The following is a 72,089-nucleotide window of genomic DNA, read 5'->3' as shown; positions in this document are numbered from 1 at the left end:
TTTAAACCACTAAGCTGTGTGGTGATTGTTACACAGCAAAAGCAAACTGATACATTAAGAATCCTAGAAGTCGGGATTAGTATAAAACACACTATATTAAGAAGCAAGATTCTGCAGTAATCAATTGACTTCCACTCACTCTTGATGCACTGCAGGCTGGAAAATGGATTGGACTAGTTGGCTCAGCAGCATCTTGAGGAAGGAGAGTGGTAAGGTGAAGGAGATTGAGATGATTCCTGAGGTTCCATAGAAATTGCTTGACTCTGTGGAGACTTTCAGGTTTTTTCTAAACCTTGTGGTTCTATGGAGAAGCCTGTGGGTCTGTGAAGAGTCCTAGATGTCCGTGGAGTGCTCTGAGGTGCAGCATGGAACAGGACTTCTCAAACTCCTTTTTTCCTCCCTTCATCCCTTTCTTTTTCCTTTCTCCCTCATCCACCAGTCAATTACATGATCCTGCTAGACATGCAAAATGGACATGTGCACTAATCATGCATGAGCATGTCATGCTACATAAAATTGGTGTAAACGTTTCCAAGTTCTATCTCTCGAGTTCTGTATTATGTCACAGCATCCCTGTGACAGCTTATGAGCTGGCTCTGGTTGTGCATGTGGACCACATTATGAGTAGCTATAGAGAGGGCTGAGTTTGGCCTTATGGTACTTACAGTCCTGGCCTAGAACCACATACTCTCAGCTGGGGCATGAGTTTGCCTATTACAATTTTTCTTTGAACACTGAACCAAATGGCATTTCTTCAAACCCCACTGCAAGATCAAGTAGAAAGAACATTTTCTTGGGAAAGGGACTGAATAATAAAAATAACTCAACATATAGCAGTTCATTGGCTAGAAAAAGTAGTGGTGCTAAGAAGCATTGTTGTACAATACACTGTGAATCACAGTCTCGATGATAATGCTGCTGGGAAGGCCAGTTTTGTTCTGAGTGTGGTGGCAGCACTGCTGGGTGAGTCTGCACATGGGGCTGTGGAAGGAGCAACCACAGCCAGTGGAGCAATGCAGCCATGCTCAGAGCCACTGTGCCCCCTCCACCAAGCCAATCCTTTCTTACTAGCCTTCACACACCAGAAGCACAAAGGGTGTCATTACCAGAAAAGTCTGCAGAGTGTCCAGTGAAGTGTCTTTCTGAGGGAGGGTCCTACGGCACTAACATTTTCTTCTCTCAGGTCAGAACAACATTTGATATATTCTGCATTGCTCTACAGAAGGGGTGAAAATGAGAACAGAAGCTGCCCTTTTGAAGAGGCAGGGCTGCTGCAGCTCCTTGGCCGCAGAAACCTCTCTGGGGCCCAGGACATTCTAAAGCAGGGGTGTCAAACTCATTTTCACTAGGAGCCACAGCAGCCAAATGTAGAGCTCCTTGCCCCTAGTTAAGGAGTAGTTACATTTACACAGTCCTAAAATTACATTCAGCCCTTTGAAGGCAACTGTGAGGCTGATGTGGCCCCCAGTGAAAATTAGTTTGACACCCCTGTTCTAAAGCCTATATTCTTTCATCCATAGAGGATGGACAGTTAATGAAATTTGGCAGTTGTATTCACCTGTTTAATACAAAACATTATCATCAACCCAGAAAGCTTCTTCAAGCCCCTTCCCAGTTGATCCCCAACCAGGGCAACCACTGTTGACAATATTATTTTTGGATCTATTATTTTTATAGTGATTATTTCCAATGAGGAAAGCAAAGTTTAGGAAAATTAAACAATTTTCTCAAAGTCAAAAATCTCAGGTCTTCCTATTTTCAGAGTTCACTTTCAGAATTCAAATGCTATTTTTTCCCTCTATGCTGCCTCCCCGTGCTTTACGATGCAACGTTGTCCACAGAGGGCTCACCTTCCTGTAAATATTCTGAGTTTTGTTCTAGTATGCAGTTAAATTGCTCTGAAACAGTTTGATCCTTTCTGGTTTTGCTTTTGAGGTTAGTTAGCAGGTCCAGAACTCTGTTTAATCCAAAGCTAATGACTGCTCACTGCTGAAGCAAGAGTCTTCTGACTACTCCTCCCAACAGCCCTTGTATTTTTCCAGTTTGGACAAAAGTGTCATTTCCAGCCCTGTCAGGAACAGTTGTAATTTCCAGCCCTGTGTGAGCCCTGAGAACTGGTCCCTCTCATCCCTTCAGGTGGTTCTTCCCCTGGGTCTCAAGTAGCACATACACATATGCTTCTACATATTCCACTGATTATTTGAGGGTTCTCTTTTTTCACTGCTCTCTGCTCCCTGAGCTCTAGTCCTGCAAGCATTGGCTGCTTTAATGTTCTCAGAGGCTCAGTTCTGTCTCCTCTGCCTCTTTCCAGGTTCTTCCATGCATTCTAGCTTGTAAACTCTCTTAGTGTTGTGTACTGGGGGGCTATAATAAGGTTCACCTAATTTGTTTCTTGTCTCTTGGGATCATTGTTGTTTGTTCCCTGATATCCAGTTTCTATAATATTTTGCCTGAAGTTTTTTCTTTTCTCTTTGTTTTCTTTTTTTTCTGATCAGAAGGTAAATAGAGTGCCTACTAGTCCTTCTTGGCCAGAAACAGAAGTCCCCTTGTTTTGTTTCCAACCAGTATTTTCCAAGCAGTCTCCATATGATCTTTATCATCACTTGACCTTAGTCATATGGTCATTATATGACTTATCTCCCAACAATCAGCTCCGAGATGACCCCCTTCCTAAAACTACTCCTGATACTTTCTCCCTAGCACTCTATGCTTTATATAGAATAGAGCCCTCTGGACCATGAAAGATACATTCTGAGCACTTCATGAATTTCCACATGGCTGCCCACTGAAACAGTTCACCCTCTCTCTCAAGAAGACTCTGATTTCTGGAAAAGAACAATTGTGTCTTTAAAGGTCTTTAATGTCTTCTCATTTTTTTTTATCATTGTCACTAACAGCTGGCTTTTTATTCAAGATTGTCTTTCACAACAAAACTAACATAGGATTTTAGCCCTTTGTGAAGGTGTCTGTTTGGGTGGCCCCCCAGAGAACCAAGCTTCTTTGAACATGGAAGATGGGCAGCTGGCCACTTCCTCACTAGTGTGGTGACTTGTTTCTGCCCATACATTTCACACTGTGCTCTCAGCCAACCAGGTTATACTTTGCCTCAGTGATATTAAAATCACTGCATGTATAAAGAAACTGGCACGTCCTGGCAATGGAATATTATTCAACACTAAAAAGATATAAGCGGCCAAGTCATAAAATGACATGGAAAACCCTCAAATGCATGTTACTAAGTGAATGAAGCCTATCTAAAAGGGTCACATGCTGTATCATTTTAATTGCATGATATTATGGAAAAGGCAGAACTATGGAGACAGTAAAACTATCAGTGGTTGCCAGGAGTTTGTGCAGAGATGAGGGATGAATAGGAAGAGCACAGAGGCTTTTTAGGACAGTGAAACTGTTCTGTATGGTATTGTAATGATGGATACATGTTACCATCTATCTGTCCAAAACCACAGAATGCACAGCACCAAATGAACCTTAAGTGTAAACTCTGTACTTTGGGTGATAATGATGTGTCAGTGTAGGGTCATCAACTGTCACAAAGGTCCAGCTCTGCTGGGGGATACTAGGGGACGCTGTACCTGTGTGGGGGCAGGGACTATATTTAAAAAATCTCTGTTCCTTCTGCCCAATTTTTCTGTGAACTTAAAACTGATCTAGAGAACAAAGTCTTTAAAATGAATCTCTGCATGTCACAGACCTGTGTGACTTCTCAGAGACTGCCAACACCATGAACACCATATCTAGTTGTAATGGGTCTACTTATACTTGATGGCATTTATTTCTTTATTGGATTCCTCCTTCTAGGTTATAAGCTTGTGGAAGACTCTGGGACTTGTCTTATTAGTTTCCAATTCCTATGGCTCAGTGCAGTCCCTGGCATAAAATAGGCACTTTACTGATACCCGTTGAACTACTGTATGAACATGTAGTTAGAAAAGCATATGGCTCTCCCACCTCCATGTACTACTAGAATGACCACACCACTGTAAGCGGAGTTTGTATTTTCCACACTGTGGTTGTTGAACATTGCTTTGAGCTGTTTTTCAAATCATCTACTTATAGTACTTTAAACATTAAAAATTGTCAAACCTGCATGTAGGCAAGTTAACTTGGACTTCTAGCCTCCAGAATGGTGAAAAAAATAAATTTCTGTGGATCATAGACACCTAATTTATGGAATTCTGTTATGTAAGCCCAAATGGATAAAGATATTGACTCAAAAAATAACAGCAGCAACAAAGAACTCAAATGTAATATCAGGACTCAAAGAAATGGGGTAGTACCTCTAGCCAGGCAATTCAGTGGGCACTCACAAGGATGTAAAGAAGAAATGGGCCCTGGTTGGTGTGGCTCGGTAGACTGAATACTGGCCTGTGAACCAAAGAGTCACTGGTTCAATTCCTACTCACTTGCTGGAATCAAATTTGGGTTGAGTGCCAGGTACCCAGAAGGGGTATTGAGAGGCAACAACACACTGATGTTTCTCTCCTTCTCTTTCTCCCTCCCTTCCCATCTCTCTAAAAATAAATAAATAAAATCTTTAAAAAAGAAAAAATGGACTGCCCTTGGGCTCAAAGTATCATGGGAATAGAAGACAGAGCAAGACCAGTGTCACTCAAGAAAGACAAAGTGACAAATAATAGGACCAAAGCAGGGAGGGGGAAGCTGTTGTTTTTTGGATTAAGAAAAGCTTAATTCAAGAGGTGAATTTAAAGTTGGGACAGATGAATAGTATGAATCATGACAGGCAGAGTTAAGGGAATGGTATGAATAAAGGTATAGGAAGAAGGTGGGGATTTTCTAGTTGGCTGGAACAAAGGATCAGGGAGGAGAGTAGTGGAAGGCATGTTGGAGAAGGCATGTTGGGCCATTTGGGGGAGTAATTTGAACTTTGCCTACTAGCCCATGAGGACCAGGGTTGAGCTGTGCTTTGGGAAGACACTTTGGTCTATGGTTGATAGGTCTTTGAAAGGCAGGAGGGCAGGAGTGATAGAATTAGCGATGAGTAGAGTAAGTTTTGGAAGGAAAAAAGTTTTCCTAAAAGATAATTGCAAAGAAATGTAATTCTAATTTAAAGAGAATAAACCCAGAAGCTTCAAGTCTTCTGGGATTCTCCTAAAAGGAGAGTATCTTTTGGGGGAAGCCAGACTTGAAGCTGCTATTCTCTTCTCCCAAAGGGTTCCCTCATTAATTGCTGAGGCCCCCCATACTGTGTTAGGGATGTGTTTGGGGCTGACCTGTGTCTGCCTAAAGTTTTTATGTTTAACTACTAATGCCCTGTATCTCAGAATGTGATGCATTTAAACAGAGGATCTTCAAAGATGATCAAGTTAAAATGAGGTTAGATGGGTGGGCTCTGATCCAATATGACTAGTGTCATTAGAAGAAGGGGAGATTAGAACAGAGACAAACATGGAGGAAAGGCCACACAGAGAGCACACAGAGCCATACACAAGCCAGGGGAAGGTCTCCAGGGAAGGCAGCTCTGCTCACCTTGTGATCTCAAATTCCAGCCTCCTGAACTGGGAGAAAATCAGCATCTGCTGTCCTAGTCACCTAGGCTGTGGCACTTTGTTACAGCAGCCCTGGCTGACTCACACAGTCTGTGTAAAAAAATTACTTTTGATATCTCACTGCACAACTGAGAAAAGATGTTTAAGGCAGGCTTTCATAAAATATGGGAGATAACAAAATGTGAGCAACCTGACCACTAAGGTAAGACTAATTAATCCAGCTTGTAATAACTGGCTTGCTTTTTAAGACTTTAATGCTCTATCCCATTCATAAAATGGTCTGTCCAGACCTGGCTGGTGTAGCTCAGTGGATTGAGCATGGGCCCATGAACCGAAAGATCGAGGTTCGATTCCCCGTCAGGGCACATGCCTGGGTTGCAGGCCAGTTCCCAGCAGGGACCAGTTTCCAGCAGGGGATGCGCCAGAAGCAACCATACATTGATATTTCTCTCCTTCTCTCCTTTCCTTCCCTTCTAAAGATAAATAAATATTATTGTGAAAAAATGGTCTGTCCAAGCATTAGTGCCTTTGGCTCCTCCCACTGCCTTGGGCATCAGGAGGTGCAGGCTGACAGTACAGCCCCATTATGTTTGTCATGCAGCTCTAGGCTCACATTTGCTCAGTCAGAGTGGGGTTAAGGCCTCAAGTGGCCTGTGGCTGGAGTTTGTGGCCAAGAAAAGAGCCGTGGAAACTGGTGTGGCACCCCAGGCTTTTCCACAAACCAATCTGGACACCCTGGGCCTCTGTGTGGCCATGGCACCCCATGCAGGTTCTGGGAGGCTCATGCACTGAGGGGGGCATTCATAAGCATGCACATGAATGCTTTGTTCCACATCCCTGGGTCTGCCTGCAAGGCAGCAGAACAGGCAGCTACCCTGCATGCACGTACAGGGAGAAACATGACAGGAACATTCTCTGGCACAAACTAACCCTCCAGAGCTCCAGGAAAATAGCTTTGAACACAGGAATTGCCAGGTCTGGATAAACATAGTTCAGTACCTCAGATGTTTTGAACATGACTGAATGTTCATACTGCACAGACTTTCATCAGAGGCCTTCAAATAGTTCACATAAATTCCTGATCCTATTCCAGGTGGATCTGATCCCCTGATCTGGCGACCAATGCCACAAAAGTCAAAGGGATGCAATGAACCAGTGAGAAAGTCAAAGTTTTAGACTGAGCTAGATTAGGCAGAGCATCGCACTCACATAGGTGGTCCGACTCTGGTCTTCCTGCTAATTGACTAGGAAAGTCTCTTCATACTTCAAAACTATTTCCTCATGTTTAAAATGGGAATACTAGGACTTCCGCCAAGATGGAGGCATAGGTGGATATGCCGTGCCTTCTCACACAACCAAGTTTAGAGACAACTAAATATTAGCAACAGAAAACACAGCCAGAATACAGAAAATTGAACTTTTCAGAAGTCTGTTAACAACAAATTCTTCAGCCTGACCGGTAAGGGGCAAAACCAGCAGCTGGTGGAGCGGGGTTGCACAGGAAAACTCGGTGGGACAGACTCAGGCACACAGAATCCAGGCGTGCAAATCTAGGCGCAGGGTTGGACCTAGTGAGCGACCGAGCGAGCGACCAAGCGAGCGACCTTGGGGGAGAAACAGCGAGGGAGCAGGGCTGTGGGTTGACTGTGGTCGCGCATTTGTGCACAGATGGACAAGCGAGGGAGTGGGCGATTGGACGAGAACCGAGTGGGTCCCCACAGCAAGCAGCAGGGAGGGCGCCGCCATTTCCCTGCTCTGACCCCACCTCCACGTACAGTGTCATAACCCAGCGACTCTGAGTGGCCTGGCCCTGGTGAACCACCTAAGGCGTTGTTCCTCACCCAGCAGCGTGAAACAGCAGAGGGGGTCACCATTTCCCCGCTCTGACCACGCCCCCACATACAGCGTCACAACCCAGCGACCTGGGAGTCCAAGGCTCCGCTCCTCATACTTAACGGGCGCAAACAGACCAAAAATGGCTCAAGAAGATCTCAAAGCCCCAGAGCCTATAAATCTAAGTGATGAAGAAATAGCAAAACTCTCAGACGCACAGTTTAAAACACTGGTCATCAGGATCCTCACAGAACTGGTTGATTATAGCCACAAATTAGACAAATATATGAAGGTGAAACTAATTGAAATGAATGAAATTGCACAGGACACCAATAGCGATGAAAAGGAAACTGGGACTCAAATCAATGGAGTGGACCAGAAGAAAGCAAATAATGGCCAAACAGAAAAGAATCAAGAAGCAAGAATTCAAAGAAATGAGGAGAGTCTTAGGAACCTCCAGGACATCTTTAAATGCTCCAACATCCGAATTATAGGGGTACCAGAAGGGGGAAAGGCACAGCCACCAGTGGAAAACTTATTTGAACAAATAATAAAGGAGAATTTCCCCAATCTGGCAAAGGAAATAGACTTCCAGGAAATCCAGGAAGCTCAGAGAGTCCCAAAGAAGTTGGACCCAAGGAGGAACACACCAAGGCACATCATCATTACATGAGCCAAGATTAAAATGAAGGAGAGAATCCTAGAAGCAGCAAGAGCTAAGGGGACAGTCACCTACAAAGGAGTCCCCATCAGACTGTCAGCTGATTTCTCAAAAGAGACCTTACAGGCAAGAAGGGGCTGGAAAGAGGTATTCCAAGTCATGAAATCCAAAGACCTACAACCAAGATTGCTCTATCCAGCAAAACTTTCATTTAGAATGGCAGGACAGATAAAGTGCTTCTCAGATAAGATCAAATTCAAGGAGTTCATCATCACCAAGCCCTTATTATATGAAATGTTAAAGGGACTTATCGAAGAAAAAGAAGTTAAAAAAAAAAACATGAACAGTGAAAGGACAGCAAACTCACAGTTATTAACAACCACACCTAAAACAAAAGCAAACTAAAAGGACAGCTAGATCAGGAGTGGAAACATAGAAATGAAGATCTCAAGGAGGGTTAGCAACAGGGGAGTGGGAGGAGGAGAAGGGGGGAGAAGGTACAGAAAATAAGTAGCATAGACAGTAGATAGAAAATAGATGGGGGGCAAGAATAGCATGGGAAATATAGAATCTAAAGGACTTGAGACACATGGTCATAAACTAAAGGGGGGTAATGGTGGGGGGAATAGAATAACTGTAACAGCATAATCAATAAAAATTTTAAAAAATAAAATGGGAATAATAATAAATGTATGTCTTCATGTGCATGGCTTGTAAGTTTCACAGTCAGATTGAGAAGCAAAAAGGACTGGCCTTTGCAATGAAAATGTTCTCAAAGTCCCTGAACACCATGAGCATTTGGGAAGCATCACAGGGGGAGGTGATGAGAAGGTAATGAGCCAGAGGTCCTTCAAGGGGGTGTTCATCCCCACACTGGGCATTCCAGAGACCCTTCATACTTGAAGAGTCTGGTGAGCATCTGCTTCCCACTTCATAGTCGGTTGTTTTCTCCCAATGTCCTCCCTGGTTGGGAAGGGCCAAGTCTCTCTCTCGGGCCTCCTTTACAAGGGCACTAACCCCATTCTCCAGGGCCCTGTCATCAAGATCTAATTATCTCCCAAAGCCACACCCCTTAGTGCTATCCCCTTGGGGGTTATATTTCAACATATAAACTTTGGGGAACACAAACATTCAAACCATACCAGTCAATAATACCAGTACCAATAGAAGGAATATTTTTCTCTACCGTTTCGTATTTTGGTTCATAGAAGAATATGCTTTGCTCTTATCCTCCCTGTGAGTGTTGAAGAGAACATGCTGGCCTTTCTCTATATGCTCCAAGGGTTCTCCTTAGAAAGGAGTAAAGATCACTGATTGTGCAGCCCTTGAAATTCATTTGTCTACTGGTGGGCAGGGTCACTGGGTTAAAACCAGAGCTCCTGGGTCACATGCCTTGCTTGGTACTTTCAGTGGCTACCTAAAGCCAGTGGGCTCTCCTTCATCCTGCAGGAGAGTCAGGGAGCTGACTCAGGACTTCTCTTGAAGCCCTATCTATCTATCTATCTATCTATCTATCTATCTATCTATCTATTTATCTCTATCTCCATTAGTATCTGAGAATGTAGGCTCCCAGATTTCAGTTCTGGGGTAAGAGTGAAGAAGTAAGAGAATCTCCCTCTTATCTTGTTCCAACCTTGGAAATGCTCCTTCAAGTCCAGATATTGCCTGCACTTTGCATTGGGATAGTGGGCTCTTCATTGAGGTACCCAATATCCCACTGGAAAGGAAGCATGGAAATGAAAATGTTTCTCTGTTGCTTAGAGAAACTTACATATAAACTCCACCAAGAGGAGGAAAGACTCGTCCTCGAAACCACTATTCATGCCATGGTAAAATAGTCAAAAGGTTAAAGGAGGGGGGTAAATTAAATAATTGGGGCAGCACTTGCCGTAAAGGGAAAAACATAAAACCATTTGGGGATATTACAGAGGACATTATCTAATAGCACAGGGAATAAGCAGATTCTCTGGAGATTATCAGCTTTGACCATTTCAGATTGTTCCCCATTTCCTGAGAATCAAAGAGGTAAAGTTTTCTATATCATCTGTCCCTAGTGATAAAGCTCTGCTTACAATGTTTTTGCCAGTCACCCAAATACAGGATCTCCTGGGCACAAGAGCTTAACCCAAATACTTAACTCAGTATTCTGAAGCTAATTTGCTGATAAACTACCTCCCCCACTCATTCACCCAGTGGGAAAATATTTCCTGATGGAGATTGTAGAAAACGGGATACATTTTGAAGTCAACTTTTACTAAGTATATTCATCCTGTACAATGTGATCTACCTAACTTAGTTAAGCACTTAGTTTTATTTTCTTTGCAAATTATTGTTTTTAAAAATGTATACATTTTTGTTGTTTTGCTAATTTTTTTTGTGTTAAATCCCAGTTCATGGAAAAAGAATCAACGACTTAAAAGTGGTTTGTTAAAGAAAGAGCATAATGAAAATAGCAATGTAAAATAACATCATATATATATTAAAAACATCATATATATATAAATAGTTCAAAATAACCACAGTTCAAAATAACATCATATATATAAATAGAAAAGAAGACTCCATTCGTGTTCAAATATAGACTATAATCTGCATGTCCCAGAACAAGCAAGTGATAGGCGAGGAGGTTGCCCATGAACAACCCACTGAGAAGTCAAATGAGATGTCTGACAATGAAGCTTTTGGTAGGATTTCACTGGATCCAAGAATTTATTTGTCTCTGCTCAGTAATGATTTGTCTGTATAGAAACTTAAATAGAAATATGAAGATTTTTGTATTATTTTCTCACAGTGACCTTTTTAATAAATCTATTGAGAATGTTTTTTCAAGGACGAGTACAAAATATTCCTTTCCAGTTTTAAGTTAAATATTTTTATCTAAGAGTCTAAAACTTCAAAGCCTTCTCAAAGGCATAAACTGGTTTGAGACAAAATATTTTTCCAAAGTTTGTAAAACCAATTTCATAGTTTTTGACACATTTATGCTGGAAGAAGGTAGAATAGGCATGTGGAAGTCATTAGAAGTGTTCACTGCCCATTACCAGCCCTTTGCCTTCCATGTGCATGACAGTGCTGTGTCTCCCAGAGATGCAGCAGAGAAGGAAAGTGGAAAAACAACCATAATAACTGGTGAGAGTGTCATGCTTTCTCCCCTGATGCCAGGACAGCTTGTCAATGCTCCAACACTGGCTATGCTACCTGCCTGGACCCCAAGGGAGGAAGATGTGTCACAGAACCTTCCTCACCTATGCTAGACATGAACTTCAGTGAGATTTGGGGGCAAGTTGTTACTGTGGCATAACTTATCCTGTCCTGAGTGATATCCAGTGATTGAATGCTTTAATTAGTAGACACAGGTTGAATGGGGTGGAGGATTAATAGCACATACTATGGAAGAACAATGTCATGGGTGATAGGAGGGCTGGTGTTTGCTTGTGGTTTGTGGTTAAATTTAAAAACCACTGATGTACCAACTTTTGCACTACCTCTTGGAATACGAGTGGCATACATTCAAGGAAGAAGAGGCTGGAGATTTTTTTCTGTTGGAATTTTCTAGTACAGGAGAAGAGGTATCTATTTGAATTGGTAGTTACTGTATGAGTCATCATGGGGGCTGGAAAATGTGCGTCAGAACCAGGGGTCAGGGAACACTAGCTAAGTAAGCTCTGAGGAAGGTAGTTGTCATGAAAATAAAAGAAATCACTCCTAGGTGTCAGTCTTAGTGTTCAGCATTGTATGAACTATTCATGTTGCAATGACAAAGGAAATACACTAAAATCAGGGAAATTAAAATTGAGTGGTATCCATTTGGTATATTTCTTTCCAGCACATGGTATGAAGGTGTTGACAGAAAGTACAAGACTTCATTTTCCACACTGGCTGGATTGGACAACAGGCACTCAAATGAGTATTTGAAATAGAAATGAATTATGGTTTTTTTAAGAGCATTACTTCAATGTGGGGGTGACTTCTCTCACGAGTCCCCCCAGTGCCACGGACACACGTGAATGAGTAAATATGGCCGAGAGATGCTGGATCTGCTTGGGGAGGAGGAGTGGGCTGTGGTCAGTTTCTCAGGGGAGACAAAGGCCAGCAGTGGCCAGTTTCTCCGAGGGGAAAAAGGTCCTGAGCGCCTTCTTCCATAGCCTTTTATTGAGTTGTAATACACAGGAATACAGGGCAAAAAGGATCAAACAGTAGACAACATTTCAAAGAAATCTGAGGGCTTCAGAGTCTGAGTCAGTGTCTGTCAGGAAGAGAGTTGCAGAAACTTTGGGAGACATACTCATTTCCTCTCAGACCCTTATTATATGAATGAAAGCACTCTTAGCAGATTTCACAGGTTAATCAGCAAGTCTTTGTGATGTCAGATTTTCCCCCAGGACACACTCTAGCAAGGCAAGGAGCTGCACCCCTCCCCATCAGGTATTCAGGCTTAAGGGGATTAGAGCCAGAAAGGGTTTCTCCCAGAGGACATGGGGACTCGGGCTTTGTCAAAGCTGGGGGGCGAGAGTCCATTGCTCTCTGTTGCAGTCCCCTGAGTCCTTCCATGAAGGCCTCCCAGGTAATCAAGTCTGGTTTAGGTTGGCCCCCCGCTGTGAGGGGTGTTACCTGTCATTGACTTCCGACCAAGCTTTAGGGGCAGGGAGAGGAACTGAGGCAGTATCTGCTACCAGAGACAGGCTTTGTCTCCTGCAGCTGGCACTCCAAAAGTCGTCTCTTGCCCTTAGCCACAAGGGGTAGAGATACAATTCCTAAAATCAGGCAGAGCGGTCTACAACACTTCATGGCACTAATGATATCAATGAAGGCCATGTTATTGATATCAATTGATTTTCTCATATGGTATGTGGGAAATCTAACTAAATATGTGGTAATTTATGAAGATTCTTAAAGATATGAACACTGTGCAAATGACTTAATCACAAAGAATTTAAATAATTTCTGATATTTGATAATTTTAAAGTTAGTACAGGGAGAAATAGATGATGTTATTGATTAGACAGTATTTTAAAATTGTAACCAAATGATTTCACAGAATTTTTAAAATTCCAAACCTCAATTCAACCTAAAAGTGCATTAATAACCATTCACTGCTATGTTGCAGGTTTTGAATTTATTATACTCTAATTGTACTTCTAGACATTTTAACTGATACAGAGTATGGGAGGCTTTCTTACAAGCTATTTATTTCTCCATCAGATGATTTTTGATGGAGTGACCTAGAATTTGCTTCGTTTCATTGGCCAATAACTCTGAGTTAGAATTTTGTGCTTTTGATATTTTTACATTATTATTAAATGTCCTCTATTTTAATTTTGTACATTCATGGATTTTTAAAAAATATGTAATTATCTAGAATTTATATTAATATATTACATTAAATTACATTTTAAATTTATTTTTTTCAAATAGCCATCCTTTCCCCAACTGTTTGATTTTTACTAGATTTCTTTTCTCCAACATCGATTTTTATTAGATTCACATATATTTTTGGGCATATTTTTTTATTTTCTATCTCATTGATCTGCCTGCCTATTCCAGTTTTAATTACTATAGTTTAAAAATATTGATTCTGAAATAGTAAACAAGAAAAATGGCTGAATGACATTTTTAAGGATATTGAAAGATCTTACCTTGCATAAATTGTTATCAAATCATTCATCTATCACTAGAAGATAACACATACAGTATGATTCTTCCAAGAAGCTTCATTTCTCATTCTCCTCATTGGGTTCTTTCTCCATGCTTACAAACCATGAGCATGGTTTTTCTTTGCAGAAGATACTAGAAAAAAAGCATTGGCTTTCTTATGTTTTTCTGAATATTGCATTACTGTCCTTCTTTTCTGCTCAAACCCTGTTGCTCCTGGTGCATATTCCTCTTTCCCTTAAATTCCTGTGTTATCTGGCTACACCGTGCTTCCCAAAGAGAACTATTAAAAGTTATCAGCAATCTCCTTAATGTCCTTCAAGTCTATTTCTGATCTTCAATCTCTGGTGACTGCTTACATAACATCGCACCAGTCAGCACACTGCCTGGACTCACCTACGTCCTCTCTGACCACTGCCTGAGCCTGGACCTCCTCTGGCTTTTCTCAGGCAGCTTCTCTACCTCCTCCCCTGCTGCCTGCTCTTCCTGTATTGTGTACACACATCTGTGAGAATGGATGAGTGTCCCTCCTCTGGCTACTTTACTTTCCCCAAATCCAAAGACTATGGGGTAGTTTAGCTCACACAGCTTGTGTCCATCAAGCATCAGCTGACCATTTTCACAACTCAGTGTACTATGAATTAATGCCTTCTTCACTTTTTAATTGATGGCTTGCCTTCTTGTGGACTCCGAGAACAGTTCCTCTCCTTCACATTCCAGTGCCATAATTGTCTGTGGTACCTCTTTGACATCTTTTGGGTGTGACAGAAAAGAGCCTCTAACTTACCTTGAAACATTTTTCTTGAAGCCCTCCCTTCTTTCCACCCTGACACCATTACTAGCTCATTCATCCTATTTCCTACTTTCTCAGGAGCTTCCACTGAGAAGTCTATTTAACACTTCCCTGGGCTCCCTGCTGCCAATGGTTCAAACCCAGATTTCTGAGCCTGCCATGCAAGACCACCACAGTCAGTGTGCAAACTCTGCTTACAGCATGTGCACCCACTGCCACTCTAATTAACATTCAGGTCAGAAGGATCTGGATTTCAAGCTGGACTGGGTCTCTTTGTCACTGTGCAGGCTTGGGCAAGTTGCTTAGCCTCACCCAAACCAAAGATCTTGGAGTGGCACTGCCAGTGAGATTTTCCAGCCTGGGAGTGCTCAAGAGATGACAGAGGAGAGGGGCAGAACTTGACTCCTCTTATAAAACAGTAAGAGCACCACCTCCAGACTCCTGCTGGTGAGCATAGGGACACTGTTTCCTTCTTTGGGACTCTAGGAGATCCACAAGCACTCCCCCTTCTTATTCTTTGCTCTCAGAGGGCAACAAAGTGATTTTATTTTTTTATTGCTCACCCCTGTGACCCTATTTTATTTCTTGGCATCCACAAAACACTAATTACACTTACCAGATGCTCTATAAAACCATGAAAATAAATGGCTGTATGAGACTATTCATTTGTAGTAGACAGAAAGAATCACTGAGAGACAGAAGATCTATGCTTATATCTAGATTTGTTCTATTCTGGCTCTGTGGTGTTGAACAACTAAATAACTTTCCTGAGCTTTAGTGCCCAAAATTTTCATGTGGCGCTCTAGTCATTGTTCAGTAGCCGCATGAGGCTGGTTGCTACCATTTCAGACAGAGAAGACATGGAGCATTTTCCTCATTGCAGGAAGTTGTATTGGTGTCAATAGATAAGGCACCATGAGAAGACTGGTGGGACTGGCAGTAATATCATAAAATAGTATTTACTGGAAATGCCTAGAACAGAAGCTTCACTAACAACAGACACACAGGAGTGTTAAGTGGGAGAGACAGCCAATTGTCTCTGGGATGTATGCCAGCGTATCTGAAGAATTAGATTAGTGAAGATTCAGACAAACTGAAAAACCTCATCATAATCATCTGGGAATTATCTAGGCTTATTCAGTAATAGGGAGAAAAAAGGAAAAGAAGCCCCCACCTTATGTGGGAGTCTCCAGCAGGAAGCCAAAATACTAGGTAATTCAGAAGTTATTATAAGGCTTCAAATGCAAAATGGTGGTTTTCAAATCTTTAAGCTTCTTCATTGATTTAAGAAATTGAGCCTTGAGTTGAAGAGACAAAGGGAATTGGTATTTAACTCAGAGAAAAAGAAAATTTGAAGAAACCGGTAAGAGATTATAGATTTTTCCCAACTAGGAGACTTGGTCAGATAGCCCTCCCCTCCATATCCCTGGGTCCTCTTCAATATATTTCTATAACATGTTATTTTAATAACAGCCCCTGGCCAGATTGACTTTACCAGCTGCACTATAAATTCCCAAAGGGCAATAATGCCCACCCTTCTCTTCCAGAGTGGTCCTTCCTGAACAACCAGTGTGACCCTTTAGGAGTTGAGATTATGTCCCTCCCTGACTCCAATGCTATATGACAAGATCAAACACCCACACCCAAAACCACCTATGTACTTTGAGGGGCCCAGTGAAAATGAAAAATACAGGGTTCCTTGTTAAAAATGGTTAAGAATTTTAAAATGGTGGCTATAGAGCATGAAGCCAAGCATGAGCCATTCTGAGCCAGGGGGCCAGACACTACATGGGACTCATGCACAGGAAGCCAGCCCACCCAACCCAATTTTTGTACTCTGAGTGGACAATAGTAGGTTTACAGCCATGAGTAGGTGAAACACAGAGTATTTCTAGTTATTAATTATCATGTTATTTTCTATGTAAAAAGCTATAAAGCTACTTTTGCGCAAACCTGTATAGCTTCTTGAATTTTCAGTCTTTTAAAATGTGATTCTCTATACCTGGAATAGGTATGGGGGCTCTCCCACCCCTACCACATTGCATATTGATTTCTTACCTTTTCATATAGCTGCTTAAATGTACCACTTTAAGAAAGAGTTCCAAGGTCTAACTCCTCTCAAACGTTTTCACATTTAACTTGGGGCTTTGTGTGATTATTTGATTGTCTGTCTAACCCACTGGACTGTAAGTGCCTCAAGGGCAGAGACTGTGTCTATCTTGTTCATCATCATATCTCCAAAGTGAAACACAGCACTAGCCTATGGAAGGCACTCCATAAAATTGTATTTATTAAATGAACAAATAAATGAACTGCAATTTTCTATGTACTATAGCTCCAGAGAATTGGCTGGTGGGGCAGGAGAAAGATGACTCTGGAGGAAAGCATATCATAGTTCCCAGCCCAAATCCCAGTTCCTAGCATGGTTTCACTTCCACCACTCCACCCTGTGCTTTGTTGGAAATTCAGCCAGACAATGAGCAGGGACACAGCACAGTAAAGGAGCCAAGATGTGCATCGCTGATGACTGAACCATCCCTGCTATCCTTCTTGGTCTCGGTGTATTCTTCTCACTAGCAGTGGATTTCACTTGTTTATATTTTATTTAGGGATTTTTACTGCCTATGTAAAATACTTAATTCCTTAAAGTCCTCTATTGTTTTTTTTTTTAAACTCCTGCTTGAAGGACACAGTGATGGCTTCCAGAAGATCAGACAAAGCAGTCTTCCCAACTGAAACCATCAGACTGTCTTAAACCACTAAGAGCCCTTACCTCTGAGGAGAGAGAGGCTGGGGAGGAGGTCAAAGGAGCATTTAGCCTCATCTGTAAGTTTTCATTATTTTAAAGAATAATGTATTTCTGTTATATAATTTTAAGTAATATTAAAATATAAAATATAAGTCCTTTGCTTCATTAAATGGCAATAAAAATTTAAACTCAAATCCTTAAAAACTATGATGTCCTAGCATATATATAAAATATGCATATATAATATATATATTGCATATGTATATCTGCCATATGTATACATATATACATTTATTTAAATGTAAAAATAAGCAGTTGCCCTGATAGTACCAATCACATAATTGACTTTACTGAACTTTTCATCACTGGATTGGTTTTGCTGACTAGTTTAACTTTTTTAGTTGTTTTGATTTCTTTACTGAGCAAGTGTGATTTCAGTAACATCAATTTGGTTTTCAATATTCTATTTGGTGTTTCTGCATCTCCAAATTATACTCTAACTATACAGCCCTCTGTAAATTTATGTAAAAATAGGTACCACCAAGTCCTTCACAATGACCATTTTAGGGTCTGTGCAAAGTCCTCCACTGCGTGCAGCCCACCTGTGACTCTCCCTGTAGTTGTCCTGTTGCATCTCAATCTGAGCATTAGAGAGTTCCAGGCTTCTTTATTTTTCATAAATAGAATTAAACTACATCATCACACTGCTGTGTACACATGGAGGAATGTGGATTGTACCCTGGTTACATCTGATTGATTTTCTGAAACCATATACAATATTTTTAAAGTTATTTTATAGGTCTTTGTTCTCCTGAATGATTTTTTATTGTTTCTCATTTTCAATTAAACTATATACTAGAGCAGCAAAGTAAAACTACTTAATATTATCTGTCTTTATTGGTGCATTCTTACATTTCAGGGGCTGGTTTACCTCAGGCTCAGTGTGGCTAGCAATAATATAATTTATGGGGTGAATATAATAAACCTATGTTCCAGGTCTAAATGAGGGCTCCACCTCCACCATTATCCTTACTAAGTTGCTTTGTAAAATAATCATCTGAAGATATTATAGTATTGTTAGAGTCTTGCCCTCTTTCATCTTCTCAAGCTAAAGCCTCTTTATTCTTACAGGGTTTATATAACCACAACAGCAGGGCACAGCACTGCCAGGCACACAGGACCACATCCTGTTCGACAATAACTGGCCAGAGCACAACAGTGGCTCCCTCTATTAGACTGGGCACACATCAGTGGTAATTCCTATGCTGCTGGAAACAGTCCAAGGGCCAGAGATAGAAGAGTGGACACCAGTGGGGTAGATTTGGGTGCCACAATGAGCAGCAACTTCACTTCCTCCTTTGGGCTTCAGGTCAGCCCTGTGGAAAACATCCCTGTTTTCAGAGCAAAACAGAAATTATAACCTAAAGCCAGACCCCACCTCAGCTATTTACAGTGTGAACTCAGGACTCAAAGTGCCAGGTGAGATGTTTATGACAACACTCTCCAGAGACACAAATGGAAATTACTAAAATTATAGGTGACTCGGCTATTTAGGAGCAGTTACACACACTTCTAAATCTGCATGACGCTTTGGTAGGTGGCAGCCTTTGACATTCCAGCAGCCCTTCATAAAGCCACATAATATTAAAGATAGTTTGGGGTGAATATATACAGCCCAATCACATGTTGGTATTTGCGGTCTTGTGAATCTGAGATGGGACTACACTCTGTGAGTCCTGGCTGCTCATAGACTTCAGCATTAGAATATTTGCCCTCACCAAGTAGCTGCAGCATTTTAAACTAGAAACCAAATGTTTACTTGTGGAATTTAGCCTTGCCCACAGTTGACCAAAATAACAAGAGAACTGGCCTTTTGTCTATGTTTGAACTGCATCTTCCTCCCATTACATTCTAGTGACGCTGGGAACATATGTTTAAGTAAAAGGACTCCATCAACATATGTTTCTCAAAAAAGTAACACAATTATAATTCATGGAAAAAATTCAAAAGTTCACAAGATTTTTCCCTGGAATGTATAACAAAGAGACATGTGGCATTTATGTTTATTCTCACTATTGTCTAAAACTGTGAACCATCAAGACTCAATTGCTTTAATTGCCAAGTGTTTCAGTGGCACTTACATGTCCTTGTTTCCATTAGGAGCAAAGGGAGAGTGACAAACCTACAATTTTATTTCTAAAATGATATACTGAGACGGCAAAAAGAGCCCTGGGAGAAGCTTACCATGTTCATGTCAATTCTACTAGCATTTTGAGGTGTTTTGTGAAGTTGACTATCCGAGGCCTGAGAAAACTTTTAAGAACCAGAGAGGGGGAGAAACAGGGTTTGGGGTGAATGGGCAGAGATTAGGGCGAAGAGCAAGGAGAACACAGGCATGCTGAGAGATGGTTGTGGCATGGAGGGGGCATGCAAAGAGTGAGAATTATGAGGAGAAAAGGAGACAAACCCTTTCACTCTGGTAACCTCATCTGCCCATTTCAGAGCTTCTAGAATGAAGGCTTCAAAGCTAACATGCTATCTGCATCATATGAAATTGAATTCCAGTGAGTTAAATGTAAGTTAAGAAATCATTAAAAGAATTAGAAGAAATTATAAGTAAATAATCTTGGGAAGAGGAAAAGTTTTCCTGGTGTAACTCCAAGGGCATAAACTGTAAAAGAAATGCTTATATATGTTATCCCCCACATTAAAAACAATAAACAAATTGTAAAGGCAAGTAGCATGTAAAGAATATGTTCAGTATATATGATGAAAATGTCACACGACTGCAATACAAAAAATAAAAATAAATTTTAAAAAGATAGATACTAGAGGAAACAAGCAAATAACCAGGAGAAGCAATTGGCAAAAGAAATTCAAGAGCCTAGCGAACAATGTTCTACAACACTAGCTCCCAAAGAATGTGTTAAAGCACTAAGACCATTTTTATACTTTGAAATGGTAAGGAGAGGCAGCAAAGGTTATCAGAAATGCAGGCAGACAGGCTTCCAGAAGTGCAGAGTAGCAAGAACTTGGGGAGGACAATTTGATGACACATTGTAGAAACCTTTGAAAAAATGTGTGCAACTTATTATCCAGTGATTCCATGTCTATGACCTTATCTTAAGAAAATATTAAAGATGTTTGCAAATATTTAGCTAACAAGAAAAAATTATGGCTCCGTTGTTTATCATAGAGCAAGACACAATATAAATATCAAGTAATGGGAAAATAATTATAGAACATTCTAGAACCTCAACACAATGAAATATTAAAAAGCAATTAAAATAAAGATGTGAAAATATGTTTAAATACACAGAAAGAGTGCACATTAACAGGAATGAAAAGCACAAATGTGTTGAGGCTGACAAATAAGTGCTTTATGAGTGCTGGTTATTTTATTAACAAAGATTTCATTTTTGACAGTAAAATATGCACATAAACACAGAAATAAAATTTGTGCATATCAAAATATTTAGTTAGGTTAACAAATCTGGAAGATATTTTCTTCTTTTGCTTGTCTTTATTTTTGAAATTTCTACCTAAATAAGTGTTATTTACTCTTTTTAGAGATAAAAAGGAAAGGTTTTTAAAAATCATGTGGTGTATTAACAAGTAATGCAGTGGAAGCTCATTTATAATATTTAAATAGGAAAAATAAGAATACAAATCAGCAGTGTGATCCCAAATGTGTTACTATATACTTAGATTTAAATATTATATATTACACATACTTGTAAACAAATATAAATATTACCATTACAAATATATGTAAATAACTGTTATATACATATATACTCAGTTGTAGAAAAAATATTGAAAGCATACACAATAAAATATTGAAAACATCAATGATTATTTTTGGGGTGTTGTGATGAGTGCTTTTCAGGAGTTCTGTGTCTATATATTTTCTCTATTTTCCAAAATACATGTCATGCAAATGTTTTTTTGTTTGTAAAAATGAAAAAGTTATTTAAACAAAACAATCCTGAGATACTGTACAGCTTCCTAGGATTTAAGCTGTCTCATTTTCTAGCCCATCTGGGGTCAAGGCCTCCATGTCCGGCTGGACCCCTCAGCTCTCCCTTCACCTGTAAAAGTCACCATGCCCTATAACTTTATTACTAGGTTTTCCTTTCTCCTTCCTTTGTTTCCACTGTCATTTGCCCAGTTCAGATATTCACTGCCCACTTATAAGGCGCCACATCTGCTGTTTCTCCTCCTGTGTGTCCTGCTTCATGAATCAGTCCAACAGCTCCAAATGTACTCCATGTTTCTCCACCTTTGTTCTTGCTTGAGCTACCCCAATTACCACATACCCAGGGTGCTTTGTCCTCTCTCCAGACCTCCCTTGAGGAACACATCCAAGTCTTACATTTGTGATTCCTGCTTCTACTGCCCCAGAGAAAGTACATCTCTCCTCTCTAGCCCATTCATGTTTCATCAAGAATAAAAAGGATAATACAAATAAGTATTTTTACCTACTCTATAAAATTGATTATATTTCTTTACATCCTATTCATAGCCCAGAAGCATAGTAAACAAAAGAAAATTAAGGTCTGGATGTATACCAAAGGCTTTCCAAGATACGAGGCTGGTACGTTTCGATCGATATAATCCTTTAATAAGTGGACATATCAGCACTCAGCGGAAATGCTACAGCAGGGCTCTGTTTCCACCGTTCCTGGAGAGTAAGGAGGTTCTCCTGGCAGGGCCCCTAACAGTAGCCCACTAGCCGGAGGGTGTTGGGGAAGCTCTTGCGCATTCCCATGCATTTTTCCTGGTCAATGTACAGAGAGTTGGCTTTGACAGCCAGGTCGTGCTCTAGGGTGGCTTTGGTGTGAACCAGGGACTGCAGGGTGTCCTCAGCCTCCCTCAGGCGCTGCTGCAGGGTCTGGATAGTGTCATCCACCTCATATACCTCATTAACAAGGCTGTGGGACCAAAGAGACACCAGTCAGGTTAGTAGAGGTCACATTCCCAACAACGGTTATTCACTGAACTAAGGACACATCTCTTTGGGAGCACCTGGCCCACTTGTATTTATGAGCTGCATGTCCTGGAAGCTAGGAAGGAGCCTCTGTGGCCAGACTGAAGAAGTAGTCCTGTCTCCTACCTCACCCTCCATCCCCCAAGCTGCCTGTGAGTGAAGGGCAGAAGCAGAAACCCAGCAAGCTGGACTCAGCAAAATGGATGCCTCTCAGTATGACCATCTCATTTCTATTTGCAATCCCCAATGGGTAGGGATGCCAGGTAACAAACAGGAGGCCCAATTAAATTTGAATTTCAGATAAATGTGTAATTTTTTAGTGTAAATATTTTTAAAATTCTGGTAAAATAGCAAAATATTTACCATCTGAATCACTTTTAAATGTCAACTGGCATTACCTGCATTCATATGGTGCAACCATCACCATCATCCACTCACAGAACTCCATCTTGCAGAGTGATGTTCCCATTGAATACTGCCTCCCAATCACCCTCCCCCAGCCCCTGGCACCCACCTTTCTACTCTGTCTCTTTGGGTCCAACCACTCTAGGGGCCTCATATAAGTGCCATCAGGCAGTATTTGGCCTTTTGTGACTGACTTATTTCACTCAGCACAATGTCTTCAAGGTTCATTCATGCTGTAAACATGTGTCAGAATTTCCATGTATGAGTATTTTTCTCAGTATGAGTATTTTTAGTTTGAATATTGCATGCCATATGTAGGATATATATACTGAAAAACCATTCATTATTTATTTGAAATTCACATTCAACTGGTTGTGCTGTGTTTTAATTTGCAAAACCTGGCAACCCTGCCCCAGGGGCCAGTACAGTGTTGAGCCCCAAAGGGCTCTCACAGAGTATTCACATGGCACCAAAGCAGCCATTCCTTTCCTCAAGACCCTTCCTGCTCTCATTTTCTTGAGGACATATTGTAATCCTACTTAAACAGATGCCCCAATCAACAGCTATTGTGGGGGCTGGAGCCATGAGAGGGTGGAGAGGGTGGGAAAAGGACTGTCATTTTGTATTTCATGTAGATCTGTACTATTTGAACTTATTTCAAAATCAGAATGTATTCCTATCTTGAGAAATTCAACAAAAACAAGCTTTTAGACAAAAATGTAAGCAAGGCGAAAGGTTTAACATAGAACTAAAAATGAATAATTTCTTCCTAGTGTTATCTTGTAGTGAGTTGGAGCATGGCAGAAGGACAGGGAACAACATTAATGTCTAATGATAATGGACGCTACTGGCAGATGATGAAATACTATGCAAGCAATGCTTTTAAAAAAACTTGCACTGGCCATCAGAAAGAAACTTGCAATATAATGTTGGTTGAAAAAATCAGGATATTAAATCCCATATGCAGAAAGACCACAATTTTGTTAATGTGCCTGGTGGCAAATACAACTTTCTAATATTGGTTATGCCTCAATGCCACAAAGCATTCAGGGTGGTTTTGATCGTAGTTCATTTTCTGATTTTTCTATCATGAGCTGATACTACTCTTAATGGCAGGAAAAAAACAATAAATATATTACTAGAAAGAAACATAATTTTGAGAGACTTAAACTCTCTGACTTTTAGAGAGGTTTCTGAAGTGACTCAACGTACCAGCACAACAGCTGGGAGACATCACATTGCACTTGACAGCACAGCAGGCAAATGCTGAATGGTTCACAGACTCCCTAGGATGGCCCGGCCCACCCACCTTCTGGGCACACCCTTTCTGTTGGATGTGCTGATGTGTGGCTGGCCCATGCCTGGATATGGAGCAGATGGGCCAGCAGCACCCCAGGCCACCTATGTGTCCCATCTCCAGCAATGGTAATGTCATCCTCATGGATGCTGAAATCAAACCCTCTGATCAACTCGGCCCCATGCTCTTCATCGCAGCCCCAGCTCTGTCATAAAGTCCTGTTATTCCTGCCTCCCAAAGAGCCTTACTGTGTGCCATTTGTCCTGTGCCTGAGTCTGCAGGCACCTCCTAGAATGTGCTTGTTCTGTCCCTGACTTCAGAGCCTTCACCCTTCCTACCCCCTCAGCCCAACACTTTACCTACCATCCATCTGCCTGCCATCTGCTAACTCATGCCATGCTCGAAGCTCAGAGGAGCAGACATTTCTCCCTCAACCCTGGAACTAGGGAGCAGCCCCAAGTCCCTGATGTCATGTGTCCCAACAGAACCAGCCCTGCCACAGCCCTCGGGGTGCTTGTCATGCCTGTTTCCTACATTTGCCCTGTGGGTCATCAGCTCCCTGAACGCACCAGTGCCCTGACCCAGCCTCACCTGAGACTAAATCCAGCAGCCCCTCCTGCAGTGGACAGGAGTGTCATGCACTTGTTGAATGAGGACCAACTTCAATATCCTAGGTTAGGGAGGTCATGGTGAGAGGTAGGAAGCTACCCCAAGGTCCAAGTCCACAGGGTTTTTCAAGAACAAGAACCAGACCCCAAGCCATGGAAACTGTGCCAGTCTGAGCCTGGAGGCTCAGCTTCCAACCTACCTGCTGGCAGCCTGAGAAGGGGAAGGATGCTGCAAAACCCTGCACCCCCCACCCCAAGCTCACAGAAGCATCTTCTTCCACCTTAGAACCTGTGCCTGTTCTCTCACTTTCCATGAGGGAGGAAAAGGAAGGCAAACCTAGGCGCCAAGTTTCTTTTGGTCTGGCACTGGTAAACACAAAGTCTGAGAACTCATATGAAGCATATTTTGTTGCTGTTTAGATCAAATTGGATTCAAAATAAATCTTTTTTTTTATGATCCCAGGGTATAAAACTCCACTAGAAAAGAAATAGATCTTCAGGGAGAATCTGCCCATGACCAGCAATGGCACCTACAACTGCTGCTGACAGTCATGCTGGGCCTGACCCTGCTCAACCACCACTCCCTATGTCCCTTCCATGGCCTCAAAAGGAACCTGAACCCACAGGTAGGAAAAGAAGTGGGAAGATATGTGAGTCTTCACTCCTTGCAGCCATGTAACAGTCTAGTGGACGATTTACCTGAGGGAATTTTTGAAAATACACAGATTAAAATATCAGTTTTCTTTAAGAAGGAATTCAAGACCTATAGAGCACAGGCAGCTGACATCCTCGTTTCCCATAGCTGTGTGAACACAGCTAGTTCAGCTAGTTGCTACTGCACTCCCCTCGACTTTCACCATCAGAAAGTTTTCCCTCATCTTTCAAGGCCTTATTTCTCTCTTGGTTTTCTTGTTCTTGGCAGATCACAGGGAGCTGTTCTGCTAAAATCACTCATTTTGGGTGAATTACAGAACTGAAAAACATTTTGCATTCAAATACAAATAAAGCTACCATAGTTTTAAATATATATATCAAGATTATTTAAGTAACCTAGAGCCCAGTCTGGCCTGCCACCAAAGCTGCCAAGAATGTTTAGAATTACTTTAGAAAGAACCCATTTAGGAAATTTTAAATGAAAATAAAATTTTGAAATAAAAACCGCAATTTTTCTCAGTCCCCCCTCCTTGAGTTTTTAGCTTATTTTTTCTTAATCTAGCAGGCCAAAGGGCTGCTTTCAGAATGAGCAGTTGAAGAGAAAAAATACTCCCCTCCTCCAATAATAATCCTAAATTCTGCTGTTGTTACTCTGGGACTATATTTTTGGCTACACTATTTTAACAAGAAATCTTTACAGAAACAGAAGTAGGTTTTGTCCTAAAGTCAATGAAGGAGCAGAGGAAATAGACACACTACAAAGTTGACAGAAAGTAAAGGAAAAGCAACTTGTGTTTAGCTTCAAGGGAGAAAAAAAAGAGTAAAAATCATTCAGCTTTGCAGAAGCTGCTGTGAATGCCTCAGTGTTTCATAATTCCAAAGTCAAATTAGACTACTACTCCAAACCCTTTACAGAGCAACACTGGGTTTGTCTAACGGCAGTCTGACCCCCTACCTCTACTTATGAAGACTCTGGAAAAATTTTCAGCAGTGTATGAAACTTCAGTTCAGCTTCCTCTAACCCTGTTTGCAGAAAGCCACCATTGATGATCCAATCCTGATTGGCCAAAGGAGCATGCATTCCTACTGGGTTCTTTTGAAGCACACAGACACTCTGGACTGGCCACCAAGGGCCCCAGTGTAGGGCAGCTTATCCTCAATGAAGGGCTCTGTGGGAGGGGTTCCAGGGAACTCACTTTGAGAAACATAGAGGTGGCCGAACTCCTATATGGCTGTGGCCTAAGACGATATCTCCTCTGAGAGAAGCATGCTTCTTAGCGCCTGACACAGACACCAAACACACTGTATGTATGGTATGCTTTGCAGTAACAATCTCCTCTGTGACCTCAGTTTCATCCTTTGTGAGAGAGCTGAGGACACAGTACGTGCTTTGCGCACTCACCTCATATGGACATCATGATCAGATGAGAGCAGAAATGTGATAGGGAATGGTGAAAACACCACATTGTGAGGATTGGGGAAGCAGAAGCCAATGGTTGAGTTGGTGGGAGAACACTCTGCAGGAAGCTGGGCAGGGACTCAGGAGTGGCTCTCCTCCTCACCACCAAGCACCACGTGGCCCAAGTCATTCAAGCCACTCCTGCCTCAGTTTCCTTATTTGTAAATGAAGATAAACAATGAAGTGAGGTGCTCAGGACAGTGGCGAGCACAGAATGAGCTTAATAGGTGGTGGCAGCAGTCATATTTACCTCCGGTACTATCTTTATTATTATTTTCATCCTTGTTGGCCCCACAAAGATCACCCTTTCTTCTCTCTTCAGGAAATCCACACTTGATTCTTTGGTGGAGCTCAAACTCACTTCACCACTTGGATAAAGTCTGCATGCCAAGGGAATTCTATCGCAGGGCCAGGTAGCAAGACAAGTGCCTTCCACCCCCAGAACCAAGCCTGGTTTCCAGGGCTGCCCCTGTTCCTCCAGTGGCCTTGCCTCTGCGAAGCAGCACTAATGACCCAGTAATGGCCATGATGAAGGCCAGAGAAGAAAGGCAGAAGAGGACCCTGGGAAATGAGAAAGGAACCCAGAATTGTGAGGGGGGAAATGGGGGAACCTTGCCCAATTACTCACAAGGCCATCCTAAAAGGACTCTGCACAGTTAAAGTAATAATAAAATACATGCAGTGTTGAGTAGAGAGACCAGGTGTCAGACTCCACCTGCTGTGTGTGTGCGGGAAACGAGCTTGATGAAGACCAGTTGTTCTCAATTTCTGCTGAGAACAGAACATACTGAAATGACCCTAAAGAACCATTACGGGTTTTAGGGGGGCATGAAGATGGTTTTAATGACAGGACAGATATATTAACTGCCATAAAAAGAGGCCAATGAGAGCAATACATGAGAGCAGACAGGGGTCGGTGGAATTGTAACTCAAGTCTCTTTCCTGACAAGTCTCTGGCACTGAGAAGTACACAGCAGGCCAACACACTCAGCCACTTATAAGAAAGGTGTACTGGAAACTACAGAAGCCTCCAGTGAAGGGTGGAGGAAACCAAAATCCACCTTGGGTCCCTGAATGAGCCTAATGTTTATCACTTGTTTGTGTGTAATGTTGATGTTATTTCTTTTTTAAAAATTATGGCAGACTATACATAAGAAAAATTACTGTCTCAATTATTTTTAAGTGTATACTTCAGTGGCATTAGGTGCATTTGTAATGTTGTGTATTCACCACCATCATCCATCTCAAGAACTGTTTATCATTGTAAACCAACTCCATGGCCGTTAGGCACTAACCCTCCATTATCAATACTTATAAAGAATGCCCCTATAGGAGGAATACTACTATGCACTTCCTTATCACTGGTATGTTGGCAGAGAGCTCTTTCCTGGAGAATATGAAGCCAGGCAGGCTGGTGGACTGTCCCCTCCTGCCCAGGGTGAGCCCTCTCCTCACCGTAACTGGGCCATGTCCCTGCAGAGCTCTAGGTTCGGTCTCCTGGTCCGTTCATCCAATCTGGTCTGAGCCACCTTCAGGAAGGCAGTCTTGTCCCTGATGGCCTTCTTGATGGCTTCTATGGTCATTTCAGTCTGGAAAATCTCCTGCAATGTCTGCATGGAGAGAAGCAGATGCCTGAGGCTTTGGTGCTCTGCCACTTCCCACCTGCTCCCTTCCTCCTGCCTTCTCTGGTGGGGAGGTGAACTCACTGAGCACACCTACTGCTTCACATCCCCACCCCTCCCCCATACCATCCCCAGGGAGTCTCACTGCCCAGGAGAGCAGACTGCATGCACCTTCCAACTCCCAATTCAGGTAAAATCAGCTAGGGTGGGAGGGACTTACATGACAGATTGGCAGATGCTACAACTTCAGAGATCCCCCCCCCCCAGATCACCTGTTGTTAAATATTTGCCAGCACTCGGCTGTGTATCTCTTGGAAACATGAGGCCCTAAGGTTGGAGTGCACTAACCCCTTATCTTCTGTTCTCCCTTCTCACTATCCTCACAGAGAGGGTTTCCTGCCTGTGGAGAATTTGCTTTGAAGCAAATCAAGGTCAAGTTTTCAGGAGTCTCACTTGAGAGGGAGGACCCCTGGCAGTGTGCAGTCCTGCTTTTATGTTTTTCTTTAAGAGGCTCCCTCAAACTGCATGAACCTGGGCCTTTCTCTGATTTCTCCTCTGGGAGGTGAACCCCTCCTCTATGCTCTGAAAACCCTTCCTTCTCCTGCAACCTTGACCCCTGCCCTCCCATTTCTCCACCCTGCTCCATAACTCTCCCTCTCCTCCTGCCCCTTTCCTACGGCCTGGAGACACACTCAAGTGTCACCCAATTCCTTTAAAACTTTACGTGTTTATACCACTCACTTACCCAACCCCACCTGGGTGCTTCCAGTTGGTGCTCTTTCCTCACAATCATGGCCAAATAGGCTCAGCAGTGGCCTTGCTCACACCCTGCATCTCCTGGTGGCCTTTGTAGTAGGCCTCTGGCCCCAGTTTTCTTCATGAGACTACTCTCAAAGCCAATGATGAGGCCTCTATGATGTCCCCCCTCTCTGAATCACTCACCTTGCTGAATTTCTCTGGCCAATTGCTATCCTAATTACTTACCTTTCTAACTATTGCTCCTCACTTCCAGTGCAGGGTATTGTCCCCAAACCACTCCTCTGTTCCATCCCTTATCCCTGCAGAGATCTCACAATGGTACAGATTTGGCACTTGTGTAAGCCAGAATCTCTTACAACTGTCACATAAGCTTTTCCCCCTCTCCTGCACTCCAGATTGTCTCCAACTATTGGGTTTCAACAACTGTTATACTGTTCCTATCACTAGGCCATGCTCCAGAGCTCCCTGTCTCTCACCATTTGAAATAACTGCTTCTTCTGCTAAACAAGCAACATTTTATCTGTTACTTTAAGGGGTTCATTCTATACCTTGGAACTCGTCATTTTCTACATCCATGTCTTGTCTCACTCTAAGATCCCAGCTGGCAGGGTCAGTGTGTCATTCATGTGTGTGTCCCTGAAGTACCTACCTTGAATGTTGCTTTTATAAGCTGAATTCTGTCCTCTTCTCTACCCCACCCCAAATTCATATCTTCGAGTCCTAACCCCTAGTACCTCAGACTTTGACTGTATTTGGAGATATAACTAAGTTAAAATGAGGTTCTTAGGCTAAGTTCTAATCCAATGTGACTGGTGTCCTTAGAAGAGGAGGAGATTAGGACAAAGACACATGCAGAGGGAGGACAGAAAGAAGATGACCATCTGCAAAGCCAAGACAGAGGCCAGAAGAAACCACCTTGATCTTGGACTTCTAGCTTCCAGACTGTGAGACAATGTATTCCTGCTGTTTAAGCCTCTCAGTGTAGAAGTTTTGTTTGGCAGCACTAGCAAACAAATGCAGAAGTAAACAAAATTTTGTGGAACAAAGTGACTCCATCATGTAAGTCTTCTAAAGGGCCTTTAAATGGCTTTTTACTGCTGAAAGGCTACCTCTTCTTAGCTATCCCCTATGGTCTGGCTCCAGCCTACTGTTCCAAGCTTCTCTCCCAGAACACATAATACTATGCCAGCCTAATGGGTCTCTTTACAGACCTGAACTCAACCCCTGGTTGGCTCCCTCTAAAGCTCTGCTTGAAATGTTCACCTGTAATGTTCACTTCCTCTTCCAAATCCCCAAAACACTTCCTGTATTTGCTATTTGGCAACCACAATTTGTAATTTTTCTATTGTTATGAATTATTCATGATCTTTCATATGTATGAATTTTTTTTCTCTACAAATATGAGCTTCCTGGTAACAAAAACAATTCAGTTAGCCAAAAAGTCCATTTAGTTTTTTTCTGTAAATAAGACACATTTTTCATTTTCACCAATAACTTATATTGATTTGGATATTTTGATTATGTTGCTATCTCCGGCTATTCACTTCTAGTGGGCAAAGGTCAGGGTTGCTGCTAAACATCTTTCAATGCATAAGACATCCCCACAGCAAAGGATTACCTGGCCAAAATGTCAATAGTACCAAGAAACTTTACAAACCACTTTTGACAGATTCAGTCAGTCACAGCACCTTCTCCATACACTGCACAAATATTTTTTTGGCATTTCAGTTGCATTTTTACCTTCCTTGAAATAATAAAGCATAATATGCCAAAAATGTTGTATATTTTCTTCTGTCTTCAATATTAAAATGGCTGCACCAAAATTCACCAATTTTGATGTTTTATAAAAATGCACACTGATATGACAGCTGTCACACAGTCTAACAAAATTGTTTTGAATGAGGTTAAAAACAATTAAGTGCTACTAGAACCATCGTATGGAAAATACTAAATGAAGTTTTTGGCCAACCTAATACATGTTATGCTTTGCGCTGCCCTTCACAGGAAGTAGCACACTGTCTGACTCAATGAACACATGCTGGCCAAAGAAGGCACTGTTCAAGGAAAGGTAAATTGCTGCATCCCGAGGAAACATAGTGCCCTCTTTTGGGTAATATCATCTTTGAGTGACATGAATGACTTATAAGGTACTTTAAAAAAGGAATGACACAGATGCAGCATAACCCACAGAAATAATAAGAGCTCCTAGACTGATACTAAGTAGAAGAAAAGCTCCTTGATTATCTTGAAACATGAATTCTGATTGAGTCCTTCATTTTATTGTCATTGTAAAACTCTTATACTTAGAGCACTTAAAAAGTTTAATATCAGAAACACTTTGAATTACCTAATAGTTTCCAGTATTTGGTTTTGTATTCTAGGGCAAAAAAGTGCCTGAAATAATTTAGCAGAAAACATTCCTGCCATGTGTTCTTATAATAAACATACTTCCTAGTTACACTTTAATAATATTTTTGTTTCTGTTAAAAATAGTAGGATGCTTTATTACATAGTGCATCCTTTGTGTTCCCAAAACCAAGAGATTCCAATTTCAATTTAACACCTGGCTACCTTGCTAAAATAAATGGTGCACTTTGTGCCGTTTTTAATTTCTCTTAGTCTGTATGGCCAGGAGGCCATGTGCCTTTCTGGCATCTCTCCAGGAGTGGTGACAGATCTTCGGTCCCAGAGCCCCTTCCCTATCCATCCAATTAAGGGTACCACTGATGACTTACCTTTGCTAAGTGAGTCTGAATCTTATTTTTAGCATCTGCAGTCTCAGCAATCCGATTAGTGAAAGCCATGTTTACTTTGTTGAACTGATTCCACATCTCACTGGCAGTCACAACCAAGAGGTTTTGAATGTCATTTCTTAGTTTGGCTGAGGCTGCTCGTTCACTCTGAGATCGAAGAATATTGTCATCTGTAAATTTGGCCCAGGACTCAGGCACTGAGACCCTGGAAAAAGGAAACAGAACCAGACAATGGTGACAATGATGAACTGGCCTAACTCGTCTGTAAGCAATCATTCATCCTGTTCAAGAGAAACGAATCACTGATCTTGGTTTTCTTGCACACAGCATAAGCATCAGAGAAAAGCTTATTTAAAATTTTCTTCATTGCTCCTTATTTCACTGTTAATCAATTTTCTGTAAACCCAAAGCATAAACTAACTCCTCTGCCAACTTGAGGGGGAGGAAGATTGATGAAGGGTAAGAGTGTGAAAGTTCATACAAATGTGTCACACCAACTTAATAAGCCTATAAAAATACTCCATTGTAGGAATAACCAAAGAAGTAATGAAAACAACACACTAATAACCATTTTATTATAAAAGCAAAGAATAAAGAGAATAATGATTTGCTGGTGGGCATGTCTAGAGAAAGATTCTCTCATATTCTGCACATAGGAATGCTGAATTGGTCTGACCATGTTGGAGGATAAAAGGTCAACAAACACCAAGATCCTTTCAAATGTGTGTAATCCAGAAATGCCACTTCTAGAAATATTTTTATTGGGTATTACTGACACCTAACATTGTATTGGTTTTAAGTATACAACATATTGATTTGATATACAACATAGGACCTAAAACAAACCCCAGGATTATCTTCTGGAGGGCAGGCCTCTAGTACTACAGGCTTTCCCTGCTAGCTGAGTCTTCTAGGAAACCATTTGTATCAGTGTACCAGCTGACGTCATTGTGAGAGGCTGCATTTGGTTTCAGTAATGTTTTTGAAGACTCTTTCAAGATGTTTGTCCATTTCTTTTTTCTTTTTTTAAATTCTTACTTACTTATTTATTTAATATATTCTATTGATTATGCTAATACAGTTGTCTCATTTTTTCCCCCTTTATTCTCTTCTGTCCTGTATGCCCCTTCCAACTCACATTCCCCCTGCCCTTTAGTTCATTTTCATGGGTTGTACACATAACTTCTTTGGCTTCTACATTTCCTATACTATTCTAACCTCCCCCTGCCTATTTTCTACCTACCATTTAGGAAGTAAAAAACCTGTACCTTTTCCCCTCTTCTCCCCTTCCAGCTCCCCTGCTAATAACCCTCATGTGATCTCCATTTCTCTGATTCTATTCCTGTTCTAGTGTTTGCTCAGTTTGTTTTTGTTTTCTTTTTTAGGTCTGGTTGTTGATAGTTGTCAGTTTATTGCCATTTTACTTTTCATATTTTTATCTTCTTTTTGTTAGATAACTACCTTTAACATTTCACACAATAAGGGCTTGGGAATGATGAACTCCTCTAACTTGGCCTTACCTGAGAAGCACTTTACCTGCCCTTCTATTCTAAATGAAAGCTTTGCTGGATATAGTAATCTTGGATGTAGATCCTTGCCTTTAATAACTTTAATACTTCTTTCCAGTCCCTTCTTGCCTGAGAGGTTCTTTTGAGAAATCAGTTGATAGTCTAATGGGAACTTCTTTGAGGTAACTATCTCCTTTTCTCTTGCTGCTTTTAAGATTCTCTCCTTATCTTTAATCTTGGGCAATGTAATTATTATGTGCCTTGGTGTGTTCCTCCTTGGGTCCAACTTCATTGGGACTCTCTGAGCTTCCTGGACTTCCTGGAATTCTATTTCCTTTGCCAGATTGGGGAAGTTCTCCTTCATTATTTTTTCAAATAAGTTTTCAATTCCCTGCTGTTCTTCTTCTCCTTCTGGCACCCTATGATTCAGATGTTGGAAATTTATAATTGTCCTGGAGGTTCTAAGCCTCTCCTCATATTTTTTAATTCTTTTTTTTTTTCATTCTGTTCTGGCTGAATGTTTCTTTCTCCCTTCTGCTCCAAACCATTGATTTGAGTCCTGGTTTCCTTCCCATCACCATTGGTTCCCTGTTTATTTTCCTTTATTTCACTTTTCATAGCTTTCATTTTTAATTCTGTTTTGCAACCACACTCAACCAAATTCTATGAGCAACCTGATTAGCAGTGTTTTGAACTGTGCATCTGAGAGGTTGGCTATCTCTTCATTGCTTAGTTGTATTTTTTTTCTGTGGCTTTGATGTGTGGCTTTGCCCCATTTGGGCCTTCTTTTGTTTTTGAGTGCCTGTTACATAGTAAGGGGAAAAGTCTTAGGTATTCACCAGGACAAGGCAATCCACATTGCTACATTGTGGTGCTGTATGTGGGGGAAGAGGTCAGAGAGGGAACAATGCCACTTGTTCAGCTCTCTGCCAGCTTTCTGTCACTCCTGCCACCACCTACAAGTAAATTCGGCCCTTCTGGTGCTGATTCCCAGGTGAGTGAGTTTGTGCACATTTTAGGACCCTGTGTGTCTCTCCAATGAACTCTCTCATGAGACTGGAAGTTTCTCCCACCACCTCAACCCTTACAGGTTTTTTCAGTCAGAGGTTTTGAGGCTTTATTTCCCTGTGCTTGAACCCTGAGTTGCACCATCTGTCTCACTCCCCAGTTGTTCTACCCATAAATGTGGAACCACCTGCTCTGCCAGCCACCACCTTGTCATGAATCCTCTCCACCCAGCTGCCCATATCTGCCCCTCCTACTGGTCTGGATGAATGTTTCTTCTTTAATTCCTTGGTTGTTGGACTTCCATACAGTTCGATTTTCTGTCAGTGCTGGTTGTTTTTTGTTTTTAAATTTGTTGTTTTCCTTCTTTTGGTTGTGCAACAAGGCACAGTATGTCTACCTATACCTCCATCTTGGCCAGAACTCTGTTCATTTCTTGATGGGTGATTTATGAGAGCACATGCCCATACCGTGCTTAGTGATCAACAGTTTTTGACCAAAAGTGGTGTGACCCCCATGCTTCACTCTCCTTATTCACCTGATCTTACCCTGAGCTACTTCTTTTTGATCTTTTCCTTTATGAAAAAAGTCCTCAAAGGGAAACATTTTGCCAATATGGAAGAAGTGAAATAAAAAATGGCAGAAGCACTAACAGATATCAAAATCCATGAGTTCAAAACCTGTTCTGAGCAGTGGGAAAAACATCTTGATAGGCGTATCACCTTAAATGGAGAATACTTTGAAGGTGACTAAAGTTTAAACATGTAAGAATGAATACACAATACTTTATAAATAAATTCTGGGTTTTGGGGGTTTCACCTTGTATGTGTATATTTCAAAGTGATTACCACAATAAGTATAGTTACCATCCATCACCATACATAATTACAAATTTTTTCCTTGTGATGAGAGTTTTAAGATCTATACTATTAGCAACTTTCAGATATACAATAAAGTATCAACTATAGTCACTCTATTGTGCATGATGTCCTCAGCACTAAAAATACCACAGGAACACTTCACAAGTTTCTGCATCATCTTAGAACAGGGGCCATGTTGTCTGCCATTCCAATGTTAATGTGTGTGCTAATAAAACAAACACTAAAGAGATTTACCCTAATGAAATGAGGATCCCAAAGATGTATATGTAAGGATAGTCATTCTCAGCAATATTTATGCCAATCCCTGAAACACTGGAAACAGCCTAAATGTCCAAAAGTAAAATTGAGTAAATCATGGTAAATTTCAAAAAGTAATCCATATAGCATGCAAACTGATGTTGCAGAAGAATATTTCCACAATATTTTGGATCTATCACAAAGTGAAAAATCAGACATACTATGCAAACACCATGCATGAAATAAGCCAGGCAGTGAAAGACAACAAATACCATATGATCTCACCTTTAACAGGAACTTAAACAACAAAACAAACAAGCAAGCAAAATATAACCAAAGACACTGAAATAGAGAACAGGCTGACAGGGACCAGAAGGGAGAGGGGAGGGAATTTCAGGGGAAAAGGGAAAGAAGGGTTTACATGAACAAGTGTAAAGGACACATGGACAAAAACTAAGGGGAGTGGAAATGGGAGGGAGGTGGGCAGCACTGGGGATGGTGAGCTGGGATGGGAATAAAAGACAGAAAACTGTACTGGAACAACAATTAAAATAAATAAATTTAAAAAAGAAATATCATTATTTAAAAACATAAATTGATATCCACATGTGTGGAAAGGTACTTGAAGGACTAATGGTTCATTGTTAACATTGGCATCTCTGAGTGGTAAGCTTATGGGTGGCATTACTTGCTGGTGCAATAGGATATTAAACAAGACTCTTACTGTTGGCTAGAGGTTTTAGCTCAGGCCCTGATGAGCCAAAATAACAACTACAGAGTCCATACACTGTCATTCTATAAGAGCTGGCTAAAATTCATGGTGGAAATAGAAGAGGCCCTTTTGTGGAGGGCTAAGTGGTCAGAGTGCATGGTTCCGTCCCAGTCTAACTTGTACCTGAAAGGAGCAGAGGAAGATGCTTCCTGCTCACCTCAAGCCTGGTGAGAGGTATTAATTGCATGAGGACCACTTATGATGTGTACTGTCTGAATCTGATTCACACCTGAAGAATCTAAAAATCAATGCTGGTCTATCTGCTGCTCCCACTGCAATAGAGCTAAGAGAGGGGGCTGCTTAAGGGGTGATCAGCTCCAGAGGAAAGAATCCATTTTAGGTTCATGTTACAAGGGGAAGGGAGCATGAGCCTGGGAAAGAGCACAAGGGAGATTTTGGGGAAGTAAAAATACTCTTTATCTTAACTGTGGTCACAGTTCCATAGGCGTAGAAATTTGTCAAGATTTATCAAAATGTACACTCTCACTGAATGTATTTATTATAGGTAAAATGCCTCTCAATCAAGTTGGTTATTTTAAAAAGGGAATGACTATAAAAGACCATGAACCCAAGATTTCATGGAAGTGCCTGGCAAAACCCCCTGACAGGGCAGGTATAACCATCAGTGGTAATAAAACCAGTAATTACACCAGTGAGTCCAGGACATCAGACACAGGCAACACTTTTCTTTATGCTTGTCTGTGTTTTCTAGGTTTTCTACATCAAGCAGCTGCTATTTCCATAGGTACAAATGTGAATGACAGGTATTCTTTTCCAAAAGAATGCAGGATGCAAATGTCAAGGCCTGACTGTGGAACATTCAAGCTTACTAAGACTAGTTCAAAGTGGGTGTGTCTGTTACCTTTCCATATCTACCCATGTCTTCTGTTTTAACCTGTAAGCTTCATATGAAAGAAGGTAGAACAAGTTAAATAACATCACAATCATACAAGAGATGTGTGCCTGACTTACGTTGCATCAACTCTCTCCACTCCGCAAAAGTAGCTGATGCCATCCGATGTGTTTCGCAGATGGTGGCATTTGTCATCAATCTGGTAAGCCCTCTGTTTATCACCCAGGTCCTTCTCCAACTCATGCTGGGCTGCTCTGTTCGCTCTGTAGCACAGAGGGAGGAAATGGAGCTCCAAATGTGGGCAACAAGTTCATAAGAGGGAGAGTAATTGCCCTTCTATGTGGGACCCACCCATTACTGCTCTTTGGTCTCTCTCCTTCACACAATGTCCAACTTTTCCACTGAAAGGAGCCTGCCCCAGCGATATACATACATGTGAGTGATGAGACCCCTGCCCATAATGCCCCTTCCACATAGTGGAGAGAAGAGGTGTAAGTAAACAGGACAGCAGCTCCTCTTCCTAAAACACCAATTATTCTAGATAGGACACTGGTTTAATGTAATCTGTCCACATCTGTGCCTCCCTTTCCATCTTTCTTTCCAACTTCTACATTCTAACCCATTTGTCCTCCATTCTTGGACAAGAAGTTATGAGGCATGTATAGCCCATTCTCTCTCTGTCTATAGGTGGCCTCAGTTTGTGGTCATGCAAGGCCTGAGAAGTTGTCTAGGAGATAGAAACCAAGGGTCAAGATTAGCATCTAGAGCAAGAATCTGAGTGCTTGAAAAAATAAGGAATGGATGGGCACCAGGCCTCCCCTCCTGAGCTCTGAGATGCATGAGGTTTCCTGCCCTGCCAAGCAGGAAGGAGGCCTGGCAGCTCCCTACCAAAGAGACAGGCCTGGGACATGGGCATTGGGGACAGGTGAGCCATATCTTCACTCACGGAGGAGTTAATTCTACAAATAATAATTGGGTGCCTACTACATAGCAGACAATTCTAGAAGCCTGGAATGTGACAAAACGAACATCTCTTTCCTGAAGGAGTGTGCATCTTACTGGGAGAACACAGGCAATGCTCATAAAGAATAAGCAAATTATGTGGTTTGTTAGCAGGATACTGCAAAAAACAAAGCAGGAAAAGGGGACCAGGAGTGTGAGTGATGATTTCAAATAGGACAGTTGAATGGGACTCCTTGGAGAGGCCATGTTGGAGCAAAGGCTTGGTGGGGGAGAACGCAATCATGCAGAGCCTTGATGGACATTGAGAGACATCAGGTTTTCCTTCTGGTGAAGTGAGAGCTGACTGACTCACAAGTCAGAGCATCATTCTGGTGCTGGGTTGAAAACAGACCACAGGGGGCAGGAAGGCCCATGAGCAGACAGTTGCAGTTATGCAGGTGAGAGATGGCGGGGGCTTATACCAAGAGGTGGCAGTGAAGGAGGTGAGAAGTGCTCACATCCTGGATATGTTTTAAAGATGGACCCAAGAGAATCTCCTGGCAGACTGGGCATTGGTGAGAAAGGAAAAAAGAGCTGAAGGTCAGTAATTGGAATAGCAGAATTCTCTCAACCCAGGTGGGCTAGGCTGTGGGTGAGTTGACTGGGGGACAGGACAGAAGTTCAGCTGACATACTGAGCTTAAGTGTCCATAAAATATCCAAGTGGAGGTACCAAGCAGGTTGCTGGAATTTGGGAGAAAGTTCTAGGCTAGTAATAAAATTTTGGGAGTCATTAGCACATAGATAGTATTTGCAAAAGCAGACATCTGGATGATTTTAATCATTTCTGTATTCCCAGAATGCAAAAATTGTCTTAGCATGGAGGAGCCACTCAATAAAGGCTGCACTGAACTGAATAGACTAATTCTAGCTGCAGCTTCTCTTTAACTGAGCCTGTGTCCTTGATTAAGTCACTAACCTGGCAGATCTCTCTAATATTATTATTTGTAAAGTGGAAATGAGCATAGCAGCATACAGGTCATCTGCATTTTGTGAATTCTAAAACAGTATACATGTGCTAAAGATGAAAGGTAACAATGCTTCTTCCCCTTGCTATGCCTCCGTTCTGCCTCTTACTTTAAGGTATTAGTTGAGACTCAAGAATTAGGCTTTTCTCATTTGTTGTCTGGAACCAGGATGCCCCATAGGTTTCCTTTCCTGGTCCCTCTGACCCATCCTCAGAATCTCCTAAGGAAGTCCTGGAGGTGGCAGCACCCCACCAACCTACTTTATAGCCCAAGAAGGGAACATCTTGGCTGCCATGTTGATGCTTAAGGAGATTCCATTTTCAGCTAAGATCCAAACTAAGTGCTTCACTGCTTTTCTAAGACAAGTGGAGTTGAAAAACCCTCCTGCCATGACCTTGGCTGGACCAAGCCCAGTCACCATATTAGGGATTCAGGCCCCCACACATCCTGAAGAAACCACCCCCAAAAATGAGGTGGGCATTTTGTCCATGGTGTACTAAAGGGAAGTCAAGCTCTTTAAAGGCTCACCACCAGAGAGTCCAAACAAGAGCACATGCAGGAACAGGACTGTCTGCAAAGGCCTGTACTAGGGCCAACCCTGAGACCATGTGTAATAGGAACTGAGAGGAAAATGTGGCTGTTCTAGGGCCAAGCATTCTGGGCCAAGAAGAGCAAAGGACACAGAGATGGGCAGCAGGTCTTAGATTATGAAAGAAGGTGGGGGTCAGGAACTGGGCCAGAAGAAAACAAAACAGAAACAAGTCTTTGAATCACACTAAACTGTGTTTCTGAAATTCCTAGGGAGCAGAAACCAGAAATTAATATTGCAACGATACTGCCCTGTATTTATAGCTTAAGTAAATTGCAGTTAAACATACCATGAGCAGTGAGCCATCCTTACTTAATCATTTACCTGTTGTCAACAATTTCTTAATTAAAGAGTCTTTCAGATCAGAGTTCAAGAGCTATCTCAGGCATCTGAACCTCACCCACCAATATAGCATCAATCTTGATAGGCAAGGCAGGCAAACTAAAGAAGAAGTTCCAACACCTTTAAAATGCTTATTACTTTGGGTATATTACACATACTCCTTGATTACATTAGTATAAGCAAAATCATTGTTTCCTTTGTTTGACGTCAACATGACTTCTTCCCATGGCTATAACTGAATGAACACTGATCTTCTATTCATGTTAGGCAGCAGACCCAGCCATATCTCTCCTAGTTGACAGCCATTATCACTTACTACTCAAGACCTCACTTTGATTATTCCCCAGCTCCAGTCCCTTGGATCTACCAGTGTTGAGAAAGGGGACTGTGTATTCTTTTAGAGAATAAGGTGGGTAAGCAATGATGATGCAATAGATACAATGAATGTTGAGATGGTGTGACCAGAGCAGGAATGTGCATGGACCAGGATGCACTGGGAAATCAAGGAAGGCTGAGTCCTTAAGGAGGTATGGAAAACAAACATAAAAGTGAAGCCCAATTTCTTACTCTTCTAACTCTTGGGCTAGACATACACAAGTCAATCTCTTATTGAAGAAATAAGTTTTTGGAGTTAAAAGAAATCTTAGCTATCCTCTAAGTTAGGGCAGAAATCCTTCCCATGGCATCTCAGATTATGCTTTTGAGTAAAAATTTAAAGCAAGCACTCTGAGTACTCATCTTACCTCCAAATTAAAATGTGTGTACATGTATGTGTGTATTCATGTATCCATGTATAAGACATTCTTATATAAGAAGCTGAGAGAAATCTAAGTGGGAGGCAGGCATGCAAGCAGAGTTTTGTGGTAGACTTTATGTTGTATGGAGAGGTAAAGTGCTTACTCAAGCTGGGCGATGGCCTTATCCAAATGTAGCTTCATCCTTTGTTGACAACACAGAATAATATCAACTTCCTACTTGATTGAAAAAAAACACATTAATGTTTTCATTATCAAGTATGGCATTCAAAGTAAACAAGGTAACAAAACATCAATGAAGGAAAACCTTCTGGGAAAACTGTGAAGGAAAAAAATAAACAACTTTACATCCATTTTTCTACATCTATGCCCCCAAAATACTGTAATCTGAATGGTAGATTGTGATTCACTCTTTATAGGACTATAGGGAAATTATATTGTGGAACAAGTTGGGGTTGGGGTTAAATTTTAGTGTTTTTAAAACATTTTTATGTCAGGTTCTAAACAAACAAACAAAATTCTGGTGATGTGCAAGGTTGAATATTAAGTATTCTTTCATGACAAAGTATCAGGGAGGGAAAGAGGGCAGCCAAATAGGGGCTCCTCTCTGGCAGTGCATGTAACCTCCAACACACCCAGCTCTTTGGTCCAAACAAAGGCTGTTTTCCCCTTGTCCTCTGCCCTGCCTGAGCCCCACAGCCCAGCTCCTAGACTTGTACAAGTACCTTCACTTGCCTTGCTGCTCCATTTGGCCACATATGGTGTGTTGATGCTGCTATGATGGATACACTACATATAACATGGGTTGTACCAGAGTTTTTTAAATAAACATTTACTTTCCTCTGAAATTCATGTTCCCATTAGAAGATCTAGGAATTCAAAATAGTACCAAGAAGACATTTAAAAAGTGCACAAAATTGTTACCACTTTTTCAAATGGAAAGTGATCACACTGTACAGTTATGTGATTTGCTTTTTAATTTTAAACTTGAACTCATTTTCCCATGACACTAAACAATGCTGTGATGAACAACTTCAATAAATGTTTAGACATCGTCAAAGGGTCTGCCTTTTTTCAAGGTTCTGACAACTGCAGCCAAACTACCCTTCAGACAAGTTGTGCCCATTTACAAGTGAGTGTGCATTTCCTTGCCTTGCACACCAAGTAGCCATTGTGACTCCTCTCAATCTCTGCCAATGTGATAGGACCCCCAAAAGCACACTTGCTAGAATTCATGGATTAATATATAAGTATTTGTTCATTTGACTTTCTCCTTTTGTGAACTACCTGTTCATATGTTGTCCACTTTTTCTGCTGTTTTTTAAATTAACTTATATGTTCTTATATTTAATGGTCAATCCTTTCCCATCCCATTACATGTGTCATATATGATATATACACTTTTTTTTTACTTTTTACAGTTTGATCCTTGCCTTTATATATCCTGCACAGTGCGTTTGATATGTAGACATTTATGATTTCTATGAAGTTAAACTATCAAATAATTAAATAGCCCCTTTTGTTTGTTTGGGGTTTTTTTGTTTTTGTTTTTTTTGATAATGACATTCTTTTTCCTGCTTTCTAGTTTGGATGGTTTTGTTCCTATTTATTGCATACATACATTGTCCAGGAACTCTAGGATAGTGATGATTAGAAGGGTGGTAAAGAGACCGTATCCAGTTCATGATCTTTTTTTTTAATTTAAATATATTTGATTGATTATGCAATCACAGTTGTTTTATTTCCCCCCTTCATTCCTCTCCACCCTGCATACCCCTCCCCACCATTCCCCCCTTTAGTTTATGACGTGTCTCAAGTTCTTTAGATTCTATATTTTCCCTACTATTCTTGCCTTCCCTCCTATCTATTTCCCACCTACCATCTATGCTACTTATTTTCTGTGGCTTCTCCCCCTCCCACCTTCTCCTACTCCCCTGTTGCTAACCCTCCATGTGATCTTCATTTCTGTGGTTCTACTCCTGATCTAGCTGTCCTCTTAGTTTGCTTTTTTTTTTAAGTGTGGTTGTTAATAACTGTGAGTTTGCTGTCCTTTCACTGTTCGTCTTTTTATCTTCTTTTTCTTAGATAAGTCCCTTTAACATTTCATATATTAAGGGCTTGGTGATGATAAACTCCGTGAGGACTTCCGCCAAGATGGAGGCATAGGTGGAAGCACTTTGCCTTCTCACACAACCAAGTTTGAAAACAACAAAGTTTTAGCAACAAAAACACAGCCAAACCACAGAAAACTGAACTACATGGAAGTCTGACAACAACGAACCCTTCAGCCAAACCGGTAAGAGGGGCAGAGCCAGCAGCAGAGCAGGGTCAGGCAAGAAAGATCCTCCGGACTGACCTGGGTACGCGACCCAGGTGCATCAGCAGCCGTGGGCGGATCCCAGTTGTGGAGATGCGGGCGCACCCACTGAGGGCGCAAGTCATTGGACCCACTGAGGGTGGACTACGGTCACACATTCGCACACAGATAAACCGGTGAAGGAGCTAGCAGTGGTGAGATGGACCACGCAGGCCCCAGAGGCAGGAAGCGGCAGAGGGAACCTCCATTGCTCCCTCTCTGACCCCGCCCCCATATACAGCATCACAAACCAGCCACCTGGGTGGCCCTGCCCTGGTGAACAACTAAGGCTCCACTCCTCATACATAACAGGCACAAACAGATCAAGACATGGCTCAAAAACAACCCAGAGCCCCAGAGCCAATAAATCTAAGCAATGAAGAAATAGCCAAACTTTCAGATCCACAGGTCAAAACACTGGTGATCAGGATGCTCACAGAACTGGTTGATTTTAGTCACAAATTAGAGGAACATATGAAGGCTAAACTAATTGAAATGAAGGGAAATACACAGGAAACCAATAGTAATGGAAAGGAAACTGGGACTCAAATCAAAGGAGTGGACCAGAAGGAGGAAAAAAATGACCAAACAGAAAAATATGAAGAAACAAGAATTCGAAAAAATGAGGAGAGGCTTAGGAACCTTCAGGACATCTTTAAACATTCCAACATCTGAATTATAGAGGTACCAGAAGGGGAAGAGGAACAGCCATGGATGAAAAACTTATTTGAACAAATAATAAAGGAGAACTTCCCCAATCTGGCAAAAGCAATAGACTTCCAGGAAATCCAGGAAGCTCAGAGAGTCCAAAAGAAGTTGGACCCAAGAAGGAACACACCAAGGCACATCATCATTACATTAGCCAATATTAAAATGAAGGAAAGAATCCTAGAAGCAGCAAGAGATGAGGGGACAGTCACCTACAAAGGAGTTCCCATCAGACTGTCAGCTGATTTCTCAAAAGAGACCTTACAGGCAAGAAGGTGCTGGAAAGAAGTATTCCAAGTCATGAAATCCAAAGACCTACAACCAAGATTACTCTATCCAGCAAAGCTTTCATTTAGAATGGAAGGACAGATAAAGTGCTTCTCAAATAAGGTCAAATTCAAGGAGTTCACCATCACCAAGCCCTTATTATATGAAATGTTAAAGGGATGTATCTAAGAAAAAGAAGATAAAAAAATGAACAGTGAAAGGACAGCAAACTCACAGTTATTAACAACCACACCTAAAACAAAAGCAAACTGAGTACAGCTAGATCAGGAGCAGAATAATAGAAATGAAGATCACCTGGAGGGTTAGCAACAGGGGAGTTGGAGAAGGAGAAGGGGGGAGAAGGTGCAGAGAATAAGTAGCATAGACGGTAGGTAGAAAATAGATAGGGGGGAGGACAAGAATAGTATGGGAAATATAGAATCTAAAGAACTTGAGACACGTGGTCATAAACTAAAGGGGGGATGGTGGGGGAGGGGGTATGCAGGTTGGAGGGAAATGAAGGGGGGAATAGAACAACTGTAATGGCATAATTACTAAAATATATTTTAAAAAATCAAAAAAATAAACTCCGTGAATTTTATCTTATCTGAGAAGCACTTTATCTGCCCTTCCACTCTAAATGAAAGCTTTTCTGGATAGAGTAATCTTGGATGCAGATCTTTGGATTTCATGACTTGGAATACTTCTTTCCAGCACCTTCTTGCCTGTAAGGTCTCTTTTGAGAAATCAGCTGACAGTCTGATGGGAACTCCTTTGTAGGTGACTGTCCCCTCATCTCTTGCTGCTTCTAGGATTCTTTCCTTCATTTTAATATTGGCTAATGCAATGATGATGTGCCTTGGTGTGTTCCTTCTTGGGTCCAACTTCTTTGGGACTCTCTGAGCTTCCTGGATTTTCTGGAAGTCTATTGCTTTTGCCAGATTGGGGAAGTTCTCCTTTATTATTTGTTCAAATAAGTTTTTCATCCATGGCTGTTCCTCTTCCCCTTCTGGTACCTCTATAATTCGGATGTTGGAATGTTTAAAGATGTCCTGAAGGTTCCTAAGCCTCTCCTCATTTTTTCGAATTCTTGTTTCTTCATATTTTTCTGTTTGGTCATTTTTTTTCCTCCTTCTGGTCCACTCCTTTGATTTGAGTCCCAGTTTCCTTTCCATTACTATTGGTTTCCTGTGTATTTCCCTTCATTTCAATTAGTTTAGCCTTCATATGTTCCTCTAATTTGTGACTAAAATCAACCAGTTCTGTGAGCATCCTGATCACCAGTGTTTTGACCTGTGGATCTGAAAGTTTGGCTATTTCTTCATTGCTTAGATTTATTGGCTCTGGGGCTCTGAGTTGTTTTTGAGCCATGTTTTGATCTGTTTGTGCCTGTTATGTATGAGGAGTGGAGCCTTAGTTGTTCTCCAGGGCAGGGCCACCCAGGTGGCTGGTTTGTGATGCTGTATATGGGGGCGTGGTCAGAGGGGGACAATAGCGGTCCCCTCTGCTGCTTCCCACCGCTGGGGCCTCCTTGGTCCATCTCACTGCTCACTCTTTCACTGGTTTATCTGCACGAGAATGTGTGACCACGGTCATCACCTTGCACCCTCAGTGGGTTTCGCCCACTACTCCACACCTGGGATCCGCCCACGGCTGCTGGCACACCTGGGTGGAGTGCCGGGTTGGTCTGGTGGATCTTTCCTGGCCGACCCCACTCTGCTGCTGGCTCTGCCCCTCTTACCGGTTTGGCTGAAGGGTTCGTTGTTGTCAGACTTCCGTATAGTTCAATTTTATGTGGTTTGGCTGTGTTTTTGTTGCTAAAACTTTGTTGTTTTCAAACTTGGTTGTGGGAGAAGGTACAGTGCTTCCACCTATGCCTCCATCTTGGCAGAAGTCCATAAATAGCCCCTTTTGGTTTCTGCTTTTGTTAACTTGATTATAAAGTCCTTCACTCCAATATTAATTATTAATCAACTTTATGGTCTTATCTTTTATCATCTAATTTTTAACATAAAAATACTGAATATACCTAGAGTTATTTCAGTGATTACTGGCTGATTCTTTGACATTATGACTTAATGAAGTAATGAAAAGCTAAATTCCCAACAGATGTTATCAAGGTTCTCCTGCCCTTATGGGTAGCAAAGATTACTCACACATCTCATAGTAGGTTATGTATCAGTCTGAGTTTTAGGGTTGTTCCGTCTTCATCTTCATGGCGTGTGTGTGTGTGTGTGTGTGTGTGTGTGTGTGTGTGTGTGAAGCCATTTCACTGAGGTGTTGACAAAAGATACATGAAGTGATGCTTTAAAAAACACCACTTAAAAACCCTAAATCCTAGTGAGCTTTTATAATATGTGTACACAACACACACAGTGGGCATTCCTAGCACTTTCACAGAAAAAAATACATTTAATGAAATTCGTGTTATTAAAAATACCTCAACAATAATTTTATTATCTGAATTTAAATAATGTCATATGGTGAATGTCAGATAGTTGGGGACAGAAAGATCTAATTGCACAAAACCGAAGACCTTTGAGACTGTCCCCAATGTTACTTTATTTATGTTTTTAATTTAATTTAATTTAATTTTAATTGTTGTTCAAGTATAGTTTTCTGTCTTTTACTCCCATCCCAGCCCACCCCCCAGGCCTCCCCATCTCCCTTCCATTTCCACCCCACCCCTAGTTTTTGTCCATGTGTCCTTTATACTTGTTCCTGTAAACCTTCCCCCTTTCCCCTGAAATTCCCTCCCCTCTCCCCTCTGGGAGACTGGTCACTGTCAGCCTGTTCTCTAGTTCAGTGTCTTTGGTTATATTTTGCTTGCTTGTTTGTTTTTTGTTAAAGGTGAGGTCATATGGTATTTGTTGTCTTTCACTGCCTGGCTTATTTCACTAAGCATAATGCTTTCCAATTCCATCCATGCTGTGGCAAGGGGTAGGAACTCCTTTCTTTCTGCTGCATAGAATTCCATTGTGTAAATGTACCTTAGTTATTAGATCCATTAATTTACTGATGGGCATCTAAATTGCTTCCAACACTTGGCTATTCTAAATTGTGCTGCTATGAACATTGGGATACATAGGTTCTTTTGGATTGGTGTTTAAGTGTTCTTAGGATATAATCCTAGCACTGGAATTGCTGGGTCAAAAGGCAGATACAGTTTTAGTTTTCTGAGAAAATTCCATACTGTTTTCTATAGTGGTTGTACCAGTCTACAATCCCACCAACAATGCACTAGGGTTCCCTTTTCTCCACAACACTTGTTTGTTGCTTTGTTTATAATGGCTATTCTCACTGGTGTGAAGTGGTATTTCATTGTGGTTTTAATTTGCATCTCTCTGATAGCTAGCAATACTGAGCATTTTTTCATGTGTCTCTGGATCCTCTGTATGTCCTCCTTGGAAAAGTGTCTGTTCAAGTCCCCTGACCACTTTTTGATTGGGTTGCTTCTCTTCTTAGAGTGGAGTCATGTAAGTTCCCTGTATATTTTGGAGATTAACCCCTTGTCTGAGGTATCATTGGCAAATATGTTTTCCCAAACAGTTGGTTGTCTTTTTAATAGTGTTTTCTTTAGCTGTGCAGAAGCTTTTTATCTTGATAAGCTCCCATTTGTTTATTCTTTCCTTTATGTCCCTATCTCTAGGGGACATATCAGTAAAAATGTTGCTGCATGAAATATCTGAGATTTTCCTGCCTATGTTCTCCTCTAGGACTTTAATGGTCTCACGCCTTATATTTAAATCTTTTATCCACCTTGAATTTATTTTGGTGTATGGTGTAAGTTGGTGCTCAAGTTTCATTTTTTTGCATGTAGCTGTCCAGTTCTCCCAACACCATTTTTTGATGAGGCTATCTTTACTCTATTTTATATTGCTGCCCACTTTGTCAAATATTAATGGACCATAGAGATTTGGGATTATTTCTGGGCTCTCTGTTCTGTTCCATTGGTCTATGTGCCTATTTTTATGCCAGTACCAGGTTGTTTTAATTACAGTGGCCTTGTAATTAAAAGTTTGGTATCAGGTATTGTGATCCCTCTTACTTTGTTCTTTCTCAAAATTGCAGCAGCTATTCAGGGTCATTTACCATTCCACATAAATTTTTGAAGTGTTTGTTCTATGTCTGTGAAATATGCCATTGGTACTTTAATAGGTATTGCATGGAATATGTAAATTGCTTTGGATAGTGTGGACATTTTGATGATGTTAATTCTTTCAATCCATGAACACAGCATATATTTTCATTTGTGTTTTCCTTGATTTCTTTCTTCAGTGTTGTGTAGTTTTCTGCATACAGGTCTTTTACCTCTTTGTTTGGGTTTATTGCTAGGTATTTTATTTTTCTTTTTGCTATATCAAATGGGATTTTTTTCATGATTTCTGATTCTGCTGTTTCGTTATTAGTATACAAAAATGCCTTTGATTTCTGAATATTGACTTTGTATTACGCTGTTTATCCAAATTCATTTATTATGTCGAGCAGTTTTTTAGAGGCGTGTATAGCATTTTCTATGTATGCTATCATGTCATCTGCAAACAATGACAGTTTCATTTCCTCCTTTCCAATTTGGATGCCTTTTATTTCCTTTTCTTGTCTGATCACTGTGGCTAAAACTTCCAATACTATGTTGAATAGAAGTGGTGAAAGTGTACATGCTTGTCTTGTTCCTGATCTTAGTGGAAAATATTTTAGTTTTTGCGCATTGAGTGTGATGTTAGCTATAGGTCTTTCATATATGGCCTTTATTATGTTGAGGAATGCTTCCTCTATTTCCACTTTGCTAAGTGCTTTCATCATAAAAGGGCACTGTACCTTACAAATGCTTTTTCCTGCATCTATTGATATGATCATGTGATTTTTGTCTTTGCTTTTGTTTATGTGATGTATTATGTTTACTGATTTGCAAATATTGTAGAATCCTTGCATCCCTGGGATGGATCCCGCTTGGTCGTGGTATACGATCTTTTCAATGTATTGTTGGATGTGGTTTGCCAATATTTTGTTGATGATTTTAGCATCTATGTTCATCAGCAATATTGGCCTGAAGTTTTCTTTCTTTGTTCTGTTATCTGGTTTTGGGAGTAGGATGGTGCTGGCTTCATAAAAAGAGTTTGGGAGTCTTCCATCATTTTGAATTTTTGGGAATAGTCTGTGAAGGGTAGGGGTTAGCTCTTCCTTAAATGCTTTGTAGAATTCTCCTGTGAAGCTGTCCAGTTCAGGGCTTTTGTGTGTTGGGAATTTTTTGATTACTGCTTCAATTTCATCTGCTGTTATTGGTCAATTCAGGCTTTCTGCTTCTTCTTCATTGAGTTTTAGAAGATTACATTTTTCTAGAAATTTGTTCATTTCACTTAGGTTTTCAAGTTTTTTGGCATATAGTTCTTCATAGTAATTTCTTATGCTCTTTTCTATTTCTGTGGTGTCATTTGTAATATTTCCTCCTTCATTTTTTATTGTGTCTATTTGGGTCCTCTCTCTTTTCTTCTTGAGAAGCCTGCTTAAAGGCTTGTCAGTTTTGTTTATCTTTTCAAAGAACCAACTCCTGGATTCATGGATCCTTAGAATTGTGCTTTTAGTCTCTATGTCATTTAATTCTATTCTGATCTTGATTATTTCCTTTCTTCTACTTGCACTGGGCTGTCTTTGTTGTTGTTTCTCATGTTCTTGTAGGTGTAGGGTTAGGTTGTTTCTTTGGAATGTTTCTATCTTCTTTAGGTAGGCCTGTATTGCTATGAACTTCCCTCTTAGGGCTGCCTTCGCTGTGTCCCATAAGTTTTGAGTTGTTGTGAGTTCATTATCATTTGTTTTCAAAAACTTTTAAATTTATTCCCTAATTTCATTCTTGACCCATTCATTGTTTAATATCATGCTATTCAATCTCCATGATTTTAAGTGTTTTGGGTTTTTTTTACTTGGGGTTGGTTTCTAATTTCACTCCCTTGTGGTAGGAGAAAATACTTGGTGTGATTTCAATTTCCTTGAATTTGTTAAGGCTTGCTTTATGACCTATCATGTGGTCTATCTTTGAAAATTTCCATGTGTATTTGAAAACAATGTGTATTTAGCTTTTTTGGGATGAAGGGCTCTCTCTCTCTCTATATTTTCTCTTCATATATATATATATATATATATATATATATATATATATATATATACATATATATATATATCAGTTAAGTCCATTTTATCTAGAACATTGTTCAATGCCACAATATTTTTGTTGATATTTTGTTTGGAAGATCTGTCCATTTTTGATAATGGGGTGCTAAAATCTCCTACTATAATTGTGTTGCTGTCGCTATGTTTCTTGAAGTCCTCTAGGATTTTCTTTATGTATTTGGGTGCTCCTATGTTGGGTGCATATATATTTACAATGTTTATGCCCTCTTAGTGGATTCTTCCCTTGAGTGTTATGAAGTGACCTTCTGGGTCTCTCTTTATGGCCCTTTTTTTGAAGTCTATTTTCTTTGATATGTGTATTGCTACCTCAGCTTTTTTTTTTCCTGTCTGTTTACTTAGAAAATTTGTTTCCAGCCTTTCACTTTCAGTCTGTGTAGGTCTTTTGTCCTGAGGTGGGTCTCTTGTAGGCAGCATATGTGTGGGTCATACTTTTTTATCCATTCAGCTATTCTATGTCTTTTGATTGGAGCATTTAATCCATTTACATTTAAGGTTATTATTGATAGGTACTTAATCATTACCATTTTTGTACCCATGTTTCTCTCTGTCTCTCTCTTTCCCTTCCTTTCCTTAATGCAGCCCCTTTAGCATCTCTTGCAGAGCTGGTTTGGTGGAGGTGTATTCTTTTAGACTTCTTTTGTCTTGGAAGCTCTTTATTTGGCCTTCTATCTTGATTGAGAGCCTTGCTGGGTAAAGTAGCCTTGGTTGCAGGCCTCTGGTTCTCATTACTTGGAATGTTTCTTGCCATTCTCTTCTTGCTTGGAGTGTTCCCATTAAGAAATCAGCAGCTAACCTTATTGGGGCTCCCTTGTATGTTACTTCCTTTTTCTTTTTTGCTGCCTTTAAGATTCTCTCTTTGTCTTAAAATTTTGCCATTTTAATGATGTGTCTTGAAGTGGGCCTCTTTGGGTTCCTCTTGATTGGAACTCTCTGTGTTTCCTGTCACTTTTTTGTGTGACTTTTTTCTCTCATCAAATTAGGGAAGTTTTTAATCATTACTTTTTCAAATAGGTTTTCTATCCCTTGGTCATCTTCTTTTCCTTCTGGTATCCCTATTATATGGATATTATTACGTTTCATATTGTCTTATATTTCTCTTAATCCCTCTTCATTCTTTCTGAGCCTCTTTTCCTTTTCTCGCTCATTCTGGTTGTTTTTTTTTTCTTTGTCCTCCAGCTCACTGATCCAATCTTCTGCTTCAATGAGCCTGTTTTTGATTCCTTCTATTGTGTTCTTCAGTTCAAAAATTGTGTTCTTTATTTCCTCTTGGCCCTTGTTAATAGTTTGTATTTCCTTTTTCATGTTGATATATTTTAGAGTGAGTTTGTTATAGTTTTCCTGTACTCGCTGGTAATTCAGTGTGAGCTCATTGAGCTGCCTGATAAACATTGCTTTGAACTCCATATCTGATAGTTGACTTGCCTCTATTTCATCTAACATTCTTTCTGAGGCTTCCTCCTTTCCTTTCATTTGGGGATTTTTTCTTTGTCTTCAAATTGTTTGTGAGACTCTTCTTGTTAGCCTCAGCTTCTTAAATTGATCTGTTCTGGCTCCTGGGTTTATGGTGTAAACTTCTGTGGTAGAATACCTGTGAGATTCAGTGGTGTAATCTCCTTGATCTCCCAAGCTCAGTGGTCTTGAGCTGTCCTTTACATTGCTTCTGCGTTTGGGTTTTGATTGTTGTTTGATCTTTCTTTAGAGGATCACTCTGTCCACTACCTCTTGTATTTTGTTGTGCTGGCGAGGGCAGGTTGTATTGAAGCTGGTTTTTCCATATGTACAAGATTTTGCGGATTCTCTCTTGCTCTTGTTCAGTTGTTTGTTCTGGGTAATGTCTCCACTATTTAGTTGTATTTCCAGATAGGTCCTGGATTGAGGTTAGTGTGGCTTCCACTCCCTACTTCATTTTCTTCTGTTGTTATCTGTTGGTGATTCCTTTCTTGTTGGGTTTCCTCTTCCAGTGGGTATCCTGGTGTTTACCTCTTCCACCTACTCTTTTTTTGTGATCATTTGGAGGGGAAAAGCAAAATAGTTTAAGACAGCAAGAGAGCATTCTATGATATTTACAGTAGCAGCCAGTGGAGAAGAGATAGGGAATCCTTTGGCCCTGTATAGTGTTAACCATGATATTCAACCCAACTAGCCACTTTTTAGAAAGGATAGAAAGAAGATAAGACTCTTGTTGGTGAGGGAAGGGTTGTGAGTTGGATCTAGCAGGCAGTGAGGTTTTGGGAGGTCAGATTCTGAGGTAAGGTGAGAGTAAAGGATAGTAAATAGGTGTGAGAGAATAGAGTTAACCACTACAGTAATAGAGTTCAGGAAACTGAAGTGAGCTAAGATCTGGGAGGGGTGTTGTGTAGTATTCCACAGAATTACAATTGTATGAAATGGCTATTATTTACAATAATATTAGAGCAACAATCATATGACAGAATCTATGTTGCTAATTGAACACAACTGAAGTGAAAGACAGTAAATTAGCATTGCACTATGAAAGAGAGAACAGGGGAAACCTGTCAAATGATATAATATAACCAGCCAAGCAAAGAAGACTAAATAAAAATAAGAGGAATACAAAAATATTATTCAAATAAAAGATGTAAAAATAATGAAAAAATAATACAAATGTGCAATAACTGGCAGGTTCTCTGTAATAGCAAAGTAAAATTTGTCTCATTGTCTCAGCTGTTGGGATGCTCACTCTTTGGGTCCAACTCTCGTCTTTTCACAGCTCCAGGTTTTTTGTCTCACTTGTGGGTATTAAAAAAAAGGCAGAAGAAGGAAGGAAGAAGATATAACATTGGAAAGAAAAGAAGAAGGAATAGGGCTAGCCTGGTGCCTCTCCCCAGGGGCCTTGAGTGTGGTATCCAGGCCTTCCACAGAATGCACTCTCCCTGGGTTGCGGGCTTGGCCAGGCTGCCTCTGGTCCCATGGGTTCTGGGGCATACCCTTCCCAGTGCTATGGGAGTGCATAGGACTTCCTCTGCCACCTCAGGAGCACTGCCCACCTGGGTGGCAGGAGGACTGAGCAATTGCTGCAGAATTCCCCAAACAGTGTCTCTTTTTTCACTTTTTCTTTTTGAGAAATTTCTCCTACTCAAGCCTGATGCTCTGTACAGCAGCCTCTCTCACAGCCCAATTCTCCAGCCACACCAGGGACTATCGAGGTCAGGGCTTGTCATGGCACAACTCTCAACTCGCCCCAGCTGGCACCCACAGACTCTGTGGGTGCTCACAGCCCCTGTGTGTTTGCCACTTAGTCCTTATTCCCCTCTCTGCAACTTCAAACAACCAGGTTTCTCCCAATATTGCTCAACCCTTGTTTAGCTGGGGAGGGAGCAGTTGATCCAGCTCTCTCCCAGGAAGAAAAAAGCAGAAGAAGCAGTGCTACCACAGGTGGCAGACCCTGTGGGTGCTGGGCCTGGGGCTACAGCTGCCCTGGTCCCCGAGCTGGTCCCTGGGACCTTATTGTCCTGAAACACTCTCCTTACTGTCTGTTTTTTCAGTGTCCCCTACAATTTTTGGTCTCTTATTTTCATATATGCTGGAGTACTGTTGGCTGTTTGCTTTGTTCCTCCATAGATTGGCTAGGTTTTTCTCCTGTGTATAGGGGAAGTGGAATCTGCTCCCTCCTACCTCACCGCCATCTTCCTCTCTCTGTTAATTTATTTTTTTAATTTTCACCCAAAGGTTCATTTGGCTTCAAGGTCCAAGAAGTTAGCTTGGTCTGGGAGTCCCATTGTTATAGTATTCCAGTCAATTTTCCAAGAGAGGCCATTTTGTTAAGAATAACACTAATTCTAACAGTCAACAGAATTCATGAGAAAATATTTTATTCCACCCACAGTTTTAAAAAGCAGGCCTATTTCTTTTTTGTATTTATTTAGTTATTTAAAAAATTGACACTTATTTTGGTAAAAATAAACAATATGCCAATATTGCTACCTTGAGTAGGCTATAGGATACATTCCCTACCTGAACTGCTTGGCAATGGCTAAGGTGCCTGCCCTTCAGTTGATGAACCATCACTCCAATTGCAGACTCAGTTATTCTGAGGTAAAGCAGAGTCTGCTACTGACCTAGAAAGTATTTATCTCCAAAGCAGTAGTTTTAATTGGTTTTTTAAAATATAGTTTTATTGAGCTATTGTTCACATACAACAGAATTCATGTATTTTACTATACAGTGCAATGGTTTTGATTACATTCACAGTTGTGTAACCATCACAAGAAACAATTTTAAAACACTGTTACTCACCTAGGACAATATACCCCTCAGCTGGTACCTCAGTTTCCGATCCCCCAAGCCTCCTTCTCCTGGGCAACCACTAACCTACGTTCAGTCTCTATACACTCCCTGATCTGGACATTTCATATAAAAGGAGTTACACAATACATGGTCCTTTGCTCCCTTAGCATAATTTGTTCAAGGATCATTTGTGTAATAGAATGTAGCACTACTTTATTCCTTTTAATTGCTGAATAACATTCTATTGTAAAGAAATACCACATTTCATTTATCATTCATCAGTTGATGAGCAATGAATTATTTCTAAATGGCTGTTATAAATAATGCTGGTATGAACATTCATGTACACATTTTTGTGGCCATATACTCTCTTTTCTCTTGGGTATATACAAAGGAGTGAACTTACTGGGTCATATGGTAACTCTGTTTAATCATCTTCCAAAGCAGCTACATCATTTCACATTCCCACCAGCAATGTGTGAGGGTTCTAATTTCTCCACATTCTCACCAACACTTGTTATTATCTGCATTTTTTAGTATAGTTATCCTACTGGGTGTGAAGTGGTATTTTTAGTGTGGTTTTATTTAAATTTCCCTGATGATTATTGTTGCTGACCATTTCTTCTTATACTTATCAGCCATTTGTATACCCTCTTTGGAGAACTCTCTATTCAGATCCTTTGTCCACTTTTGAACTGGGTTACTTGTCCTTTTTTTTATTGTAAAAGTTCTTTATATTTTCTAGATACAAGCCCCTTATCAGATATACGATTAGCAAATATTTTCTTTTATTCTGTGATCATCTTTTCACTTTATTAATGACACTCTTGAATCATCAAAGTTTTTTATTTTGATGATGTCTAGTTTATTTTTTCTTATGTTTTTTGTGTTTTTAGTGTCAGATTTAAGAAACTATTGCCTATTCCAGTGTCACAAATATTTATGCCTATGTTTTCTTCTTAGAGTTTTACAGCTTTAGCTTTTATATTTAAGTCCTTCATCCATTTTGATTCAACTATTTTTTAATGTGATGTGAGGCAGGGGTCCCACTTCAGTCTTTTGCATGAAGATATCCAGTTGTCCAAATCCCATTTGTTGAAGAAAATATCCCTGTCCCATTTGAATAGTCTTGGCACCCTGGTTGAAGATTAATTGATCATAAATGTGAGAGTTTATTTCTGGATTCTCAAATGTTATTGCACTGATCTATACAGCTGTGCTTAAGCCAGTACTACTCTGCCTCACATATTATAGCTTTGTAGTAAGTTTTGAATTCAAGAAGTGCAAGTCCTTCAATGTTCTCCTTTTCCAATATTATTTTGACTATTCTGCATCCCTTGAAGTTCCATGCGCATTTTAGGATGTGCTTGTCAATTTCTGCAAAGAAGTCAGCTGGGATTTTGACAGGAATTGTACTGAATCTATGATCATTCTGGGAAGTAATGCCATCTTAACACTATTTAAGTCTTCCAATATATGAACATAACAATTTATTTATGTATTTATTAATTTCTATCAATAATACTTTATAGTTTTAAAGAAGTGATCCTTAACTCTGGCTGTTAATTAAAATTATCTGGGAAACATTTTAAAATACCAATGCTTCAGATTTGAATCAGAATCTCTGGAAAAGAGACCTAACCACTAGTATTTTAAGACTCTTCACCAAGTGTAGGTTTGAGAACTAGAATAATGGACATTAAAGTTGCCAAGTTTCAAAAAAAATCTTTTAGAAATACCATACTGTGTCTGTGGACAAACTGATGAAGTTGAGCTATTAGAAGTGGCTTATAGTGTACATCATAGAGAACATCTCAGGGTCAGTGACAACATGGTATTTGGGGATTTTATATTCACCAGCTATGAAGGAGGAAAGGATAATTTAGAACACTGGTTGGGAGAATAAAATGAAAAAGAGAGAGGTGGGAAACAAAGCAGAGGAACTATGTGCAGGAGCTGAAGCTGACTACAGAGGTGGATAAGGTGATGGTCAGCAAGATCTGCCCTGGTAACCAAACAGTCTTGGTACCATCGTAGGAAGGAGAAGGCAGGAGCATCAGGATAGAAGAAGGTTTGCTTTTAGGTTTCATGAATGTGAACCAAAAGGTGAGTTACCAACATACATATGTTTGACAAGTACTTAGGGATACAGAACTAATACTTAATAAAGGATATGACTGAGAGAAAAAAAAAAGAGAGGTCAGGAAGGGCCCCAGGCACGTAATGGCTAAAATCATAGGAATGGCAGAGATCTTGTAGAAGCAAGTCTAGGAAGTAAAGGTCAGAGAACTTAGAACTAAATCATATTTAATTGGTGGAGGGTGGAACTGAGTACAGTGAGAGAATCAGATAGTAGTGCAGATATAAGATTCTGGATGGCAATTTGGTTATACATCAAAAGCTTTCCAAATGCATGTACTCTTGACACATCAATTACATTTTTGAAGTGTATTCTAAGGAAATAATCAGAAATACATACACATTGATAATACTTTTGAACACTGCAATGTTATTAAATATTAAAAAAAATGAAAACAAAAAGAAGACAGGGAAACCACCTAAGTATTTGAAAAGAGAGGACTGATTGTTTTTTTTTAAATGATAGTGGACCACTGTGTAACCATTAAAATAATGTCTTAAAACATATATAATGGTATGGGGAAGTAACCCCCAATATAATATTTAGATGAATAAAGCACTATTGGGGCTTAGAGTGGGGTGAATAGATAGAGTAAGAGAATTCTTGCTTAGGGCAGTGAAAATACTCTGTATGATTCTGTAGTGGTGTATACATAACATTGTACATTTGTCCAGACTCACAGGATCTACAGCACCAACAGTGAATCCTAAGAATAAACTATGGACTTCTGGCCATTATGATGTGTCAGTGTAGGTTCACCCATTGTTACAAATGTACCATTCTGGTGGATAATAGAGGGTGCTATGCATGTGTAGCTACAGGGGGTGTATGTGCCTTCCTCTCAATTCTGCTGTGAACCTAAAACTGCTCTAAAAAAAGAAAGTTTTTTTAATTTTAATTATTGTTCAAGTACAGTTTTCTGTCTTTTACTCCCATCCCAGCCCACCCCCCAGCCCTTCCCACCTCCCTCCCATTTCCACCCCATCCTAGTTTTTGTCCATGTGTCCCTTATACTTGTTCCTGTAAACCCTTCCCTGTTTCCCCTGAAATTCCCTCCCCTCTCCCCCCTGGCCACTGTCAGACTGTTCTCTATTTCAGTGTCTTTGGTTACATTTAGCTTGTTCGTTTGTTTTGTTGTTTAGGTTTTTGTTAAAGGTGAGATCATATGGTATTTGTTGTCTTTTGCCACCTGGCTTATTATTTCACTTAGCAAAGAACACTGTCTTCCCACATGTATATACAGGAATAATCAGCATTGAGCATTTATCCAACAAAAAAGTCCTAATCCAATTCAGATACACTGCATAATTCTAATCTTGAGGACATGTCTGTATGTCTTTAAGTTGGGTGCTACCTATCTAAGTATGGTTAATAAAAAAGACTTAAATACTCCAAAGTTAATAGTGATTTCTGTGTAAGCGAAATTCAAATGATTTGGACCTTTCCTTATTCTTTTCTGTATTTTTCAAATTCTCTAAATGAACATCTATTGATTTTATCACCAAAAAAGTTAGCATTTCTAAATACTATAAAAACTCGATACTGTAACTTATTTGTAAGTGGCTTTCTGTAACATCGTTTCATTTCTGTACATTAAATGCCTATTTGCCACTAAGTTTCTTGTGGAAGTGTTGTCCCCATATTTACCGTCAGCAGTTCTCTTTCCACTTCGTCATGAACTAGGTCAATGCCCATCCTCTTCTCTCGATGAAATAGACATTCTCGAGCTACCTACAGACACACAAATTATGGAAATCACTAATGCAAACTGACTAAAGTCAATGACCAGAATTACCTGTTTCTAAAACAAGTCAACCAACTTTTCATGCCATTTTCTTGGAAATATAGACTGAAACCAACTGTGACAACTCTGTCAATCCCTGCTTGTAGTTAAAAGGTAAAGAGTTAGTTCTTTAAAGTATTATGAAAGCATTCCTAATTTGAAAAGCTGGAAAAATGCAGCAGATGGCATCTACTTAATCTCCACAAATTAGCATCTGAGAAAATTATTTGGCATTCATTTCTGCCACAAAAATACTTCAATAATCTGAAATATAGTCTTCAGAATATTATTTCTAAATATTTTCTACAGAGAAGGGTAAAGATAAAACTGATTATCTTTAAAGACATTAAAATATTTGTGTAGCCAAAATCAAAATGATGATTTTTGAAGTACCGATTATAAAAATAAATTGCTTTATCCATTAAAGAGAAAAAATACAGAAAAATAAAAGATGATTTAGCCATAGTCCTATTGCTGTTTTGTTTGTTTTAACAAAGCAGAGATTATATTGTCCTTATAATTTTACACACTCTTTAAGGTTAATATTAGATAATAGGCACTATTTATGAAATATTCTTTGAGACAAAGGGTACTAATGACTCCAGGGGAAAACAGCTGAGATTTCTGACAATAAATTAAGCATGAAAGAACATTATATAATTTTTAAAATCCCATTTCAAATACTATTTCATGATGGAATGATTGAATAATGCTAAATTTAAAAAATTGAAATATAATAGTATGCACTTTGTAATTCAGATATATCATTGAACAAAATCTTTAAGTAAATCTTTAATTTTTTATTTATATTTACTAGAAGGTGGTTAATGGGTTGGAAGGAACTCCAATTATATTAAAGTGTATTATTTATTCACTCTCCAGGAAGTTTCTGCATATCCATAGTCCTACCAGCAGTATATGAAAGTGTCCATTTTCTGCATTTTTGCCAGTCCTGCATGTTATCAATTTTTAATCTTGTTAATTTGATAGGCCAAAGATGGCTGCTTCATTGATTTTGCAGTTTTACTGAGTTTTAACATTTTTATATATGAGTCAATCATCTATTTTTTCTTTTTTGAGAGGTATCTATTTATGTGACTAACTTTAGTTTAAATCAGGACCTTCTGATACTATGTTGATAGTTAATGTTCAAACACTCAAGAACATCTGGACAAAAATTACAGAAAAATATTCAAATTAGTACCATCTCACTGAAAGCAGGCATCACTGAAAGGACTGTTTTTCCAGATAATTTATAGTAAGGGGGGCCTTCAGTGGGGTGGGATATAGAACAGGCAAAAAATTCTCAAAATGAGCAGAGCACAGAGAATGGGTGCAAAGGCTTCTAATCCTGAAAATCAATTTCTGATGAGTTAGTGAATTTAAAATGACATCATTAGTGTCTATCAACCACTCTTAAAATGCCTGGTGGTTATATTTGTGTGTGGTTGTTTTTAGTGAGGCAGAGGCATGAAAAGAAGTAACAGTGTGCAGGGGTCTCCAACAAACTCTTCAATCCACAGGACTCCTGCTCCTTGATCACTACAGATGTAATGATAAATTCCTATAGCAAATGCTTTTCACATGGGAAATAAGTCATACAAACATGAAGAAAATGGTATGAACTTTGCTCACACACACACACACACACACACACACACACAATGTCTTCTTTCCATGGTGGTGGGCAGAATGAGGTTGGAGGGTCCCTCACACACTCAGAGCTTGGTCAGAAGCCAGCAGTCAACCCACAATGTGGCCTCCATGATCACACTGGTGTCACCTCAGTCCCATTTCTCTGTCCCATCAAACCCATCCCACCTCCTAAGAAGGTCTCATTTGATCATTTCGATGGGCCCTGAAATGGAATCATAACATATGCCCAGGAGGCATTTCACAACACAGACTAAACAAATAATTGGTTTTGTGGGTTTTATTTTTCAACTATTGTTTATACTAATCCAGGGACAGCAATAACCAAGAAGCCTATTTAAGAGATTTTCAGCTTCCCATTTTTTAAATGTATTGTGTCCTAAGGTGTCTCTTTAATTAGTCTCCTTTGCATTCAGAATCTTTCTACTTAAATGGTTGTTCTGGACAATGTATAAAAATGATAATCATCTTACCATTCTTGCTACCAGGTACAGGTGAAATAAAACATAATTCAACCAGCAAATAAGCTCAGAAATTCAATCAGTGAATTATAACCATAAAATGCAGTCATTAACTTAAGGTCTTATATTTACCTGAAGAGGGGCTTCTGTCTCCATCAAAGCCCTCTCCAATTTCTTCTTAACATCAGTTAGTTCATTTGTCTCTCCAATCATTGCATCCAACTCATGAATGATTTCAGATTTCCAAAATCCTATGTCATTGACTCGTTCTCCCAAATTTTGAGTGGAGTCTGCCTGGGTTTTTCTTGTTTGTTGGTATTTATCTTGAATCAGGCGAGAGGTATCTACCCTTAGTCTTTCTGAATTATGTCGGGAAGTGTTTGATTCCTGGTAGTTAGTTAAATTGGACCTGTACCAATCATCAGGGGTATACCTTGTGAAGAGAGTTGTTCTGTTGGAAACAAAGGGGAGCATGGTGCTCTCGGACACCTTCTGAGAATTGGTGCAGTAGGGGCCCAAGCTCGGCAAGTTGGAGGCTGTTTTGTAGTATGTGCTTGGTCTCCAAGGAAGGCTCAAGCTGTGGGTCAAATTGTAGTGAGGGAAGTGGTCCCTATAGCTTGATGTCATGGTACTGATGGCTGGTAAAAAGTTGGTTGGTGTTGGTCTAGGGTGGGCATAAGTCGCTGTTAAAGTAGAACCCACAGACTCCATGATGCTCAAGCACTGCTTTTAAATCTCTCCTGTTTAAAAGGGAAAGAAGGTAAAAATAGTCACATAACAATCTTTAGTGAAAATTTAAAATCAAAGGTCACATGACTTACTACTAGTACCAGTGCTCCCTAACACATATATTCCAAATTTTTTTCATATCTGTGTCTCCTGATGTATTAAAAATCACATTTTTAGATTGGCTATTTGGAAATTTAAAATATTTTTAATTTACAAGAAGTAATAATATCTGACTACAAATTTAAATTAAGAACCTGAACTATGCATTTTAACATATAGGGGTTCAAATCTTGGCTCTGGTATTTACTAGCTATGTGACACTGTACAAATTACTTAATCTCTCTGTGCCTCAGTTTCCTTATCTCTGAATTGGGAATAATAGTACTTACTTCTTTGAATTGTTATGAGCAGTATTAGCATCAAGGAGTCGCTTGGCAACTCCCCCCTTAATCAAGTCTTCCTAAATAAACACACAATCTGAGTTAAAATGGTATGGTCGGTAGGCAAACAGTGCTCAAGGCAAGTACCTGGCTCTCCTGCCAGACAACTTGCCACCTGTAAGCACTTCCAATATAAACATTCTAGGGCAGCCTCAGAGGTATAAGGATTGAGTAAGACAAGTTTAAGTATGTGGAATGCTTAGCACAGTTCTGGACATATTGTAAATGCTCAATAGTTGTCAGCTTTTAATTACTAATACAGAGGAGTATATAAAGTAAAAGATAAATATCCATTTCCCTCCAAAAACTGAACTCTGAAGTAGGCACTGAACAATTCATTAATAGTTGTTTCTCTCCAGATGTTTCCTATTCATGACAACATACTTATTATTTTAAACCCTACATAAATATAACATGTCTACATATGCAGAGATTTTTAATACAAAAAATAAATTATCTTAACCATTATAAGTATTACTCTAAAACATGCATTTTAAAAATACATATGTTAGAACATACATATCCACTTCATCCTTTTTTCACCAGTTGAAAGTATTTTATTGTCTGAAAATCTGGGTCATAATTAGTCCAGAAAGGCAGGTTGCCATACACTGTGGCATACTTTTCAGCATCTAAACATCATTCTGTTAAGGAATTAATGTCTATATACCCACTTACTGAAAAAGAAAAACAAAATTATATACAATTCCATAGCCTATGCAGAATAAAAATCATTCAATTATTTAAATAGCTATGTATTGAAGCCTTTGGTATCCAAAGCACAAAATAATCTATTCATAAAATTGTGGTCCAACAAAACACCTTTGGACCACATGTGATAAAATGGCTGCCACTGCCAGTGGGGTGTCCCACATGGCCTGAGCTCCCTGATTTTTCTGTTCTTCCTTCCCTTCACCCACAAGCACCCATCCAGGCCATGCTTAGAATGTGATGGTGAACAAGAAGCCTTATTACCCACTCACCCTTCTTCACTTGAGTTTGAAACTTAAACACTGCCTTTTGAAAAGTCAAATTCAAAGTAATTTGAGACCTTAGAGTCTTCATAGTAAACCTTAGGCTACTCTTAGTTCCAACCCCTTCCCCAAGAAATAATCCAGTCAATTTTCTTTCAGCAAGAAGCTTCACATGGTGTTGGACCACTCTTACTTGGCTCTTCTTAATTGTTGACAGTAAAGGACCTAAAAGCTAATGTCTCATTTTGATCCTTCAACCAAGGATTTCTAAGTGTAGAATTACCACATGTTTACCCAACCCCCATTATGTTGAAATCTTGAGGAACCTCTGTTTCTCAAATACTGAACTGTGGTCACCTACTCCACAGGGTGACCCGTGTTGACACAAAGGTTCAGAACCCATAGGAGACATATGAATTGAGAAAATCAACATAGTTTACAAAAGTATCAGTGATATTTCTTTTAATTAGAGATGGGATACAATTCAGACTCCAGACTCTGAAGCATAAAGCTCAGTTGTTTAAAGGTCGCAGGTGTAGAGCTCCTTATGCAGGGCAGTAAGTTTCACACGAGAGAAAATGTTCCACAGCCACACGAAAGTTGTAGGTTCAGTCAGCCTTCTCATGTGTCATTCAGGAAGACTGAATAAAAGCCAACAGCATGGAAATGTCTTGTATTTTGGTCATTACTGATCAAAAATATTGAGAGTGTCATAGTTTTAAGAAATACTCAAAAACTCAAAAATAGACTCTGCCTCCAACCAGGATAGAGAAATAAAACCTAGGCCTGGCCTCCTCCATCCAAAAAACTAGACAAAATATATGAAGTTGTTTTCAGATATTGGACAAAAACCATCACAGGACTCTGATCCCTGGGAGAAAAGAAACAAATAAGGTGAGCTCTTGGATGGGAAAAACAGGTGAAAACTGAACAGAGCCTGTCAGCATTTGTGAGTTGAGGAGATCAGAGTTTGGGGCACTGAAATGGCTTGAAGTTGTAAAGCGGGATTCTGGAATAAAACAAACTATGCAGAAAAAGAGCTCCATAAATCTATACAGGGGTCTGCTTAAGTCTTTGTTGAATAGTAGGCTGCCCACACATCAAAGGACATTCCACAGACCTTGGCAAAGAATGATGGCAGGATTGTGAGTGGAACAATTTCTAGAACTCATAGAGAGTGGAGACATCCTAAACTTGTTCATTCTCCATTTTGAACTTGTACCAGTCAGAGTGGAGAGTCATTGGTAATCACTTGAAGCGGTCCATGGAGAGTCTGGAGAGACCATACATTAGAGATAGGGCTGAACTAGTTCTAGAATGCCAGTATTGAAAACTCACTTGAGCAAAGCTTAGAAAGAAACCTCAAGGAAATCAGATTACTCCACAAGTAATTAAACTGCCTAACAACATCAAGACACTCAAATATATAACATCATGATGCCCAGCATCTGATCAGGAACTTATAGACATGCCAAGAAGCGCACATTTCTCCATAATCGGGAGAAAAATCAGTTAATAGAAACAAGCCTGTGAATAGCAAAGATGTGATAGCAAACTAGGTACAAGTATTTGAAGGAAAACAAGAATAGTCTTGTTTTTGAAAACTACAAAAAGAGCCAAATGGAATTTACCGATAAAATATGTGACATATACTTGCATAATTTCACTAGATGGGATTAACAGTATATTAGAAGTGGGAGAAGTAAAGAACAGGGAGCTCTAATCTAACCAAGCCAAGACAGACTTCTTTTAACTAAGAAAATAAAATAAAAAGAGCCTCAGTAATCTATGGTACAATATCAAATGGTTTAACATCATGTCCTTGAAGTGTCATAAAAAGAAGGGAGGAAAACAAAACTTTTTGAAGTGACTGCATATTTTCAAAATTTTATTAAAACTACAAATCCCTAGGTCTAAGAAGCTCCACACATTTCAAGAGTATAAATATACACCCATATATACATACACACACATACACACTTACTACCTCCACTACCATCACCTCAGAACTCATAATCAAATTGCTAAAAATCCACAATAAAGATAAAAACTTTAACTCAGAGTTAAGAGACACAATAGCTACAAAGGAACAAAGATAAGAATTAGTGCTGAATTCTTGTAAGAAACTACAAAAGCCAGAAGATAGTCAAACAATATCTTTAAATGATGAAAGGAAGTGTAAGCCTAGATGAAGGTGAAATAATTTTTTTCACAAAAACAAAAGCCAAGAGAATTCACCAGCAGGTGAACTGCTCTAAAAGAATTGTTAAAGGAAATTCTTCAGGCAAAAATGAAAATTATACCAGATGGAAACTTGGATCTAAACAAAGAAATGAAGTGTCAGAAATGGTAAGTATGTGTTTCAATAAAATTTTTTTTAACTTTTAAATTTCTTTAAAAGATGGTTGTTTAAAGTGAAAATAATTAAAAATTTATTGTGGAGTTTATTTTTAAAATAGAAATAATGATATGGTAATAATAGCATGAATGGTAGTAGGGCCAAAGTGGAATGTATTATTATGAGAGTCTTATTTTATATAACTAAAATAAAATAATGTAATTTTATATATACTGCAATAAGTTAAAAATGCATATCATAAACTTTAGAGCATTAGTTCTTAATATGTGATGCAGTAATTCACGGGCTTGTCTCAAATCTCCTGAGGTGAAAATACTGAGATATAATTTGCCATTTTCACTCTCATTCTCTCACAGATTTACAATAGAATTTTCCAAAAGTGACATAATATATCACAACAGACTGGGTACAGAATCCAGCTACTAAGATAAAAATCAAAGGGCTTTGCCAAAAACAATGTCACTCTTCTCACTATTTTTTTTTGTTTCAGAAAACAGAGTTTTAAGTAAAAATGTTATTTATATTACTATACAATGGGTTTTATGGTTCTTTTTTAAATTAATATTTTAATTTTAGTATAATAAACATCAAGAGATGTAATTTATTTAAATGAAAGATCTTCTAAGCCTTTTGAGTATAAAGGAGTTCTAAGACAAAAAAGTCTTAGACTTTGAGCAAACTCATATAAATAAATAAATAAAACAGAATTTAAGCTAATAAGCTAATAGTGGAGAGGGAGAAATGGAAGACTTACAAAAGACATATGATTAATCCAATAGAAGAGACAAAAATAAGACAGAGAAAACAAACAGCAAGATGATAGACACAAACACAATCATACTGATAATGACATTTACAATAAATGGCTTAACAATCAAATTAAAAGGTACAGTTTGTTAAACTTAATTTCAAAAAGCAATATTGAGCTATATGGTGTACAGAGAGAAATAAAATTTTAAGTAGAAAACACAGACAAGTTAAAAACAAAAGTATAAGAAAACATATGCTATGTGAATAAAAAGAATACTGAAGTGGCTATATTACTATCAAATGAAACAAATTTTAGAACAAAAAATATTATCAGAGAAAGAGAGGAACAGGATAAAGGGATTAAGCAAGGAGATAAAAGAAAATGATCTTAAATGTCTATGTAACCATTAACAGAATTTTAAACACAAAAAGTGAAACTAGCAGAAGTAAAATAAAAAAGAGAAAAGTCCAAAGTTACAGGAGGATGTTTCAACACCCATCTGTCAGTAATCAATAGAACAAATGGAAAAATAGTTAATACATAGGATATTTGAACACTACAATTAACTGAACCTAATAATATCCCACCCACAACATCAGATTACACAATATTTCTAACTGCACACACACAAAAAAACCACTCACCAAGGTAGACTGTATTCTGAAACATAAAACAAGTCTAAATAGACTTAAAATTCTAAAATCATGCAGACTATATTTTCTGAATATATCAGAATTAAATTACAAATCAGTAATTAAAAGATATTTGGAAAATCCTCAAATAGCAGGAAATTAAACAGCACACTTCTGGGCCAATGAAGGAATCACATGGGAAATTGGAAAATATTTTGAATTTAATTGAGAATGAAAAAACACAGTATTTCAAAATTGTGGAATGCAGCTAAAATGGTGTTGAGAGGCAAGTTTATACCTTTAAATGCTTCTTCTATTAGAAAATAAGAATCAGCTAAAATCAATAATCTACTCTTTCATCTTACTGGCTAGAAAACAAAGAAAGCAAAATAAATCTAAAATAGAAGAAAATAAATAATAAAGAGAGAAAAATCAATTAAAAGTAGAAAATGGGCAAATAAGGGAAAAAAGCAATGAAATCCTAATAGTAAACTTGATAAACTTCTTGCTAGGTTGGTCAAGAAATATCAGGAATAAAAAGGAAACTATTACCACAGACCCAGAAAACATTAGAAAGTTAATGAAGTAATATTACCAACAATGTTATGCCAAGAAATTTGACAACATAGATGAAACAAACGCATTTCTTTCAAGGGGCAAATAACCAACACTGTCTAAAGAAGAGACAGATAACCTGAAAAGCTTCATAGTAGTTAAATAATTGAATCTACAGGGGTTCTTTGATGAACTCTACCAAACTTTTAAGGAAGAAATAACACCTCAGTTTGGTGCTTCGCCTTTTCCAATGTTTAAATTATTCTGTAAATTCTAACTCAGTCAGTTACAAAGAGACTACTTGTGGCACATAATAAGATTATTAACTGTTATTATAAATATCTCAAGTATTTATAATTCAAGTATCTCTAAATATTTGCAAGTAAACTAAACAAAAATTTTTTTGAAAAATAAATGAAAACAGCTGTGGAAAAGTCCATCCCCTAAATTATGCCATTGTTTTTCATTATTATTATACTTTTAGTCATGACCAAAAAGCATTGTAAGAAATGAGACACGTGCTGCTAAGTCAAATATAGTGTTTATGTTCATTTAACGTGGGGTCAATAGTCATTTACATACTGGAAAAATGCTATAGTAGTCTCATAAGTATTAACATGATAAAAAGATCATCAATCACAAAGAGATTTTAAGTACTAGAAAACTTCACTTACAATCCAATAGGTACCTTCAAGTTAAATAAACATTTTATTAGAAAATTTAGGATCATGAACATTTTAGGTATAAAAATCTATACATCATTTTCTGCAGAAGACATGGCAAGTGGAGAGGGTTTCCACAACTTGTTCCACTACTTGCCTTACATAAGTGACAAGCATAGGCTTGAAATGATCACATACAACCCCTATTCCTTTGATCATATTTATTTAATACTCACAGCTTCAAACTGGAACAGAAATAAAACATTGCCCCAATATATTAATAAATACCAGAATTAGAAGGAATTTTATCCAACTTCAATGTTTAAGTAATTTATCTTTATGCATATACCTTATATTAAATAAGGATGCAGGGAAAAGTTGAATAATCTCTTTTTTTCCAAAGTAAGAAAGTTTGATAACTCTCTTCATTAATGGCAGAAGTATAAATTACTACCCATTAGGGAGCTATGTGGCAGTATCTAGCAAAGGTGAAATAGCACATTCCCTGTGATTCAGTATTTCAACATTGTGATATCTACCTACCTAGAGAAATTTCAGTATGGATACAGTCGGAACTGACAAGAATATGTTTCTAACATGTTTTAAAAGGAAACAGGCTGAAAAAGTCCATCGATAGGAGTCTGTATGCATAATTCATGAAAAATTCATACAAAAATTTTCAGTTAAAATGAATGACCTAGAGCATGTATAGCACACCACTATACAAAATTTAAAAATAACACTATATATTGGGTTTTGAATAAATTCATAAGGAGCAATAGTATAAAATATGCAGAGTAAACAGTAAGTAAACACTAAGTTCAGGTGGGAAGGAGTGGGGCAGGATTTCCAAGGATACGTAGGGGGCCTCTTCTGTGAGTGTAACGGTTTTGAGGTTGTTGTTTTAAATGAGGCACATGTACATGGATCTTGAACACTCTGCTGTGTAAAATATTTCACTTTAAGTCAGGAAAAAAGTAGAATTTTTTATCAGACACTCCAAAAACACTGTGCTTATTAATAAAACTATTAGCTTGCTTTTTTCACAATGACTAAAAAAGTAATGTTACCCTTTTAGAAAATGTTTATCTAGAACACCATAAGCATCTAGGGAAAAGAAAAAAAAAATTAAAAGGCCTGGTGGTGGGAAGGCGGCGGCGGGGGTTAGGGCGCGGGAGGTGCTGGTCTAAATTGTCAAAATAAAAGTGAGAGCTTCCCAGCCAGAGGTCAACAGAAATGGCCAGGGGCAGTGAGAATGCCTGCCTCAACGTGAATCTCAGGAACGAGGTCTGAACCTGCCTTCCCCTTGGCTGCACTTGGAAGGCCTGACTATTGAAACAGGAAGAACAAGGAACAGTGTTTGGAAACACAAACACCACAGTGGAAAAGCACAGCACTGCTAATAGATGTAAGAAATTTTACGTGTTTGCAGAAAATTCAGAGTTCGGATGCCCCTTTTCCTGGTATCGCATTTAGGGAGAACTTTTTAATCCTTCAAAAGCCTCAGAAACGTAAATTCCAAAGGCATGGGATGAAGGCCTCGACAGGCTTGTCTATGGGCTTTCATGGTTTTTATATGGGGTGGGGGGTGGGAATAGAGAAGTGAAGGTGGGGGTAGGGATTCCAGGGTTTCCACCACCTCCCCCGAATTCTGAGGTCAGACGTCGGAGCCTTGATGGGAAGGGGCCTCTGTAGGATCTTCCCAGCGAGGAGCCAGGGAGACCACTCACCTGTTGAGGGAGCGGGGCAGAGTGCGAGGAAGGGGCGGTGAGAGAAGAAGGTCTCGGACCCACCACCTACCGCCCGCCACAGGCTTGACCCGACTGGCCCAGCCCAGGCACCGCCTCGCTGTGATGTCAAAGCCCGGGGACCAGTCAATGGCCGCCCCTGTCGGTTCGCCGGGCGCCGATTGGCGGGTGGGTGAAAGGGCTGGCGACGGAAGCGGGAGCATCAGGTAACCAGGGACGCTGCCGTGCTTAGTAACCACCTCTCCCGGGAACACCGCTGAATCTAGGAGGTTACAGGGGTGAAGGACCACCCTATGGAGAGGCCGCGAAGATTCCTTCTCAAACTTCTCTCTGGCACTTAATTCGGAGCTTTTCTAGCTGCGCAAAGCTTGGTGACCCACTCCAAGTTGCAGGATGCTAACAAGACCCACATTTACTCTTGTCTTTTGTCTGGCAGATTTCCGTGATGAGATTATCTGGTGATCTTTCCCTCCTTCCTCACCCTAAAGGAAAGATTTGGACGTTTCCTCTCTCTTTAGCAAATATTTCTGTGAATACTATCTCTTACTATTTCGACCTGGTGCTGGGCCACAGGTCTTACATCATCCGTTCAACCTCTTCACAAACGCGTACTAGTTTACATGTTACCTGAGGAAACTCGAGCTTGGAGAAGCCCATTGACTTAGGCAAGCTAACCCAAACACTAAGTGGCGGAGCTAGTACTAACACTCAGATTTGTCAAACATCCACACTGGCTTCCAGGCAGCGGTCTAAATGAGTGAAGAGCAGAACTCCAGAGTTACTATCAATGCTAAAGAAAATAAAGCCCCCAGTTAATCACTCTTGGTGTGACTGGGAACTCCTGTGTGATAGTCCATGGAAGGATGATGCTGGGGTCTCGCTTCCAGGATGAGGCTGTCTGGCCATTCCCTAACGGGCCCTAGTGAGGTAACTAAAGGTTGAGAGCTTCATTCAGCTGTGCCAACGCAGAAACTCAGCTCTGTGTGTTTCCAGGTTTATTGGAGACTAATTCGGGCTAACTGAACTCCGGGAAAGCTGAAACAGGAGCTGCCAGGCCACTGCGGAGGGTTCACACGAAGCAACAAGGCACCTCTGACAAGGGAGAGAAACCCAGACCCTTTTCCACAAGTAGGAGAAATCATCAGAAGCTTGGCCACAGCACTGTACAGGACAGGCCTCAGGTTTTTCTCCCACACCCAGCACCACAGCACTGCCAGCCTTGTCTTTTTGTTTTCCTGTGTTCCTTACCAGCAACTCTTTCTATTTCTGACCAAAAATCATTTTACCCGGACTTACCTTTTTTTTTAAATGACTTTTTCTCATACATGGACTGTTATCTTTTGTATTAATCTTTAGAATTCTAGATGGACCTTGCTGGTGCCTGTAGGTCATGGACACAGTAAGTGCTACCAGCCAAAAGCTGGCCACAGTTCTAACAGAGAGTGAATTTCCTGCAAACTCCTTGAAGATGACCCACAATTGTTGTGCTTTTGCACACTGTGAAACACCCAATATCAAATTCATTCAATTTGTGATTTAAAAATAAACGGGTGAAATTACAGCAGAATTTAGTCTTTTCAATGATACATCGAGTCAGTGAAATTTTTTAATGTCCTGATTAAGATTTTAAGTTGAATTGATCAACTCTGGTTTCCACAGAAAGAATCGAATGATTTTTAAACATAATCTAGGTACCCTCTCCAAAAAGATATCCCGTGGTTATCAAGTCTTTGTCTGAATTAAGAAATTGTCTCACCCTTCAGCTTTCTTTTATAAGGGAAACCTGCTACAATGCATGTTTTCCTCTGTTTATAAAAGACTAAGGCAAACCTCCATGCATTTGTCTATTCAACCTCGCACTTTTCTCAGCAGCTCCATTAGTTCTGGAATATTTCTGTTAATCTCTGTATCCACAGTATGTGGCCTAGTAACCTGCCACAAAAGAGGTGCTCAATCAACATTTGTTAAAAGAAAGAATGAATGTGTGATGATTAGTGACAAGAGATCATCAAGAGTATGGAAGTGAAGAAGAAATAAAGCAGATTTTGCTTGTTCTATAATGTTGCCTAAGGAACTACTGCTTGAGGCTACCTTTACTCTCTTTCTCATCTGCCTATTTTCATCCCCTCTACCCTACATTCCCAAACCTCCACTCCAGTCTCCGCAGGACTTCCCATCACTCTTCATCAAGGGTGCTATCAGCCCTTCCCAGCTTCACTTCCTCATAGAAGCCAAGTTTGGCCCTATCCATCTTTGCCCCTTGACTCCCACCCTGCCCCTCCTGTTTCTATTCTCATGGCTGACTCATGCCCACAGACTTCTTCCTCCATGCCACCTCCCAGACTACAGGTTGTGCTACCAGTTTAGCATATGCTGTGCAAATCAGTGACATTAGGCGTAAGGCTTAATGTAACCAGCTTTGTACATCTCCCTAACTGGCAAAGGACTTCTCTCCTAAAACTTCCATTTTATCCCTAGATGCAGAAGACTCCTGGTGAGAGAAAATGTAGCCTCCGATTTTATGAAGCCTAGTCATCACCCATGGCTGTGTTTTTCACTCCATACCTCACTACCCGACAGCTCTTCTCTGACTCAGGTCCTCATCCTTAGAAAAAGATTTTCTCATTAATGCTCACTCACCCCGGTGTATCCTTCAACCTAGACACCTGAAATATATCCTTCACTCTCCAGCATCTTCTCTTCCTCCCAAGGAGACTCCCTTCTACCTTCCAACATATCTTAACCATCACTGTTACTGAATGA

At 39.9% G+C, this 72,089-nt stretch overlaps 1 protein-coding gene across 1 annotated transcript; it reads right to left on the bottom strand.

Moving 5' to 3' along the window:
• Positions 1–21,283: 21,283 nt before the first annotated feature.
• On the bottom strand, positions 21,284–69,397 carry TEKT3 (tektin 3). The gene is made up of 8 exons (XM_037154694.2): positions 69,309–69,397; positions 60,609–61,216; positions 58,227–58,310; positions 40,820–40,890; positions 37,139–37,282; positions 31,746–31,968; positions 28,085–28,239; positions 21,284–22,150 (listed from the first exon to the last, which is right to left on the bottom strand). Exons 2-8 carry the CDS (start codon positions 61,185–61,187, stop codon positions 21,934–21,936), a joined length of 1,473 nt encoding a protein of 490 aa, XP_037010589.1. The 5' UTR covers positions 61,188–61,216; positions 69,309–69,397; the 3' UTR covers positions 21,284–21,933.
• Positions 69,398–72,089: the final 2,692 nt, after the last annotated feature.

The sequence above is a fragment of the Artibeus jamaicensis genome, unplaced genomic scaffold, assembly GCF_021234435.1.
Source record: "Artibeus jamaicensis isolate MK-2021 breed Jamaican fruit bat unplaced genomic scaffold, CSHL_Jam_final contig_781, whole genome shotgun sequence".
NCBI classification, from domain to species: Eukaryota; Metazoa; Chordata; class Mammalia; order Chiroptera; family Phyllostomidae; genus Artibeus; species Artibeus jamaicensis.
The sequence above is the reverse complement of the archived record's forward strand: the minus strand, read 5'-3'. Positions and strand labels throughout refer to the sequence as shown.

Excerpts from the sequence above, each read along its gene's own strand:
- TEKT3 (XM_037154694.2), bottom strand. The coding sequence starts at position 61,187 with ATGGAGTCTGTGGGTTCTACTTTAACAGCGACTTATGCCCACCCTAGA. Across the intron at positions 58,311-60,608 it reads AGACAGAAGCCCCTCTTCAG|GTAGCTCGAGAATGTCTATT; the intron begins GTAAATATAAGA and ends GTGTGTCTGTAG. Across the intron at positions 22,151-28,084 it reads AGGGACATGGCCCAGTTACG|CCTTGTTAATGAGGTATATG; the intron begins GTGAGGAGAGGG and ends TTGGTCCCACAG.